Source organism: Choloepus didactylus, chromosome 2 (assembly GCF_015220235.1).
Source record: "Choloepus didactylus isolate mChoDid1 chromosome 2, mChoDid1.pri, whole genome shotgun sequence".
Taxonomy (NCBI): Eukaryota; Metazoa; Chordata; class Mammalia; order Pilosa; family Megalonychidae; genus Choloepus; species Choloepus didactylus.
The window spans coordinates 220,076,955-220,149,043 of NC_051308.1; the positions used below are offsets into that span (position 1 = coordinate 220,076,955).

Genomic DNA, 72,089 nt, shown 5'->3' on the forward strand with positions numbered 1-72,089 from the left:
GCTGAGTGCCAGGCGTCTAACACACGTCAGGTCCTTCAGTCCCCACTACATCCTATACAGCAGAGACTGTGACTGTCACCATTTTACACATGAGGATCCGAGGCACAGAGAGGCCAAGAGCTTTCCCCAGAGTCCCACCCCCAGTGCACCCAGGAAGTGCCATCTGAGCCCAGGAATCTGCCTCCAGCAGACATAACCTCAGCAAATCCTCTCAGACCCCTATATGGTCAGTATCACTGTGCCCTTTCACAGAGGGGAAAACTGATGGGGCTAAGAACGGTTACGTAACCACACAAGGTCTACAGTGAGGAAGCTGCAGAGCCCAAGCTGCAAACCAACGTTGTCCAAGGCCTGTGGCCTAACCCCTTGGCAATACTGTCTCTCTCCGCATGTGCCTGGGGCTCAGCGCCCACTAACAGGGCCAAGCCGCCTCCACGAGGGTGGACTCAGAACACAACCACCTCGGGAGCCAACCCCAGGGATCTGCATTCAGCTTCTGTCCTGAGAGCAGGGAGGGGACAGAACTCCAGGGCTCAGAGAAGGAAAGGAGGGCAGGAACCTGGGATACACACAGCCAATGCCCCAGGGACCCGGTGGGCACCCAGCAGGGCTCCAGATGGTGGGGCCACAACACCCTCCACCCATGTTGCTTGCTAGTGAGTCACTTGCTAACTGTGGCCAGTGCTGCCAGCTGGTAGAATTGGGGCCACCAGCAGTCCCCTCAGGCCGTAACTCACTGGGGGTCTTGATTCTGACTGGAGTTTATCACCCTGCATAATTGCTCTAATTGCCCTTGTCATGGCTAATAACGTTATGTGACAGCCATAAACTCAAAGTTTGGAGAAGGTCCCAGAGGTGGCAATGGCTGAAGATATTTGGGGTGAGATTTGATGGGGAAGCAGGACTCACGTTGGGGAATGGGTGTCATTTCCTAAGACTCACCAAAGGCTACACTCAGAATGTTGGAGTCAGAGGATGTTAAACAGAGTTGAGTAGTAAAGTGTTGAAATCTATAGAGGTTATCCATGCAGACCTAAGATAATAAAATGGTTAAAACCATCACAGTAAAACAGTTGGATGTGAAAATGGGACAGTTTTGGCCCCTTAGAGCATTAACATCACAGAGTCTGGGAGACGGGTGTCAGCACCTTGGGCTTGGAAGGGCCAGGGCGGTGTGAGGCTGGAGGCCGGCGGGGAGCACTGGGGAGAGGCTTCAGGCCCAGGCTCTGCTGCTTGTTACTCCTGGGACTGCTCACTTCCCTCATCTAAAAATACGGGAGAACTGAAGGCCCCCCTCATGCAGTAGGTGAATTCTAAATGGCCATGCTGGGTGAACGGCTTTTAGCATGAGGCCTGACACTTCACTGTAAGTGATGGATGCAGATGCAGTTGCAGCTGCAGGTACAGGTACAGATGCAGGTACAGGCACAGGTGCAGGCACAGGTGCAGGAGCAGGTGCAATTATAGGTACAGGAACAAGTGCAAGTGTAGTTACAGGTTCAACTACAGGTGCAGGGCAGGTGCAGTTACAGGTGCAGGTGCAGGTACAGGTACATATGTATCATCAGGGATGGAAGGAATCCTCTGAGAGCTCTGCTTCTGCCTGCCCCTTGGATTCATCCCAGGGCTCTGAAATAACCCCGACGCCTGGCTACAATGCGAGTTGCCGACAGGTTTTGTTCCCTGCAGCATCCCCAGCACATAGAACTCCGAGTTGATGCTCAGTAAACATTGTTGAATGGATGGGCAAATGAACAAAGAATGAATGAAGCTAAAGAGGCAGAGACGGCGGCTCTGTGGCCTTGGATAAAGAGATGGGAGTTGACAACCCTCACCCTGTGACTCCGCACCTCCATTTCACCGGCTGTGAAGTTGGGACATGACTGCAGCCTCACGGAGTCGTAGGGAATCCATGGCAAGCTGGGGCAGGCCTGGCGCATGGTGGGTCTGCAGGGAACATTTTGTTTCATCTCAGTCATGTTCCATCTGCCATCCAGCCAGGATTCCAGCAGGAAAGAGGAGGAGATGCCAGGAGTGGGGTGAGGCAAGGCCCAATCCTGGGGACCTAGGTGCCAGCAAGCAGATTTTGGATTTTTCCAGCAGGTGATAGAGGCTGTTGGGGGTCTCTGAGCCAGGCAGGGCAGGGAAATCTGAGCTCCCAATGGCTGATCAATAGCCTGTTGTTTAGGGCAGTGATTCCCAGGTGAAAAATTCACATGGGCCATCAGGAGCACACAGGCTGATGGCTGGAGGGGAGGTGGGCACTCAGGGGACCCACTGTGGGATGCCTGCTCAAGGAAGTGGGTGGCAGTGTGGCCAGGCTGGACCACGGTCATGGTTCAAGGGGAAATCAGAATCCAGGTGGAGGTTGTGCCCAGCTGGTCCTCCTGTCCCAGCTGCAGGGAGCAGCCAGAGCCCCCAGATGCTTGGGATGCGGACCCTGGGCAATCGCCAGAGCCCAGGGGCAGGAATCCAAGGAGGTGCACAACTAGGGGCACAGGAAAGCAATTGGGAATCTCCTGGGTTCCCACTAAATGACCTAGCCTGGGGCAGATCACAAGCTTTCCAATCCAATGCCCCTGCTGAGTTCAAGGCCAGGCTCTGTCCCTTCTGGCTGTGGGTGCTATGCTAAGTCCCTGTCTCTCTCCGAGCTGTACTTTCCTGATCCCTAAAATAGAACCACTGATCCCACCCTGCACGCTGCAGACAGTCAGGGCAAGGGTCCCGAGAGCCCATCCCTGCAACGTGCCTTTCTAAGAACAGAGTCCCCAGTGCCCGTCCCATGCCTTTGACCTGCTGGGCCCCCTGCCAGGTGCACACCTATTCTTCCCTTAGGACTGAGGGTAAATGTTGACCTCTCTGAGAACACTCTCCCCCAAGCTCTGTGATCCGACCGCTGAACTGAACAAGCTTTTATTACGCACCCAGTGTATGTCAGGCTTATATATATCTGGATCATCTACCACTTCCAAACTGTGGTGACCTCAGGCGGGACCTCTTCTCTCTCTCCACTGCCATTTCTTCCTCTGTAAGTGGGGGCAATGGTAACAGCACCCGCCTATGGGGGTGTCACAGTGGTGAAGCAGAGTAACTCAGGGGCAGCTCCACTGAGGGATTTAAGATGAATGAGTGAGATCCGTTGTACTGTGCATTTGCCTCGACATTTTGGTTGCAAATGACAGAAACTCAGACTTAAGCAATAGAAGCAATGTGTCAGTTTACTCAGGAAAAGTAAGGATTCCAGGGACTATAACAGCAGGCTGCCAGATCCCTCTTTCTCTCTCCTCTCTGCAGCCTTCTCCGTTCCTCCCTATCCCCCTTTCTCTCCATCTGTCTTCCCTCAGCTCTGATTCTCTCCATGAATCAGCCTCATTCTTCTCTCCTGAAGAAGTCTGGGGTCGGGGGATGGAGGCACAGGCTTACCACAGCTCAGTTCATTGAACCCAGAAGGAAGAGAAAGGAGCTTTCACTCTGTGCCTAAATATAAAATCCCAAGAGGGGCTCTCACTGGCTGGGCTTGGACACCCCGTCTGCCCATTCCTTCACCGATCACTGCGGCTGAGGGTGGGCACTGCAATTAGTAGTCCCAGGATAAGCAGCTGGAGTGGGTGGGGGGCAATTCACAAAAGAAAGGGGGAGCAGGGCATGAGATAAAACCAGAGTCCCTACTATACAGCCCTGCCCTCTCCAGCTTATGGTCTGGTGGGAGGAGTCCACCCTGCCAGGGGGAAGACATTGTTAGCACCCAACATCCCCATTTTACAGATGGAGAAACAGAGGCTCAGCGAGCTGAAGAAGGAAGGGGCAGCCCAGGCCTGTCTGGACCAACTCTACACTGCCTCCACATCTCTCTGCTTCTAGGACACCCCCATTCGGGCACTGACCACCAGGGACTCCCCTCATTTACTGACCCCCACCTCCCCCAAGGGGCCTGGAGCACAGGGACCCTCCCCTGCTCCTCTCTGCATCCCTTACCTTCAGCATGGGGACCGCACACATGACCCAGAGACATACACATCTGCTGCACCCAAAGGGTGGTGAAGGGATGCTGTCTCTGAGCAAGCTCAGTCCCCACCCAGCCTTTGCACATGTGATCCCCAGGTGTCCACACAGCCCCCTCCCTCCAGTTCTCCTCCCAGTCCCCCTCTCAGCGAGGTCTTCCCTGACCCCCATAGACCTCCCGCTCCTCACCTCTCACCCCCTCTACCCACTTTGGGTCTCTTCATGTGCTCATGGCTGCCTGGCTCTGTCATCTGCATTTATTTGTCTGCTGTCCGTCCCCCACCAGCACACCAGCAGAATCCCCAGTGCCTAGAACAGGGCCTGCATGTGTGGGTGCTCAGGAAACTGCTGGGTAGGGAAGGAATGGGCAGATGGGCCTCAGTTTCCCCACCTGTAAAATGGGGAAGTCTCTCTCCATGGTCTCCAGGCCATTTCTCTGGGAAGCTGAGAGGGCCAGGAAGGCTGGGAAGGGCTGGGAAGTGTTGGGAAGGACTGGGCCTGGTGCAGGACTGAGGGGCTGTTGGCAGCAGAGACGGCCAATGCCTCCCCAGCAGGGCTGGGCGGCAGGTTTCCCTTCACAGTTGGTGGCCAAGCTCCAGCACGGCACTGGCAAGGAGCCCCGGGTGCAATCATTAGACTGTGATATGCATGTAGGTGTGTCATTGTCAGAAGCAGTTTTTGCACATTTTGATATATCTGTAAACATGGTAGATAATTATCCATCATCATATGCTTATGTTCTGCACAAGTATATGTTTCCCAGAAGAATGCAAGATGCCAATTCACGACCAGAAGCAGTGGCAGCAGCCGACGACCACGCATCCCACACCACTGATGACATGGGATGTGGCCATTCATCATTCCGGGGGAGGGCAGCGGGCAGTGAGCAGATCTCCCTACAGCACAGATAAGTTCTGGGATCCTGGGGTGCTGTGAGGGGAAGGAAACAAGGGTTGAATGAGAGGTCAATCCCAGCCACCAGAGAGGGGTTTTCTGAGTACCTGCCATGGGCCAGCTCCCCCAGGGGCCCTGCAGGGCTCAGAGCACGGCAGCTGAGAGGACTGTGATGGGGGCAGGTAAGCACTTCCCAGGATCACACAGCAGACAGAGACACAGAGCAGGGTTTTCTGGCCCAGGGCCCAGGCATGGCCGTAGCCCAGACACCACCCTGCCTGGGACACTCAGTCGGCAAACATGATTGAGAGTGTAGCAGACAAACCTTGCTGCCTGCCCATGCCCAGCAGCCCTGTCCCCTCCTTCCTTCACCTCCACAACCCTGGTCTGCAGCCATGTGCTCAGATCTTGTGGACCCCTCCTCTAGCCCCAGGGGTGAAGCTGAGGCTGAACCCCCCAACCCTCTTCTCTGGAGATTGTTTTAGGTGTGGGCATGTGACCCAGGCCTGGCCAATTGAAGTGTGAGGAGAACTCCATCTGTGGGAGGATGCTGCTACTAGGGAGCATTTTGTTTCATCCTTTTTTAAAAAGGATTAAAGAAACAAAAACAAAAAACCTTTCTGCCCCACTCCACTCTGACTAGAATGCTAATGCTATAGTGTGAGGACATGTAGTTTGGAGCTGTGGCAGCTATCTTGCAACCATGAGGCAACAAGGAAGGTAAAAAGCCAACATGGTAAAGGACAATAGAAAGGAAAGAAGGAAAGATACTTGGTCTTTTTTGGCATTACTGAGCATCTGACTAACTCTGGAGTGACCCCCTCCAGACATCTTTTTGTGCAAGGTTACTACATGGCTTATTTGCTTAATATACTGTTTGGATTTTCTGTTACTTGATTACCCAAACACATCCTAACTGTTGGAAGCACCTACTACGTGCCCAGCTCATGACTCTCATAGCCCTCAACACACAGGTCATGGCTATTTGTCCACAACCCTGTCTTTCACGTCAGATCCTGAACTTCTGAATATGAGGCTGTATCTTATAGGCTTCTGTAACCCCAGAGTTTCACCTGGGTCACAGCCCACACTGAACCACAATTGCTGTGAGCCGAATAACATGGATGAACAAATATATGAATGAACAAAGGAGTAAATTAATGAGTGAATGGGCACAATGTATATAAAAGTGCTTTGCAAATACAAGATAAGTTTCTGGCAATTACATGGAGACAGGGGATGAAAGGGAGTGCAGGGTAGAGAGCAAAAATTTAAGAAAAAGCAGCAGACTCTTTGCTTGCACAGGTATAAAGGCGCTGTCTTCCTCCCAGACCTCCCTCCCTCTCCACCCTGCCTGGCACGGACACCAGGTCTGGGAAGCCCTGCCTACCTGGCTGCCCATTGTTAGTGCCCTTACTCCCGGCTGCAGGAGCCTGTGGCAGCCAGCGCCTCTCTCCCTCTCCCAGACAGACACTGCAAGACCCGGCTTTGTGCTCTGTCATTTTCCCCCTAAAAATTTGTGAGAAACCGAATGGTAATCATCATGCCAGCTGAGATTCTTTGCAGCATTATTTTGTAAGAGATGGAGATTGAGGGGCACTGGGGGTGGGGGGAGTGGAAATAACCGTTTAGGGCAAACGGCTTTCGAAATTGCAGCTCCAGGTTTTGCGGAGAGACTGAATTAAAGGATCAAATCAAATGAATTCTGCTATCAGAGTCAGAGATCTGTCTTCCCCAAAATGCTTTAATTTGACATTTGACTTCAAGAGATTTGACAGAATTCATTTTTCCAGCAAATAAGATCAAGGTATGAAACAAGACTCATTCCACCATGAGAGCTCGGTTAACTGCTTGATATAATTGTGGGTTATCCATGGAGGATTTTTTTGTTTTGCAAAACTGATGAGTCTTTTTTTCCCACTGATGCTTCACATTTCTGCTGCCTGGAAAAGGTAAGGGTCAGGGGTGGGTGGTGGGTGATGATGTCGAAGGCCCAGCACAGCTCTCCTCAGTCCAACTTGCCCCCTGCAGAGGCAAGAAAATTACTGGGAGGGTAAATATGGGAGTTAATATAAAAGATATTTCCCTCATTTGAACAGCTCTTTAAAGAGGTTACCAGAGCCGACAGAATGTAAGATTTGACATTAGTTGCTCGCCCTCTCTAAACCTCAGCTTTCTTGTCAGCAAATACAACAGTCCTGACGAGATCACAGGGAAGGCTCTGGGGCCCCCTGGGCTTCTTTCTCTACCGAAATGTTTCCAGCAGCCTCCAGGTCATCTCATTTGCATGCAATGTGCATAAATCTAAATACCAAGGCAAATAGGACTTCACATCAGGCACTGATCAGGGAATGAACACAAGGCCAGAGCAGTCAGCCAGGGTTGAGATGAAATGGGGGGCGGGCAGCAGTCCACTGGTGGGGTCCAGGAGATCAGCCTCGGCTCTCCCAGCTCTCCAGGGAAACAATGGGGGCAGTATCTCCTGGAATGGAGACGCCAAGGAGGAGGACAGTGGAAGGCTGGAGGGTCCCGGAAGAGCCTTGGCCAGGTCACCTCACCTCACTGAACCTCAAAGTTCTCACCTGAGAATTGGGACTATAAAATTTCCTCTCAAGATGGGGTTTAAATGGCATAAGACAGGAAAGAGTCTAAGGGGAGAGAACCATGGTAGGGGCTCCTGGCTCAGACCCCACAGGAGGCAGCAGAACCTCAGCTTTGGTCCCACCCCTCGAATTGCTGGCTGTGGGCAGTAAGGACCCTCACCAAACCAGAGGAAACCAGAAGAGCCTCCCCTGACCAAGGTCAGGAGAAGGCAAGCAGGTTAAGAAAGAGGGGCTGAAGATCTAGAGCCAAAACACAAATGTGTTCCCAAACCTACCAGCCTGCCCACCACTACCAGCCTACATACCTCCTACATCCTGCCCACTTCCAACCAGCCTGCCAACCTCCCACCATCCTAAATACCTCCTACCCTCCTGCTCACCTCCCACCAGCCATCTCACCTCCTCCTGGCACCTGGCTGTAGGCCTTGTCTGGTTTACGTAAGTTATGACATGGGAAGAGCTGAGCTCAGAGCCTGGCACAAGGTGAGCACTCAGGACAGAGAAGATCTTACTCTTTCAACACAGTGAGTCCTCTTGGAAAGAATCAGGAGGACTTGGGGCCAAATTCTGACTTCACTGCTTACTTGGTTACTATTCTGAGCCTCAGGATCCTCATCTGGGAAATGGTGGGAAAGGCAGATGGAGTCAGGATAGAGGGATGAACTCTTACCCTGCCTGGCTTGGTTCCCTGCTCCCTTCCTCCTTGCCCACTTCTGAGTTGGGGATCGAAGGGAGGCTGGGGTCGGTGGAGAGGTGCAAACCATGAAGACTACTCTAGCATTTCAGGCCCAGCCTATCATTTGATGTGTCAGTTCCTGCCAAGGGGCAACGCTCTAATGACAGGGGGCTCATCCCCTGGGTGGATGACCAGAGGGGACACCACCAGGAGCACCAGGCCTGGAGCAGGCAAGGAGGAGGAGCCTGGCAGCCTCCACCCCGTGCTGCAGCCTCCGGGTCATCCCTGCAGGGGCATCGCCAGCCCAGGTCCACATCCTGAAAGGTGTCCTCGGCACCCCAGAAACAGCTCTCTCGAGCACCTCTCGCTGCAATGGGAGAGAGTGTCTGGGTGGTAGAGACCGAGCCACAAAACATGAAAGAGGAGGAGAAAGGAAATCTCCAATCTCCAGGGAAAGGACGGGACACATTTATCAACTTCTCTGAACCATCTGAGATAGGACACTGCAAACCCAGCGGTCCTATGACCACTGCTTCAGGGAGTGATGGCCCTTAGCCCTCCACCTGCAGGCCAGAGCCCGGAGAGCAGCAGCCTTGGCCACCCACAGAGGGGACCAGGGAGGCAGCAGGTGTCACATCGGGGGGCTGTGCTCTGCCCCTGCTCACCAGGCAGCCTTGGGGAGCCACGCTCCTCTCTGGGCCTCCTTCCTCCCTTGTCCCATGAGGGTGGGACTGGGGGGTCCCTGAAAGCCTGTCTAGCTCTGAACTGATGCTCAAGACCTGCAGTGGCCAAGGGGACAGAGGAAGGACAACCAGACACCTCTACCCTGGGAAGGTGAGGGAGGGCAGACCACAGGGGTGGGTGGACGTGGTGTCCACAACGTCCCCTCCAAGCCCTGGCTCCCCAGGCCCTGACTGCACCAGAGCCTCCACCCTCTACCCGGATCCCTGGGAGTCAACCCGACCCCCCTCACTCACTCCCCGCCCCCCACATCAAACCCGCCTCCAGATCCTGGCAGGGTCACCTCCCCTAATCCCCACCATCTGTCCTCTTCCCTCCAACTCCACGGCCTCTTCCTGCCCCAACACCTCCTGTCTGGCCTTGGGCCACTGCCTCCTGCTCCCCACCCGGCCCTGTCCTTGCCTGACCAACAGCCAGTGGAGTGGTTCACCCCAGGAACCTGCTCGTGCCTCCCTCACTTTGACCCTTCAGGGGATCCCCAGTGCCCTAACGATAAAAACAAAAATGACTCCCAGGGCCAGCCTGGTCCCGGGGGCCTGGCCCTGCACCTCCCCCTCCAGCCTCGCCTGGCCCCTCCCCTCAAAGCACCCCCCAGCCTCAGCCCCTGACTTCACCTCCCTCCCTCCAGCCACAGGGCCTTTGCACATGCTGTTCCCAAGGCCTGGCGCATGCCTTTCCCATCCACAGTTTCCTCCCCTCTCCCCTCAGACCTGGGGCCAGCACTCCCTGACCTGCCTGGCAGCCCCCTCACAGGCTCCCATGGCCCCAGGAACCTCGCCTGGGCACACTGATCCCAGGGCAGGCTCCCGATTAGCCCATGAATGTCCGTGTCCCCCACTGGACTGTGAGCTCCAGGCCAGGGAGTGTTGCCTGTTTTGTTCATAGCTGTGTCCCCTAGAATGGTGTCTAGTACACTGCGGGTGCTCAGTAAATGTTGGTGGGAGAGAAGGAGGGAGAGGGGTGGCGAGCAGTGGGAGTCAAGTCTGTCCAAAGAATGTGACTGAAAAACAGACAACAGTGACACAGGATGAAGGGAGGGAGAGCCAGCGGCCCTGAGCCCTCAGACTGGGGACTCAGGGGACACCATCTCCACTATGAGCTCCTGAAGCCGAGTCAGGGGACAGAGCATGAGACTCACTGTGAAGCCCCAGATGGAGGCCCGAGGGCAGGAGTGACAGGCGGTGCATTTCATAACCGTCTCCCACTCAAGGCTGCTATTGGGGGAAGGACCTGTCACTCGGACCATGTCCCTTCCCTGCTCCCAAACCTTCTGTGGCTCCCCAGTGTCAGCCTATAAGTCCAAACTCCAGGTTCTTTGTGATCTGCCCCTGACTTACCTGCCCCTCTGCCCTCCACTTGTTCCATACACCCTGAACTTCAGGCCCAGCCAGACCCCTCCCTGTTCCCACAACCCACCCTCTGCTCACAGGTCCCCACCTTCCCTGCTGCTCCTCTCCTGGAATGCCCCTCCATGTACGCTCTGCCTCCTGAAACCCAAGTCCCCCTTCAAGGCTCAGCTCAAGTGTCACCTCCTCCATGAGGCCTTCTCTGATTCCCTGTTGTGCTAAATTTGCTTGTCCCTCCTCTGTTCCCAGAAAATGTTCCCAGCGCACGTCCATCTTCCAGAGCTTGATTCAGTCTCACCACTCGGCTGTGAGCCCAACGGGAGGGTTTATCCTTCTCTCCCCGATGCCCTGCATGTAGTGGGCACTCAAGATGGGCCGGGTGAAGAAATAAATGATTATTAGTCCCCAACATCCAGGAACTGGCTAAGCATTTTACAAGCATAGTTTCATTTAATCCACAACCCCTTATAGTATGTATTGGTGTGTGTGCCCATTACAGATGGGGAAACTGAGGCTCAGGGAGCTTGGGTCACTCGCCCAAAGTGATGCAATGAGAACCTCCCTGCTCCCCTCCCTTTGATGCCTCCCATGCTCCTCCTGAGCTGAGCTGGGGGTTCAAGGTCGTTCCCAGGTCCTCCTGCTGCTCTACACTCACTGGGGACCATGGTGGCTGCTTTGGTTGAGAGCCACATTTGCAAACGCCGGGCCTCATTTCTAGAGCAACTTTCCCAGTGTACCGGCAGGGTGGGTGTGCCTGCCTGGGAGGGTCTCTGTGTAAGTGACAGGTGGGTCCACAGGAGACCCTCCCAGTCATGGACAGAGACCCTTCCCCACTCCCTGCCTGGGGTTGACCACCCTCCCAGGCTCAAGGGGACCCTGAAAGTTCTCTCTCCTCAGCCCCAGGGAGAACATCGTTTACTTATCATGGGGCAAGAGTTATAAAATCAGGAATCTTTCTGTCTCTTGGATGAGCAGATGCCAGAGATTTGCAGAGGCGAGGACAAAACTCTGATAGAAAATGGAAGGAGCAAAGAGGAAACAGGGATGTGTCAGGGAGATTAATCCACTGCTCAGACATGAAATAAATGCATTCAATTATTTGGAATTGCATTTCATTTGAATGTACATGTCGTACGTAGCTGCCTGCAAGCCTTGGATTACGCAGAGAGAAAGCACAATGGAAGACAAGAGAGAATAAAAACGACAGACAAAAATGTTCCTGAATTTGGAATCATTTAGAAAGAAACAAAAGCCAGGCTTGAGACAAAGGGGCTGCTTGGCACCGAGGCCCTCTCAGCACTGAGCCCAGTTCCCTGCGGCTGCTCAGCCCAGAACCAGCCCCCCTGGCCGCTTTCCTGGCCACCCAGGGTCAGGAGGCTCAGGCTGCCCTCAGCCACTGGTGACCTTGTGCTCTGTGACTTTGGGTAGGTCACTGCTCACCTCTGAACCTCACTGCCCAGGAGAGAAATGAGATGTCTGGACCAGATGCCCTTAAAGGATATGGGGACCGCAGAGCAAGAAGGGGTCACACAGGATGCAGCCCAAGGAAAAGGACCCTTGGTGAATCTGGATGAGAAAGCACCTGACATGACAGGGCTGGGGATGGAGCTGGGAGGAGCAGGTGCATGGACCTCCAGGGCAGCATCTTCCATTTGCAAAGAAATGTTACCAGTACCTTGTATCTCAGGTGTCAAGGAGAGAAGATCTTGGTGGTGGGGCAGTAGGAGCTTCCAGAACCCTCCAGGGTCCTGGCCCCTGCTTTCTCTACCCTGGGTCTGCCCTGGGCAGAGGAGCCCAGGAAGGACTGTTGGCCTAATGCCCTGCGGCTGTGCACATGTGTGTACGTGCATGTGTGTGTGTCAGGAGAGAGGGGCCAGGGCCTCAGGAACAGTGCTCAGCATGGGACACTCATGCACCCTCTAAACCCCAGCGCAGGAGTGAAGATTCCTCATCCGCCAAGAGCAGGAGCCGGGCTCCCGGGAACCAGACACAGCCCCTGGGCTGGAAGGGCCTGCAGCCTGGCCAAGTTCCCACCATGTCAGGTCACGAGGAAAGCACACTGATGTCCAGTTACGTACTCATTCAGGAAATGAGTGCTTACTTACTGAGCACCTATTATGTGCCAGGCTCTGGTATAACAATGCAGCATTTGACACAATGCAAACATCTCTTATGGAACTATATTTAAAGCCCTCCACAAATGGCAAACAGTAGGCCACGGGCATTAAGCACTCGCTGGGTGCCCAGTGCCCGGCTAAGCACTTGGCCCAACCCGTCTCTGAGTCGGGTACTGACACTGCGTCTATTTTACAGAGCAGAAAACTGAGGCTCAAAGAGGTTAAGTCACTTGCCCTGTGTCCCACCCAGCGAGTAAGCCTGGAGACAGCATTTGGCTCCAGGAGAGTCTGACCAGGTCTGCTTTCTAAAGGCTACTCTGTTAATAGTGATGATGGTGGTGTTATTGTTTTCATCATCAGGCTTAAGACAGATGGGATCAATCCCATTGACCCGCAACCTCAAGATCCTCTGCAGCCAAGATTCTGGGACTGGACAGACCTTCCGAGGTGGTGGCCATCATCGCTGACAGTCCTTGGGCAGGGTCACTGGTGCATCTGTCTGTGAGTCTTCACAGTGACTGAGAGGTGGGGACTTTCCTGACCCCCATTGTGCACATGAGGAGCCTGAGGCCACGAGAGGCCACGGTGGGGGAGCTGACCAACGGTCACCAGCCAGTAAGTGGGGAGCTGGGACTCAACCCGGGCCCTTGGGGGCCAGAGTATGCACCCTTGCAGCAACTCTTGTCTCATCCAAACACACTGCAATACGCAGAAAGGAGCAGGCACGCTCTGCCTTATTTGAGGCCAACCCTGCACCCCAGCTGCACAGGGGAGAAGGTGAGGTGTCCCTGGTCAGACTTTACTCATGAGGACTCTGCAGGCAGAGGGGACAGGGGCCTGAGCTTGAAGCCTCTAGGCCAGGAGGTGTCCATGGGTAACTCTGCCCTGCCCCTGCCCCTCTCTTGCCCCAGCCCTGTCCCACCCTTGGGCAGGTGTGGCTGAGACCAGCCTCTCCAGGTGCTGACTAAGGACACAGATATTTATCCTGTGGGTTCGATGAGACCTTATAGGAGCCCCAAGGCCTTGGGGGATACCCAGGGACCATCTATCACCCATCCAGTCACATACCCTGCACCCCAAAGGAGCCCACAGCCCCTGCCCAGCCTGAGGCTCTGCTTCCAAGTGCCCCTAGACAAGTAAATTGCACCTCAGTTTCCCCAGCTGTTAAATAAGGATAATAGCAGTTCCTACGTCACAGGGTGGGTAGGAGAACTAATTGTTCAATGTGTCCAGGCTCAGCACGTGGCTCTCAGGAAGAGCTGTAGAGTAGCTGCTGGGCAAGGCTCTCAGCCCATCTCTCCACACCAAGGCCAGGCCTCCTGCAGGTTCCGTGGGCTGCCCTTCCAGCATCTGGAGGATGCCGACTTCTGCTGAGCACACTCTGTACCCCACAGACCTCTCTGTGCTCTGTCTACCCCTGACTGATACCCAGGGGAGGAAAAAGGGTCAAACGGCCCGAGGCTCCTGCCATCATCTGCATGGTGGGGTCTCCTAATAGTCACAATTAAAAATATATATTCTTTTGAAGGAAAAAAAAATCTATGCTTCAGAGAGCCACAATTTCATCTAAAGGAAAAAGACAACAGTGCTAGAATGTTTTTTATTACGTCGTATGTTTCCTTTGCATTCTCCTAACTCTACTAGCAGTGAACTGCCGAAACGTGAACTTCCACAGAGGAGAGTGTGAGTTAGTGAGGTGGCAGCTGTGTGCCTGAAGCCCAGTGCGTGCTTACCAGGAGAGGTGGGCACAGGAAGTGTGAAGGAGCTCAAGCCCCAGCGTCACCCGCTTCTGCTCTGGGGGTCTTGGCTCGGCATCCATGCATGTACTGACCAAGGGGCCACATGGCCCAATGTCTGAGTGCCTGGACTTTGGGGGATCCCAATAGCCCCGAGTTCCAGGCCCAGCTCTGCCACTTAACAGTAAGGTGAGCTATGGCATGGCACCCAACCCTCTAAGCCTCAGTTTACTCATCTGGAAAATGGGTATCATAATGGTACCTATTTGTTTTCATTTCCTGGCTCCTAAAACAAATACCATAAAATGGGATGACTTAACATAAAGAAGAATGAAGTTCTGATGCATGCAATGACATGGATGAACTTTAAAGGCATCATGTTGACACGAAAGAACAAATAATTGCATTATCTCACTGACTTGCAACAATTAGAATAAGCAAACTCAGAGACAGAATCTAGAATAAAGGTTACCAGTGGATGGGGTGAGAGTAGGGAATAGGAAGTTAGGGCTTAAAATGTGCAGGGTTCCTATATGGAATGTGAAAATATTTTGGTAATGGATGGTGGTGATAGTAATGCAACATTGCAAATGCAATTAACAGCATTGAAATATATATACATATATATGAACATAATCAAAAAAGGAGATGTTAAATTGTGCATATGGTAACAGAATAAAAATTTAAAAAAGAAATCCATAAAACTATACTACATAAACAGGGAACCCTAAGTTAAACCATGGTTTTTAGTTAATAGTACAGTTATAAAAATGCACTGTCATCAATTATAACAAACGTTCCATACCAGTGCTAGGTGTTGGTGGTGGGTTGGTGGATGGGAATCCTGTATTTTATGCATTGTTCTGTAACCCCACAAGTTCTCTGTTAAAATAAATAAATAAATAAATGGGTTGGCTTAAACAAAGGGAATTTATAGTCACATGGTTTTGAGGCTAAGTGATGTTTTCTCTCCAAAGACTGTGGCGTTTTGGGGCTGGCTTTCCGGAATTCTTGGTTCTTGACTTTTCCATCACATGGTAATGCACATGGTGGCATCTTCTTCTTTCTCCTCCTTTCTCTTTCAGGCTCCATTGACTTCCAGCTTCTGGCTGCTCCCTGCAGCTTCTCTTTGTGTCCAATTTCCTTTGCTTCTAAGGACTTCAGTGTTACTGGACGAAGGCCCACCCTCATTCAGCATGGGCACAACTTAACAAATAGCATCTCCCAAGGTCATATTTATAAATAGCCCACACCCACAGGAACATGCCTTTTGTGGGGGACATGATTCAGTCCCCAACACCATGTCATGGTCTCCTCAGATGGATTAAATGAGACAATGCCTGGAAAATCCTGAACCAGGGTCTGGAATGTACTGGACATTCCATACGTATTAACTATTTATTCTGCATTTCCTTGACACTTTTTCCCCCATACTTTAGTATTTCTAAAAAAGCAGAACATGTTTTATGATGGAGGAGTACATTTAATATACTCATGATTCCTTTTCTGCAAAAACTATTACTGAATCAGTGGTGGATCTTTAAATCCACAGAATCTGAAACTTGAGGAGATATGAGATTATTCATAAAGAATTGCATTCCTGTGACTGGCCACAGGCTGACATGGACTTGCAGGAATGGTTCTCGACGCTGCATTAATCTCACAAGATAAACTCAGGTCTCAGGGCTGGAGACTAAGTGGAGATTTGAGATGATTCCCTTGTCCAGTCCTGAAAGGGACAGACAGAGGTGTCTGCTCTGCCCTTTGATGTCTGCAGGAAAAACCACATGCCCGATTTCTGTTTCCAGCCAAGATGGATAATATGAACTGGATTGACTCTCCCTCCTGAAAGAAGCAAAAATGTGAACAAAGAAAATATATGAAACAATAATTTTCAAGACACCTATCTTCAGGCAATGAAGAACAGTAATCCCTGAAAGACAGAAAACAAATGAAGTGTGTCCTAAAATTCTCCAGCTCTAAGCTGAGAGCAACCGAAGTTCAAAGGACAGAGTAACGTAGAGGAGAGCGCTGCACAGAGAGAGAACTCCAGAAATCTGCAGAAGGCCCTACTTGAGTATGGAGTTGAGTATTAATTGGTATATATGTGTAAAGAAATTGTTTGGGACTGGGGAAGGAACCATTTGAAAGGACTGTGGGAACAGTGTCCAGTGCCCACACTGGGCTGGGAACAGTACCTATTCCCACCAATCAGACTGGAAAATATCCCAAATTTTCATGGAGCATTGGGTAAAGTGCTCACAAGAATCTTGCCACTGTAGTGGGGAAAATTATCCCTGGAGTATCCACTGCTCTTGTCCCACCTAACAATGCTTAAAACCATGACCCAGAAGGATAAAACTGCTTCCAGGTGACTTAACAGTGTCCTAGAACAAAGCTCAAGACTATTTACAGGAATGGAAAAATATCCAGCATCCATAAAGGAAAAACTGATAAATGTCTGGAATCCAGTTAAAGATTATCAGGTATCCAAAGCAGGAAAATACGACCCATAATGAGAATAAAAATCAGTCAATTAAAACCAACGCATAACTGATAGAGATGTTGGAATTTGCAGACGAGGACATTAACCTGTTATTATCCCTTTTTCAATATGTTCAAAAAGTTAAGTAGAGACATACACAACATAAAAAAGAAATGAAAACTACAATATCTGAGATTAAAAGTACACTGGATGGCATTAATAGCATATTAAAATTGCAGAAGAGAAGATTAGTAAACTTGGAAGGCATAGCAATAGAAGCTACACAAAACGGAACACAGAACGAAAAAATAATATTTAAAAAAAGGAAATGAGCACCCTTAAGCTGTGAGACAACTTTAAGCAAGCTGATGTATGTGTAATTGAAGTCTCTCAAGGAAAGAAGAGAAAATAAAATGGGAGTAGAAAAAATACTTGAAGAAATAAAGACAGAAAACTTTCAATCCCGAGATCCAAGAAGTTCAACAAATCTCAGCACAAGAAACAGGAAAATAACTATGACAGGTCACATCATACCCACAAAACTTGATTTAGAGATTTAGTGATTAAGAGAAAATATAAAAACCACCAGAGGAAAAAAGAAACCTCAAATACAAAGGAACAAAGATGACAACAGCAGATTTCTCTTCCTGCACCGGGAAAGCAAGACAGTGAAACAACATCCTTAAAGTATTGAAAGGGCAAAAAAACCCGTGAACATATAACTCTGAAATGTTAAAGCAAAACCCTTAGGCAGAAGAAAAATAAAACCAAATGGAAATATGGATCTTCACAAAGGAATTAAGAGCACCAAAAATTTAAGTTTTTTTTTCAAATTATTTAAATTTCTTTAAAAGATCATTGAAACAGACACAAACTTTCACTATTCAGTGAAAATGTGTTTCATAACAGTGCCATTTGCAATAGCTTCAAGAAAAATGAAATATTTAGGTATAAAACCTAACAAAACATGCAATATCTGCTTCCTGGAGAAAACTACAAAATGCTATTGAAAGAAATTTCAAAGGATGTAAATAAATATAAGGACATACCATGCCCATGCATTGGAAGAGGTCAGTATGCCCCAAAGTGATCTATAGATTTAGAAAAATACCAATAAAAAGTCATGCTGAATGTTTTGTAGATATAGATTCTAAAATGTGTATGAAAGGGAAAATGAACTAGAATAAACAACTGTGAAAAAAAAATCAAAGTTGGAGGAATCACACACCTTGATTTTAAGACTTACTATAAATCTCCAGTAATCAAGATAATATGATACTGTTAAAGAGATAAACAAATAAATCGATGAAACAGAATAAATAGTCTAGAAATAGACTCACAAATACAGCCATTTGATCTTTGACAAAGATACAAAAGCAAGTGAAAGGATAGTCTTTTCAACAAATGGTATTGTAACAATTGATCATCCATACACCCTCCAAAATGAACTTGACTTAGAATTCACATGTCACATAAAGATGAACTCAAAAGAGATCAGATATAAAAATAAAACATGTAAAACTAAAAACTTTTAGGACAAAATATTGACAACATGGGGTTAGATGAAGAGCTATTACAAATGATACCAAAAGCACAATTCATAAAAGTAATAATTGTTAGATTGAAAGTCATCAAAATTAAAAACTTTTGCTCTGCAGAAGATACCACTAAGACAATGAAGAGGAAAGCTACAGAAGTTGGGGGGAGAAAATACTTGCAAATGACATATCCAACAAATGATTTGTATCCAGAATGTATAAGGAACTCTCAAACTCAACAATAAGAAATCAAACAATCTAATTTGAAAATGGGCAAAGATATCGGTGGAGGTATAGACACGTTGATTAATGGAACAGAACAAAGAAACCATAAATAAATCCACGAAAATATACCCAACTGATTTTTGACAAGAGCACAAAAGCAACTCAATGAAGGAAAGACAGATCTTTCAACAAGTGGTGCAAAAACAACTGGATATCCACAGGCAAGGAAAAAAGAAATCCTTATATGAAAATTAACTCAAAATGGATCACGAACTTAAATATAAAACATAAAACTATAAAATTCTTAGAAAACAGCATGGGAGAAAATCTTATGTTCTAGGGCTAGGCAAATAATTCTTAGATTTGCTACCAAAAGCATGACCCATAAAAGGAAAAAAATGATAAATCAAGACTTCATCAAAATTAAAAGCTATTGATCTATGAAATACTGTAAGGGAATAAAAAAACAAGCTACAGAGTGGGAAAAAATATTTGCAAACCACATATGCAACAAAGGATTCATGTCTAGACTATATAAAGAACTCTCAAAACTCAACATTAAAATAAACAAGCAATCCAATTAGAAAATGGGCAAAAGACATTGTGTGAGGGTATCCAACAGCACCCTCAGGCTGTATGATTTGCTAACAGGACTCACTGGACTCAGAAAAGCTGTTTTACTTAACTTATAGTTTATTGCAGTGAAAGAAGAAAGATTAAAATCAGAAAACGGACAGGTGCATAGGGCAGAGTCCAAGAGAGACCAGACGCAAGCTCCTAGTGGCCCTCTCCTAGCCGAGTCACACAGATGCACTTATTCTCCCAGCAGTGAAGTGTGACAACTCGTACGAAGTGTTGGCGGCCAGGGTTTTTATTTAATGGGGATCAACCCCATGGGCATGAAGCCCATACAACTGACCTTAGTCCCTCAGTCTCCATACCCTCCACCCCCAGAAGTGAAATTTACACAGCTTAGCCCAAAGTCTCTGGCATACAAAGACACTTTTATTAGGCAGAATACTACAAGGGCTCAGAGCTTATGTCCCAGGAGCCAGGCAAGGGTCAGTCTTGAAGACCTTTGATATGTACAGTTTAGACAACCCAGGCCTACTAAGTTAACTCTTTTCTGCACAGACATGAAGACACATTTTACCAAAGAGGTTATACAGATGCCAAATAAGTATATGAAAGGATGTTCAAAATCTTAGCTATCAGGGAAACCCAAATTAAAACCACAGTGAGATAACTCTACACACCTATAGAATGGCTAAAATAAAAATACTCAGAAAGCTAATCCTAATGAGGAAACAGATCTACTAGAAATTTCACACATTACTGTTGGGAATGCAAAATAGTATCAACTCCGCTGGAATATAAAGCTAACACAGTTACCCTATGACCCAGATATCCCACTCATTGGATATGAAAATGCACAATTGTAATCAGAGATTTCAATAACCATCTCTCAATTATTGACACAGTAAGTAGTTAGAAAATCCTAAGTATGTAGAGGACATGAACAGCATGATTAACCAACTTGACCTAAACTGATATTACAACCAACACCAGCAGATTGTACATTCTTTTCAAGAGGACACAGAACATTTTCCAATATAGACCATATCCTAGGCCGTAAAACAGCCTCAATTAAAGTTAAAGGGCTCAATATCTACAAATTATGTTCTCTAGCCTCCATAAAAATAGAAATCAATAACACAAAGATATCTGGGGGAAAAAATCCCCAAATACTTGGAAATTAAATAATACGTTTTTAAATAAAACATGGAGTCAAAAAGGAAGCAAAAGGGAAATTAAAAAGTAGTTTGAAATGAATGAAAATGAAAATATAACATGTCAAAATTTGCGGGATGTCACACAATACATGGGAGGAAATTTACAGCACTAAATGTCTATATTTGAAAAGAAGAAAAACTGCAAATTGACAACTTCAGTATCTACCAAACTTAGCAGAAGAAAGCAAAAACTAAAGGTCAGAGCAGAATTCTACAAAATAGAAATCAGAAAATCAATAAAGGAAATCAATGAAACCACAATCTGGTACTTTGAAAAGCAATAAAATCAATTAACATCTAGGCAGACTGTCCAGGGGAAAAAAAAAGGAAAAATTACTAATATCAAATTGAGAAAGGTAACAAAATACGGATTCAGAAGATATGAGAAGAATAATGAGGGGGATATTATCAACAACTTTATGTCAATAAATGGGACAAATTAGATGAAATAAGCAAACTTCTTGAATGACACAAACTACCAAAGCTCAGTCAAGAAGAAAGAGGCATCCTAAATAGCCTTATAGCTATTAAAATATTAATTTCTAGTTCAAAAACCTTCCCACAAAAAAACTCTGGCCATATTCCAGATGGCTTCAGTTAAATGTATTAACAATCATTTAAGGAAGAAATAATACCAATGAAACACAAACTCTTCCAGAAAACAGAAAAGGAGAAAATGCTTCCCAACTCATTGATAAAGTCAGCATTGCCCTGATAACAAAGCCAGACAAAAACTTTACAAGAAAAGTAATTTCATAACAAAAATTCTAGTAAATCAAATCCAAAACAATAAACACAATAAAAGGATAATACATCATGATTTAGTAGGGTTTATCCCAGAAATGCAAGGTTAGTTTTATACTGGAAAATTAGTCAATGTAAAACACCAAATTAAGAAACTGAAAACAAAAAAGCATATAATTATCACAATAGATGCAAATTATTTTTGACAAAATCTAATACCATTTCGTCACAAAAACAATCAGCAAACTAGAACAGAAGGGAACTTCCTCAACCTGCTAAAGAGCATCTATAAAACACCTACAACTAACATTATACTCAGTGATATTTAGAGATGTCTGCTCTCACCACTTCTATATGAATTTTTACTGGAGGTTCTAACATGCACAAAAAGTAAAAAAAAAGGTTAGAAAGAAAAAAGTAAAGCTATCTTTATTCACAGACATCATGATCATCTTATGTAGAAAATCTGATGGAATCCACACAAAAAACTACTGGAACTGCAATACACCAAAGCTAAATGTGTGTGAGAGGGGGATATAAGGGAAGGATATGGGATTGTTGGTAGTGATGTTGTTGTCTGACCCTTCTATTACATTGTATTGCATGATATTTTGTTTTTCTTTTTATTATCATTTTATTATTCGTTAAAAAAAAACTTTTTTGTAGTAATCAATATGTCCAAGTGCTGACTGTGGTGATAAATGCACGACTATATGATGATACCATGAACAACTGATTGTACACTGTGGATAATTATATGGTATGTGAATATAGCTCTATAAAATTGTAGGGAAAATATAAACAGGGATAAAAGTGCTGGAGAAAACAGGGAGAGAGGGATATACATATTTACCGTTGGTTAGGAGCCAGAATGGTGTAGCCTTCCTGGAAGACAGTGTAGTAGTTCCACAAGAAGCTAAGTATGTGGGTGCCATAAGGTCCTGCAACCTCATTAGGAGGCATTTACTTGGAGGATCTGAGAGCAGGGACATGAGTGGACATTTTGTACACTGGTGTTTATGGAGACAGTATGCATTATTTGCAATGTGTGGAGGTGGCCTAAGGGTACATCAATTGAGAAACAGAATGATGAATTGTTCTGTGTGCATACAATAGAATACTGAACAACTGTGAGAAGGAGTGAAGCTGTGAGACATGCAACAAGGTGAATGGATCCTGTAGACAACATTTTGCGTGAACTATGCCAGAAACAAAGGCAAACACTATAATGCCTCACCAATATGGACTAACTACAATGTGTTAACTCGGAACTGAATCTTAGAGCACAGCCTAACAGGGGAATGCTTATTGTAGTGGTCCCTAGATTGTAAGCTCTTACAGCAGTCACATCCATTCCGGAATCATAATGGCTGTCTCCAGATTCCGAGATGCTGATCCCTTTGTGTATAACCTGATCGATCCCTGGAACTCTGGATACCTGTGTGACACCTGAAACTAAGAGCTAGAACTCAGCAGATACGAATGTCAGCATTAGCACATACAGCAACTATTTAAAAAGCTGAAAATGAGTTCAGACTTCAATTAGACATATGGATGAAGCAGATCTAGTTAGGACTAGGGCAAATAGGGCCAAAGGGTAAAAGATGATACTGACTGTGTTTTGAAACTTCAACTTCTATGTGAGACCAAGGGAAGAGATGGTTAGTTGGTGCAGGATCTGTATTTCCTAAACAATATAACTCGTACAGTTTGTTAAATATCATAATTACATGGAACTTTGAATAGGAAGTGAGACCTGGTATGTTTGTACAGATTAGTGTGAAATAGCGACACATCCCAAAATAATTTGGGCAGAGAATAAAAATATACATGCAGGGACCCCCTGAGGAGCCGAGGGGAAATGCGGAGGTGTTGGGCTTCCTCACCTGGATTGTTGCTGATGTTCTCACAAACACTGAGGACTGAAGGTTTGGTGTGCCGAGCCCTCTATTTTGGGACTTGCCCTTATGAAGCTCATTACTGCAAAGGAGAGGCTAAGCCTACTTATAACTGTGCCTAAGAGTCTCCCCCTGGGTGCCTCTTTGTTGCTCAGATGTGGCCTCTCTCTCTCTAGCTAAGCCAACTCTGCAGGTGAACTTACAACCCTCCCCACTATGTGGGATCTGACTCCCAGGGGTGTAAATCTCCCTGGCAACACAGGATATGGCTCCCGAGGATGAATCTGGACACAGTGTCATGGGATTGAGAACATCTTCTAGACCAAAAGGGGGATGCAAAATGAAACAAAGTTTCGATGGTTGAGAGATTCCAAATAGAGTCGAGAGGTCACTCTGGTGGACATTCTTACACACTATATAGATAACCATTTTTAGGTTTTAATGCATTGGAACAGCTAGAAGAAAATACCTGAAAACATCAAACTGCAATCTTGTAGCTTGACTCTTGAAAATAATTGTATAGCAATGTAGCCTACAAGGGGTGACAGTGTGATTGTGAAAACCTTGTGGATCATACTCCCTTTATGCAGTGTATGGATGGATGAGTAGAAAAACGGGGACAAAAAACTAAATGAAAAATGGGGTGGGGGGGGATGATTTGGGTGTTCTATTTTACTTTTATTTTTTATTCTTATTTTTACTTTTTGTGGTATAGGGCAAATGTTCAAAAAATATATTGGGGTGATGAATGTACAACTATATGATGGCACTGTGAGCAGCTGATTGTATACAAGGATGACTGTATGATATGTAAATAAATAAAACTGAATTAAAAAAATAGATTGTGATGATGAACGCACAACTATATGATGGTACTGTGAACAGTTGATTGTACACCATGGAAGACTGTATGGTATGTGAATATATCTCAATAAAACTGAATTTAAAAAAAAGTAACTTGCCCCAGACAGTCCATGTTTTTAATCACTATACTGTATCTTTCAAATAAAATAAAACAAATAAGCAAGCAAAAAAAAAACCTACTAGAACTAATAAATGAGATTAGCAAGATTGCAAGACAAAAGAACAATATACAAAAATTTACTGTTTTTCTATGTATTAGGAATGAAAAATCAGCAATTGAAATGAAAAAATCAATACAATGAATGTATCATAGCATTAAAATATGAAATATTTAGGGATAAAAAAAATCTGCTAAAACTTAACCTTGAAAACTACAAAACATTGCTGAGAGAAAATTGAAGACAACCTAAATAAATGGAGAGAAACGTCATGTTTTTGGTTGGAAGACTCTAGGTTGCTAAGATGTCAATTCTCCCAAATTGATTTATAGAATCAATGCAATCACAAACACAATCCTGACAGGTTTTTTTATAGAACTTGACAAACATTCTAAAATTCATATGGAAATGCATAAGGACCTTGAATGACCAAAAAAAGAAGAAATTTGGAAGACTACCACTACAAGATTTTGAGACTTCAGTAATGAAAGAGTGTAGTGGTGATGGAAGGGTAGGGAAATAGATCAATGGAAGAGAAGAGTCAAGAAATAGACTCACACATATATGGACAACTGAGTTTTGACAAAGGTGCGAAGGCAATTCAGAAGGAAAAGGCTAATATTTTCAACAATTTTGCTGGAACAATTGGATGTCATATGCAAAAAAAAAAAAAAATGAACCTTGATCTATACCTTGCACCATATACAAAAATTAACTGAAAATTCATCTTAGACCCAGATTTATAACTTAAAACTATACTTCTAAAAAATATAGAAGAAAATATTTATGACCTTGGATTAGACAAATATTTCTTAGATAGAAACAATGCCAAAAGCACATGCATAAAAAAGAAATTGTTATATTGGATCTCATCAATTTAAAAATTTCTGCTTTTCATAAGAGATTAATGAAACAAGCCACAGTCTGGAAGAAAATATCTGCAAATCATATGCATAATAAAGGATTCATATTCAAAATATATAAAATCTCTGAAAACTCAATAATGAGAAAACAAACAACTCAGTGAATAACGGCCAAAGATTTGAACAGAAATGTCATCAAAAAGAAAATAAGGATGGCAAATAAGCAAATGAAAAGATGCTCAACATCATTAGATGTTTGGAAAAATTAAACTAAAACCACGTATCAGCACATACCTAGTAGAATGGCTAAAATTAAAACGTCTAACCACACCAAGTATTGGTGAGGATGTGAAGAAACTGCAACTTTTCTACACTGCCACTGTATCCTGCTTTAGAAGACAGTATGTTAGGATCTTAAAAACTTAAACATACCTGGACCATATGATCCAACGATCACATTCCTTATTATTTGCCCAAAACAAAAGAAAACAGAGGTCAACATAAAGGCTGGTATACAAATGTTCATAGTAGGTTTATTTGTAGTAGCCAAAAACTGGAAACAACTCAAATGTCCATGAATGAGTGAATGGATAAACAAAATGTGGTATAGCCATACAAAGGAATGTCGCTCAGCTTTAAAAAGGAATAAACTATTGATAAACACAGTGACATACATGACTCACAAAAGAATTATGCTGAGTGACAGAAGCCAGTCAAAAAGAGCACATACTGAATGATTCCAATTATATAGAATTCTAGAAAATGAAATGTAATCTATTGTGACAGCAAGCAGCTCAGCAGAGGGGGCAGTGGGGAGAGATGGGATGGAGGGATTCAAAAGGGGCACAAGTAGAGTTTGGGGTGATGGGTGTATTTACTATCTTGATCCAGGGATGGTTTAATGGGTGTATAACTATGTCAAATTTATCAAAGTGCATACTTTAAATAGAGCAGTCTATGGTATCTCAATTATATCTCAATAACTGTTAAATATACTAATACAGATTTAAAGGGGGCACTTAACCTCAGCCCACCAGCTGCCTGCAACAGTCGGTGATGCTGGGCTCTGCTGCCCTAGACGGCCGGCTTGGGGCTTTGGGCCTGGCACTCTGGCCATCGCTCACTGCCCCTCTTGGAGGAGTGCACCCAGCCTCCTCCAACTCTCATTCTGAGAAAATTGCTTCAAATTCCACAGGTGTGATTATGAAGGACCAGGGAAATGAGCAAGAACCGCAACGCACAACGAGACAGGCCATGACGGTCCTTCCCAGCAGGGGGCTCAGGAGCCAGGAGATGGGTGACAAGCGCTCTCACTCGTGCCCTATGATTTAATAAAGTTTTGACATTTCTCCAACTGAGCAGCAGCCAGGACTCCAGTTGCATGAAATCAGATGGATAAAAGCCAAAGTCAAGAGCTCTGAGAATTTGGCTCCCTGTCATTTCACCACTGGAGTTGATAATGGAGAGAGAGAGAGAGAGAGTCATGTGGTTCCATTGCTGTTACATATGGCAGAAGGAGGGTCAGGCAAGGGCCAGGGGTCTAGATCCAGTTGTGGAAAGGAGACCCCAGACCCCTGGCAGTGGAGCCTGCAGTGCTGTAGTCCTGCACCCTGAGCACCTACTATGTGCCAGGCCTGTGCATGCCCATGGGACCTGCACCCAACAGGGAGGTGAGGACACCCCCATGGACTATCCCAATGATAGTAGTGAATGACAGTCCTTCACTGCTTTGCTAAGTGCCCAGCTCTGTGCTAAGTGTTCTCCTCCAGTGGTTCTCACCCAGGGGCGATATTGCCGCCACGGCACATTTGGCAAAGTCTAGAGACATTTTGGGTTGTCACAACTGGTTGCGGGGGTACTACTGGCATCTAACAAGTAGGATCAGAGATGCTGCTAAACATCCTACAATGCATAGGACAGGCCCCCACATAAGGACTTATCAGCCCCATGTCGGTAGTGCCAAAGTTGGGAAGGCCTGCTCTATACTCATTTTCCATTGAACCCTCACAACCACCCTAGTAAGTAGGGCTATTATCATTCCCACTTTACAGAAAAGGAGACTGAGGCCCAGAGGGACTAAGCAAGTCACCCGCTATGAAGCACCTGTGGAAAGGCAGAGTTAGAATTGATCGTGTGTCTGTCTGTGTTTCAGAGTCTACACCCTGGCCCAGGTCATGGAGCAGCACCCCGACACAGAACACAGAACACCCTGGGAGCTTGGGGCCCTGAGTTCCAGGTGGGCCCTGTGTGGTACTGGATGAGCCATTAAACTGCTCCAAACCTGGAGCAATTTTTAAAATGGGGCTCACAATCCCAGAACCCGGATAGCATGGAGTGAATGGAAGTCCTCCCTATTTGCAAAACTGTTGGGGAAAATGTAAGGACTTTACATTAATTTATTCACCTAGTATTTATTGAGCACAAACTCTGTGCTGGACACTGTGTGAAGCTCTGGAGGTGAGCAGTGAAGAGGACGCAGGAGGTCCCTGCTCTTGGGCACTTACATTTTGGAGAACTTGGGGCTCTATGGACAATTGGGCCTTATCCCCAGGCAGGCAAAGGCAGTTCAAAGGAGCAAAGGGCCACCAGTCCCTTTCTTCTCTGGAAGCGCCCATCTTAGAGCCTGAAGGCTGGGAGGAGTCCTGGGAACGGACAAGAGACAAAAGCCACCTGCACCCCACCTATGACTTTCATGCCCAGCACCCTCCTCTCTTCCTGCAAAGTGACAACTCCGTAGCATTTCATTTTTTAAAAGCTCATGGTCTTCAGCACAGATCAAACTCCACCCTGATGGAGTCTCTGTCTATGGGGGTGGCTGCGGCTTTTTGAATTTTTCTTTTCAACCACCTGCCATGACATCAGAATTCGAGGAGGTAGCTCTTTTCCTCCCCTCTCTTCTTCTCCACTCACCTCCACCACCCAGCTAATCCTGCTGGAGCCCACGCAGGTGACATCGTGCCCTGTCCAAGCCTGCCTTGGGGCCCGGACAATAGCCTGGGGTCCCAGCCCCTCGCCCCAGCATCCTGGGTGCACAAGCACCATCAAGCCCACCCAGAACCCCTGACCCGCCCCTACTTACCTCACTCACTCCTTCCAGGAGGACCCAGCCCCTCTTTTGGGCCTAAGTTTCCCCATCTGTAGGTGACGTCCAGGAGGAGGACCACCCAGATAAAACACCTTTCATCACTCACTGTTTGCGTCTCCCTGACTCACCATGGGCTTCTCAGGGCAGGACGGTCATCCTCATCATCCGTCCCCAGCACAGGGCCTGGCACACAGTAGGGCAGCAGGGGTGTGACTCTGAGCAGGAACTGGAGTCCATTGGGCTGGGGCTCAAGCCCTGGCTTCATTCTTAACCAGCTTCATGGCCCCACACAGGTCATTTTGTCCCTGTGGGTCTCGGTCCCCCATCTGTAAAACAGTGACAACACTGTCACCTCCTCGGAGGGTCATTGTGAGGGTCACATAAGACTATGTGTGCACAGCTCTCTGCACAGGACCAGAAGCAGACTGAGTGTGCAAGTGTGAACTTTTATTGTTAGTGATGGTTATATTTATAACAACCACTTGGATAGACTATTACAGCAGGTGTTTTGACTTCCTTCTGTTTTGAGACTTCTGCCCTCTGTTAGCATTCATTTATTCACTCATTCATTCCCTCATTCCCCATGCATGAATTGAGCACCTTCTGCGGACCAGGCAGTGTTCTGGGACCAGGACTCAGACAGGGAACAAGACAGGAGGGCCGCCTGCCCTCGTGGGGCTGATACTCCAGTGGGGAAGGCAGGGGGTAATCAAGGCACCAGATAAAGACAGTAAACCGTTAGGCTGTGACAAGTATAGAGAAGAAAAATATAGAATGCTGTAAAGGAGAAAAATGTTCTCTCTGAGAAAGAGCTTTCTTCATAGAAGGATGGAAACAAACACCACCTCAGAGGGCGCCGAGCGGCCTGATGACGGCGGAGCTTTCCCACCACTGCCATGTCTTGGCACAGCCCAGGACCCCTGCTTGCCAACCACACCGCTAACCCCAGTGCCCACCACCAAGTCCACTGTTACCCCCTCCAGAGCCCCAGGGGTGGCCAGCAGCCCTAGTTGATTGGTTCCAGAGGCGGACACCTGAAACCCAAGCCAGACCAGTCGGGTTTGGATCTGGGCCTGAGAGCCTCTGGCAGATCCCTGCTGATGTTTAGAACTGGGAGGGAGAGCTTGGCCCCAGTCCACCACACACACTGCAGAGGGAGAAGGCTGGACCGCAGAGGGTGGGAGGGGAATGGAGCAGGGATGCAGAGGGCAGGGGTCTGGGCAGTTTTTCTTCCTCCCCCTCCCTACCCCAACCTCATGCTTGTATTAAGTTGCCAGCTTTTGGCTCAAGCCATCAGACCGGAAAGCCCCAACTCAACTCCTCCTGCCCCTCCCCACAAGCCGAGTCAGCGGCTTCCCCTCCCTACAGTGCCTCTGCATCCCTTTGGGCACCACTGACCCCACTGGTTCTTCTCTGGGGTCCTACTAAACCCCAAGCTTCCCAAGGGCGGGGCTTGGCTGAACTCTGGGGCCTTCCCAGGATCTGGCTCCGGGTGGGTCCTCAACCTTGTCTGCTAAATGCAGGAATGAAGAAATGAGTGAATGAGCGATAAAACCTTAGGGGGAGCCCCCACAGAGGGGAGAGCCAGGGCGGAGGAACAGACAGGACTGGATTCGGCTCAGACACAGATCTAGCTTCAGCTTCCTTCTTCTCACAAAATATCTTGAAATGTCCCCATTCCTGGAACCAGTGGTGCAGGGACAGCCAGGAAAGACGCCCCCACCACTGCCTGGCAGGAGAGGCTGTGGGGGGCTGGAGGGGTGGGCAGAGTGGGCACAGCCGCTGGAGGCCAGTCCTTGACCAGCCATTAATGTTGGCCTAATTACTTTAGGGGGTCAGGGAGTCCCAGCTGGAACCCCCAGGGCTCTGGGCTCTCCGCTGTCAAGAGCTGGACAAGAAGGGGCAGAAGGGGATGTCTGTCAGCATCTGCCCAGGAGGAGGCCAGAATGGACAGGTGAGAAGTGTGGGTCCAGGGAGGAGGGAGAGGGACAGGGAGAAAAGGAAGGAACGAGAGAGGAGGAGGAGGTGGAACATCACTTGGTGGGGAGGAGCTGAGAGTAGGGAGAAGAGAAAGGATAATGCTCTTCTAAATGCAGACAGCACAACTCTTTGGTTTTCTAAAAAGATGTCTAACAGTACACGGTGGCTTAAATTGCACACCCCAGTTTAGACATGTTCTTAGTCATGGTCTGCATTCTGGTGAGCGTGGATCCATTGTGAATCAGATCCCTTCAAGATGTTACTTCAGTAAGGCGTGGCCAACTGAACCAGAAGGGGCCTTAATCTATGACTGGAGTCTTTATAAGTGGAGGAAAGTCAGAGAGAGAAGCCATGGGGAGCAGCCAGAAGCCGGAAGTCAATGGAACCCAGAAGAGAAAGACATCTCCTCTATGTGCATTGTCATGTGATGGAAAAGCCAAGGAACCCCAAAGATTGCTGGCCAGCCAGAAGATATAGACTCCCAGAAGAAGGAAGCATTCTGGTTTCTGAAACAGTGAGCCAAAAATTCCTGTTGTCAAACCAACTTATTGTACGGTGCTGTTTCAGCAGCCAGGGAACTAAAACACAGCTCAGGAGGTTTTGTAATTATCGCCTGTTTTAAATCTCCGCGTTCAAATCTGATTTTCTAATGTTCAGATTTCAACAGCCCAATCATGCACCCACTCATACCTCCAACTCCCAAGCTAATCAGCCAGATGTGGAGGCCCTGATTCTCTCCTGGGAGGTCAGCAGAGTGTTCTGGGGGACTGAGCACTGAGCTGGGAGGGAGGAGAACTGGGCGCAGGAGGGTGGCTGGACCAGTTTCCAGTCTGGAGTCGGCCTCAGCACCCTCATCTGTAGAATGGGGGTGATAACTACCAAGGGTTTGGAGGGTGAAGTGATCATGTGGGAGAAAGCACCGAGCCCAGCACAGAGCAGGCCTTCAGCCCCTGTGCCCACCACTCCTCCCTGCAAAGACAGAGCAATGCGGAAAACTGTTTGGGACACTTTGGTTGCAAGTGCCAGAAAAACCAATCTACACTGACCAACTTAAGCAAGAAGGGATTTTTTTTTTTGTCAGAGATAACGTGAAGTATGTGGGGAATCCAGCTTCAGACTTGCACTTGCCTGTATCAACAAGAAGAAGGAAAAGAAAAGCCAGCCCTCCCAGTGCTCAGCACCATGGGGACTGGAAACCCAACAACACCTGTATACTTTGGCAAGAGGGAGTGTCAGGGGTCCAGAGATGCAACTGGAACGTGCATTTCTGTGGGCAGATGTGTGCCCCAGGTCAGGACGCAGGAACATCAGAGGTGCTCAGGGCCACTGCTGGGGTCAGTCCAGGCAGCCCTACCCAGGAGGTTCCAGAGAAGGTGATGCTGAACCCAAGGGGACTGATGTGCTAATGAGAATTCCAGGCACCACCACCCTGGGGAAGCTGTTTGAAAGCAAGGAGCATTCACCATGTTTGCAGACAGCACCAGCTCAGAGCAGGCAGAGCTGATCCTGCAGCTCAGAGCAATGGAGCCAGAAAAGTCCATAGAGAAGGGGGCTTCCAGGGGAGGCCAAGGCCATAGGAACCTGGACTGAGGGCCTGGATGCCCAGCTCTCCTCTCCTTAGATTCTAGAGTACCTGATTCCCACCCTCAGGCTCTGTCCCTCCCTGGGCTTGGGGACCAACACTGTGGAGAGAGGGACTGGATTCCAACAGTCCCTGCCCCAAGCTCCATGCTGCTCTGAGAGCCTGGGCTTGGTCATTTTTGTTATCTGGCCTCTGGTTTGGTCCCTAACTGGGGCCTCTTCCTGGAATCAGATGCAGCTGTTCCTGAGGTCCCACCCTCACCCTCTGCCAAGCAGGGCTCCCCTGTCCCCTGCATCAGGTTTAGGACATCTGCACTCTCACTCTGCAACAACCATGACATCAAGAATAAAAAAACGCACCAGCCCTATGCTAAGTGTTTTTCATGCATTAGCTCATTTAATCATTTGACCAGCCCTAAGTAGTTGAGATTCTGGATTAGATTTTCTGAAAATCCATTTAGCAATAAGTCAAATCATCAAATGACCTGTTCACCAAAAGCCAATTTGCCCAATGATCCATTGGATGCCCAGGGACAGACAGATACCTTCATCCTGGTCTGAGTCTAGAAAGCAGAGGGCTGATTCACTAGAGAGGCAGAGATGGGACAGGGCAGTGACGGTGAAGGGCCAGGACCTAAGTCTGCAAAAATAAGGGTTTTGAGATTGCTGCTGAAAGCGAAGCTTACCATTTGGTAAATTGCTTTTCTGTGAATCAGCTTCCTGAGATGAAGAAACTCAGGCTCAAAAGAGTCAAGAAACTGTCCCAAGTTCATCCAACTGGTGAGTAGACGACAGGACTGAGATCTACTCGTGGGGTTCCAAAGTCTCCTTGGTAACCCAGGAAGTATAGGCTTTGTATCAGCTCAGATAGTGATTCTGTAGAAACTTCTTCAAGTTGCAGTCCCTCTGCAGGCTCAGTTTCCCCATCCATAAAGAATAGAGATGGACTAGATTATGTCTTAGACCCTTCTGGGCTGATATTCTATGAAACTGAGGCACAGAGACAGTTAGTAAACTGCCCAGAGCCACACAGCATGTCAGCATGACAGCGTCACCTGTCCCGGGTCTCCTGCCTCCTGATCTAGGGTCTGTCCCTCCCTCCTGCAGCCTCAGTCACAGACTTTCCTGGATACCTCTTGAGCATTTGATCAGCTGGCATAAGCCATTTTTTTCTTTTTTTTTAAGTTCAGTTTTATTGAGATATAGTCATATACCATACAATCATCCATGGTATACAATCAACTGTTCACAGTGTGATCATACAGTTATGCATTCATCACCACAATCTATTTCAGAACATTTTCCTTACATCAGAAAGAATCAGAATAAGAATAAAAAATAAAAGTAAAAAAGAACACCCAAACCATCCCCCCATCCCACCCTATTTTCCATTTCATTTTTGTCCCCATTTTTCTACTTATCCATACATACACTAGATAAAGGGAGTGTGACCCACAAGGTTTTCACAATCACATTGTCACCCCTTGTAATTTATATTGTTATACAATCATCTTCAGGAGTCCAGACTACTGGATTGGAGTTTGATAGTTTCAGGTATTTACTTCTAGGCACCACACTTTGAGACTCACTGGTCTACATAAGAGTGCATAAGAGTGACTTATCAACTCCATTTGAAATCTCTCAGCCACTGAAACTGTTTCATCTCATTTTGCATCCTGCTTTTGGTCAAGAAGATATTCTTATTCCCACAATGCCAGGTCCAGATTCATCCCCGAGAGTCATATCCAGCATTGCCAGGGAGATTTACACCCCTGGGAGTCGGGTCCCATGTAGCGGGGAGGGCAGTGAGATCACCTGCTGAGGTGGCTTAGCTAGAGAGAGAGAGGGCCACATCTGAGCAACAAAGAGGCACTCAGAGGGAGACTCTTAGACACAATTATATGCAAGTTTAGCGTCTCCTGGCATAAGCCATTTTGTCACTGAAAAATCCTACAGATAAAAAATTAGTCCTTGACTGGACTTGACTAATTACTCCTGCCTACAGTTTCAGCTCCCAGTATCACCTCCAAACTGGGGCTGTCAGCTCCTCCAGAGGTCCTAGGTCACCAGCTCCTCTCGGCCATGCCTGCAGGTCTGGGACCCCACAAATGCCCACTCCCTGAGGCTTCCTTTGCACAGAAGACCTGGGAAAGGGGGTAGATGGAATTGGGGATAAACATGAACATTAAATATCCTCTGTCTGAGCTGAGAACTCAGAGCTGATGTGAGGGTTAAATGGGATAAGGCTGCTCTGAGCTCCAGCACCTGCCTGGTACACGGAGACAACACAGCTAACAGTGCTGTGCAGTGTCCTTCCTGCAGTCCAGCTCTCCGCTGAGCTCTTTACATGGTCTACTAACTTTCTGCACCCTCACAGCAAACTCACCTTACAGACAAGAGATCTGAGGTGGAGAGAGGGAAGCACCGAGCACAGTCCTTGTGGCAACAGCAGGCAGGCCCAGTCACATGGTGGGCACTCAAAAAATCACTCCCTGACCCCTCCCCGGCACACCTGTAGCCTGTAGACCAGTGATTCTCATAGTGTGGTGCCTAGACTAGCAGCACCAGTGTCATCTGGGAACTTGTTAGAAATGCAGATTCTCAGTCTTGCCCCAGCTGGCGTGGGACTCTGAAGCCAGACCACCCTAACTCTGACACCTACCACTTCCACGGCCACGGGCAAGTCACTTAATCACTGCGTGCCTCAGTCTCCCCATCTGTCAAACAGGAATGATAAGGAGATGCATCTCAAAGGGCTGTTATACAGGACTAAATGTTACCACATGCAAACTGTTTGGAATCAGAGTCCAAGTGGGTGACAAGAAGGAAACTACATTGATGGAGAGCAAACTGCAGGCCTGGGACAGCACCGGGCATTTTCTGTAAATGACGCTAATTTCATTTAGCATGTTTGTATTGCCTTATGGATTCACTCATTTAATGTCCACAACTTCCCTACCAGGCAGGCATTAGTAACATCCCTACTTCATAGTTGAGGAAACTGAGGCTTAGAGGTTTTATAACTTACCAGGGTCACATACTCAGCATTTGGTGGACTGAGGACATGTGCCCAGGCAGCCTGGTCCCGGGCCTGCCCTTCACCAGTACCCTCCACGGCCCCTCCCGATGTGAGCCCGTTTGGGTCACCGGCAGATGTGTGAGGTGTTGATTATCCCCATCTTACAGACAGGAACACCAAGGCCTGAAGGGGTAAGTGACTAGCCTAAGGTCCCACAGTCAGCACCCAAACACAGGTCTGTCCAGCCCTGAAGTCCAGGCACCGTGTGCCTCTCCACTCAGCCCTCCGAGGGCACGGGGCGTTCCCGTGTAGAGATTAAATAGTCGCCTGCAGTCGACAGGTGATAACACCCCTCCCCGCCCTGCCCCTTGGTGCCATCACCACAGACCCCAGGCCACCCCTGCTTCTTCCTCGCGGAGTTTAGCTCCCACCTCGCTGTCCCTCTCTCCGATGTGCCTCTGTTCTAATTCTTGGAGATTCCAGTCTCCCCGGAGATGACCTGTGCCCGGCCCAGGACCTCCTCTCCCCCAGGTACCTGGTCCCCTCCCCCAGGAACCTGGTCCCCTCCCCACCTCAGCTGCCCTCTCCCCTGGTCCACACTCCCCCACATGCACACTCCAGCCCCCACCTCCTAAGACCCTGACTCCACCCATCCTTCCCTCCCACCAGGACCTCAAGCCAAGGACTCTCCTGTCTCCCCCTTCCTGCCCCCACGTCCCTTCCCCCGCAGCCAAGACCCAGGAGCCATCACTGCAACCACTTCCTCAGACACCCCAGCCTCGTCCCCTTCTCTCTCTCCTCGTCATTATTGCCTGACAAAACCCCAACCCTGGTTAAATCTGACTCTGCCCCTCCTGCCTGCACCTGGGCAGCTGAACACACCTGAGGAAAACACCAGTGCACGCCCGGACCACCCATCTCACCGGCCGGCTGCTGCCCGGAGCCCCCTCAACCCCCTGCACCCGTCACTCTCCTGCTTTGTAAAATCACCAGTTCACACTTTCTCCTCTCCGGCACCTTCTCGCCCCTTTTCACTCTGATGACGACTTCCATGACCTCCTGAGCCCCACTCCTCTGCCTTTCCTCCCATTATTTGCATGAATCTTCCCTACCTTGTCCACTTGGCCAACTTCTGTTCAGCCATCAAAACCCAAATTAGAGGCCTGATTCTCTGCAAAATCCTCCCTGCCTTCTCCCAATTCCTGTAGAATAAACCATTGCCTTCTCTCTACTGCTTCTGAACCATAGAGCATCCTCTACAGAGGCCATTATCTCCAGATTGAACACTTGTTTTCATGTGTGTCTCCTGATGTGTCCACCCAGCTGAATTTGAATGTTGGCAGGAGGCCAGCATGTGCCCTGTCCAGGTATGAGAACCATCAGCACACTCGGGCATGGTTGGTCCTGCCTCTGAGAAGCTGGGATCGGGGAGCAGCCACACAGCACTCCTGACCACAAGCTTCTGCTCCCACAGGACGTGCCCTCCCCAGGGAGAGCTTCCTTACCCGGGCAGCGGCACTGCCAGCAGGGCCTGGCACTTGCTGAGTGCTCAGGATACGGGGGACAAAATGTGTCACAAAGCTGGGAGGGGGCATTCTCCCCACTTCAGCACAGGCCACCCCCACTCTGGGAGCATGAGGACCCAGCCCCCTCAGCACAGGAACCGGCATCCCCACTGGGGTACCCCAAGTGGCTTCCCGAGTAGAGATCAGTGACAGCTGGAGGGAGAACAGAGCAGGCTCCACCCAGTGAACGTCGCAGATGGGTGGGTTTCTGAGCCCATATGAGACACCCCAGGGACTCCCAGCCAGGGGCTTTGGAAGGGATCACAGTTCCCTCAAGTGTAAGAGGGACACAGAGCCTGTGGGAGTCGTGCCTCCTTTCCATCCACAGGCCGGTGAGACTCAGGGGCATCCAGAGACCATGGCCACCCAGCCAGAGTGCCCTTCCTGTCCACCCACACCTGTCCCTGCAGCCCAGACACCAGCGTCTGCCCCACATTAGGTTGCCAGACACACAGACAGGATTTATTAAGTCAAGAAGTTGCAAAGACCCCCATACCTCCAGCCCAGTGGCCACAGTCATGTCTACAGCCCCGGAGCCACCAGAGCCTGCAACTGGCAGCAGAGCAGTTGGGTCCAGGGCTGTTTATGCAGAAACACCGCTGCCCATGGCCCACCCAGATTTGTACCCAGGACAGGGAGAGCTTGCCAGCACATTCTCTTTTCTTTGAACAAATCAACTTTCTAATATAGCCAAATGGCATAGAGAACGGTATGTGCCCAGATATCAGAAGTCTAAAAACAAATATCCAGCTCTGCAGGTTTTATTGGTCTCACCCACGGACGCCGACCGCCCTCCCCGGGGGTCACCCAGGGACTGGCTGTGTGTTCTCCGAGTCCTGTGCTGCCATCCCCAGCACACACACCGAACGGCCGTTTTCTCTCTTTTCTCTCTCTCTTTGTTGTTCTCTCTCTCTTTGTTGTTCTCTCTCTCTTTTCCATCTTCCCTTGCTGGTTATAATCTCTGAGAACAGGGAAACGTGATGTCAGAAAGGTAGTGCCTTCTTTTACTCAGGATCTAATTCCTTTATTGAAGTTCTCAGAGACTGAGGCTTTCAAAAAAGACAAGGAAGGCACGGGTGGTGATTAACAACTCCCTGCTCTCTGGAAAGCAGGAATTATTCCAGGGTGTGGATGTAAGGAGCTTGAGCATGGGAGGTGCTGGGAGGCCAGCCCATGGATCAGCAGATCCCCCGGCAGGCAAAGCAGGGATTTGGAGGAAAGGAGGGTCAGCAACCAAGCAGCGAGAAGGGCAGCCTCGACGCAGGCCGGAGAGTCCACAGGAGGCCCGGAGACAGCTGGGCCCTCTACAAAGATGAAGGATGTTGAGCCTCCAAGAGAGGAAGGGAGGGGAGGATGGAGGGACAGAAGGACAGATGGATGGAGGGCTGGAGGGATGGAGGGAGGGAAGGAGGTGGTACATGGTTCTGATTTTCTGGGTTTATAAGATCTTTCCTAAGTTTGCCCCAACTCAGCTGGTGTTCTGAGCCTACCCGCCCATCATAGACCTTAGTTAAGATGAGTCCTGTCTAACCCAGGCAGCGGGGACGGGCAATCCCATATGGCACTTTGGGGGAAGCAGCAGGAAATGAGCCCAGAAGAACAGAGGAAGTTGACTCAGGAAGGGCATTGAATGCTGAACCTAGCACCTGTGTATTACCCTGAAGCCTTTGTTTGTTGCATCTGTTGTGTTGTTTTCTGTTTTGGCTTTTTCCTGGTAGCAGAGGCTGTGATTGGATCTGCGTTTAGGGCGAGACCCCAGTGGGGATGGATTGGTGGGAGCGACCGGGGGAGGGGACCAGGTGAGAAGCCGTCACAGTCACCAGTGGGGATGATGGTGGCCTGGACCCAGCCCTCATGCAGGGCAGGAGAGAAGGAGGCAGAGCCCATCACAAGGCAGGAGATGGAAACATGGATGGGACTTGGGGACAGCGGCATGAAGAGGGGGAGGAGAGAACTGACTTTAATTAGCAATCACTGAGCACCTACTGTGTGCTGGGAGCACACACTGTGCGCTGGGCATTTCAGACCCGCACCTCCTCCGAACTTCCCAGACCCAAAAAGGCAGCTCCAGTGAGGAGTCTGGAGCATAGGGAGGTCAAGGAACGTGTCCGAAGTGACTCCTGCTAAGTAAGGGACCCATGTCCAAACCCAAATGGTCCAAGGCAGTTTCTGAGGCAGAACCGGCCAGCCTTGGTGACAGTCTAGACTAGATTGGTGGGGGACAGGGAAGAAAGATTCTGGCATTTTATGCTCTACCCTTCTCCTCAGACCAGGGTAACAGATAAAACGGATTTTGGAAATGATCAATCGGAAGAGCCTGTCCAGCTCAGCCCCAGCCCCTCCATGTCAGAGGAAGAGACTCAAGGGGCAGGGCCTCTGTGTTAATTTTGTATTATAGCACATCTGGATAAAACCAGGGCCTTGGTAACAGAGTGGATGACGAACTCTGTTCTCTGCAAACGCATTAGAAGCAGCCGCTTCTCCCAGCCCAGAGCTCCTGGAGGCTCAAACAACCCTCCCCAGCGGCGAAAGGGCTGCCAGGGCAGAGGGAGGGCAGGTGGCCTGGCCCTGGTCACAGAGAAGCCACTGAGGGGCAATGAGCTCCCTCCAGATGGGCTGCTCTGACCTCCCAAGAGACCAGGGCAGAGGAGGCAGGATGGGGACATGGGGCTCCTGGGGCCATGAGACTCAGATGAGGTCACTGCCTGAAGTTTTACAATTCCCAGCACTTTTAAGTGACATGGGAGGAATCGTGTGTTTTCTACCAGTCAATGCAAAGGGATGGAGGGCTTGCCCACATGCTGGAGAAAAGCCAGACAGCATGGCTGACAATTGCTAGGATGCACAAAGAGGTCCAGAACCTTCCCTAAGGCCACCCAGCTCCACCCCCACCCTCCCTCGCCGTCCTCCCCACACACCAACTCAGCCTGGCGCCACGATCCACCCGCATCGAAAGGCACAACCTCCCTTAGCTCTGGCAACAGTTGAAGTGCTTAATAAAACCCAGCTGTTCAGGTCAGAATAAAAACTCAAAAGTTCTAAATGTCCCGTGCTCGTTCACACCATCAAATCATTCCATCATGGAGAGGGCTGGGAGCTGGCTAGGAGCAGGTCATGCCTTTTCTGATGATTTTTCTGATGTGTGTCACTTTGCTCAACATTTCTGGCCCTGCCTGGCAGGTGGGCTCCCAGGGGTCTGGGGGGCACCAGGAGGGAGGGGCATCTTTGCCAGGAGGCTGTCTGCGCCTTCCACAGCCTCCCATGGCCCTCACTCTGCCCTCCTGGACGCAGGCACCCAGGCCCCACTGCCCCCACAGATGCCTCCAGCTTTGCCCCCCACATCCTGACACTCCAAGGTCAGCACTGCCCCTCCCCAGGGACTCCAGCCATGCTCATGGCACCCAGGCCTTTGCACATGCTGTTCCCCGACCTGTGATGCCCTCCCTGCCTCATCTTCACTACTGAAAATCCACTCATCCCAAAAGGCCCAGAAGAGACAGGAGGGAGAGTAGGGGGCTGACCCGCCCCCCTGCTATGTGCCAAGGGCCGAGCCAGGAGGTGGGGGCTGCCCTCAGTGATCCCCCTGCAGCCTGGGCATCAATTACACAGGCGGGCTTCATTGGCCCATTTGACAGATGGGGCAACTGAGGCTCAGAGATGCTGAGTAACTTGTCCAAAGTCACCCAGGGTCAGGGGCAGGGCTGGGATAACTCTGACTGGGATGGCCAGGTGCCCACACTCCTGCTTTGGGCATCCTCCCAACCCCTGAGAAGGGGCATCGCTCCTTCCCCGCCCTCTCAGGGCACAAAAGATCTTTCCTCATGGTCCTTTCCTGTCTGTCTGCCTCTAACCCTGACTGGTCCCCCCTCCAAGAGAGGAGCAGATTGGATTCATCTCTGGCTCACTTTGGCGAACTCAAGTGAGTTGAGGTGAGCAGAGTGGCCCCACTGTGTCCCTGTGGCCTGGTGTGGCCCTGGAGGGAGACAAACCCCTCCAGCCAAGGATCAATGTAAGTTTGTCCAGTTTAATCCTCTCTATTGTTACTTGGTTCAGCTCTTTGTGGGAAGAGAGGCCAGGGAGGGAGGGCAGGTGGGGCATGTTTTGGCTCAAAATCAGCAGCCAGATCTGCCCAACAATTGGATGGTTGCTCTGTTAGTGAGTTCCCCATCCCTGGAAGAATTTAAGTTATTACAGGAGAGTGAAAGCAGAGCTTCTTGCATTACCAGGGGTCAGGATATCTATTTCAACTCTAAGTTTCTTTGAATCATTCAGTATTTCTAAGGGCCAAACATGCTGTGAATGTAGTTCCAAGTCTTTGTGAACAATTCCTTAATTCTAAGATTCTTTGGGACTGTGATTCTATGAATGCATCTGTGCTTCTGTAATACTAGGATTTTGTGAAAGGGAAAAGAGTCTCAGATTCTGTGATTCAAAGATGCCATTAAGGTATCTTTGAGTCTATGAAAATGTTCTAATTTTAAGTTTCTGTGCATCTCAGATGTCACGAATGAGATGGAGAGATTTGAAAATCCTCCGACTTTGTAAACGAAAGAAAGCTCTAAGGATGTCCCTGTCCTGCTTCAGCCTCTGAAGGAGGACGCTAGGTTGATATCTCCAAACGCCTCTCAGCATTAAACTGTGGAGTCTCTGGAAGTCCCAGAATCCATTCTCCCTGCTGCCTCACCCCCATCCTCATCTGGCTCACTCCAGTCGCTCCCTCCCAAGACCCAGAAATCCCACCCCTATCCCTTTCCCCACCCCAACCAGCACCTGGTTAACCTGTCAGCAGAGACAGACCCTTCCCCTTAGGCCTCCATCCCGGACACCAGCCACACCCTGTCTCTTGGATCCCCACCCCCCACCTCCCTGGGCCGCATCCCCCAACCTGGAGAAACAGGGCTGGGGCACCTTCCGGCTTCTATCCTCCTGCCCCCTCCCCACTCCCGACCCAGGGCAGCGGGCGAGCGCCCCACCCCTGCTGCTGCGATGTCTTCTGTTATAACCGAGGTGAAGCCATTTGGGGGGGCTGCTGCGCCCATCCCCACATGCTGAGTAGGATAAATGTTCCCTGAAGCCCTGGGCGACACAGCCTAGGAGGCAGCGTCTCCGCAGATGTGCTCCCAGATGTAGGCTTTTCCCCCTGGGATATTAATTACGAGGAAGGAGGGTGGTGGGGTGCAGCCTTGGATGCCAGTGGAAATTTTCTGGTGTATCTCACTTGGCAAAACACAGCAGAAGGAGCTGGAACAAAGAGTCCCACTCTCAGTTCTGTTCTGTTTATTTTTCAGAATAAGTTTGTCTGTTCTGCCATGGAGGCCTTTTGCTATATTTCATTGTTTAATCTGTTGCACTCGCCGTGGGCTCTGGGAGTGGCTCTCCTGATGGCTCAGTTTGGGTTTCTCTGTAAGGAATTTGATCCTGAGCAGGCGAGAAATGTGAGAAGAGGCCGGGAGGGGCTGGAATTCGGGGGGAGGCTGGACGCACAGTCAGTGCCCAGGATATGCACAGTGCGGCCCCCTCCCACCCACCAGCCTCAGCGGCTCCGCAGCAGGAAGGTTGGGGACCAGGAGCGGCCTCAGTGAGGGGAGCAGGTAACCCAGAGGCAGCAGGCTCGGCCGTCGGGGCAGGGATGAGCCAGTCCCCTCTCTGCCCCAGGAGCCTCCTCTGATATATCTCCCCACCACCCCCGTTGGCCAGAGCCAGTGAGCTGGCAGGGGGGCTCCCAGGGCAGGGGCAGGGGTGGGGGTGGGGGTTAAGGTGGGCTTCGCAGAGGTTTCGCAGGCTCTCTGTGGGACCCAGGCTCTCTGCTCTGGTGTTTCCAGCCTTGTCCAGTCTGCGGCTCAGAGTCCTGAGGGCCCTGTGCCCTGGCTCGACCTCCTGGACCCACCTCTTTAACCTCTGTCTCATCGGCCAGGTCGGGGCTCTTTGAAGACAGGGACCTCCTGTCGTGTTCAATGACTGAATCCTCCAGTGCTTGGCTTAGGCCTTGGCACATTGTGTAGTTACAGCAGGAAGGAAGGAGGAGTTCCCTTACCTGGGAGCCAACTGTGCATACCTGCCCTCGTAGAGCTGACATTCTTGGCAAGGGGAGGGAAGATAATAAAGAGTAAAAACCTAATGAACAAGTGGATTAAATAGAATACTGGGGGTGGGGGATTGGGAGAGTGGGGGCATGTGGTGGGGGCAGGGCGCAGAATTAAATGAAGTGATTAGGGAGCCTCACTGAGTTGGTAAGGTCTAAACAAAGTTTTGTCAGCTTGTTTTGCTTTCATCCATCCCCATCAGCAGATGAGGAAGCCAGGGCACAGAGAGGGTGAGCATGAACCCAAGGTCACACAGCATAAAGTGGAGGCAGGATCCAGCCCACCCAGCCTGGAGAGGAGGTCCCACATACACACTCTGCTGCATTCTAAGCCCCCCAGGCATGAACTCAGTGGGTCTTTTCACCCCCACTGTGAAGACAAGGTGACAGTCCCTACTGGACCAATGAAGAGATGGAGCCATCTAGCAGGGCCATGCTGCAGGGAGCATCAGAGCCAGGATTCAAGCCCAGGCGATAAGAGTGAAAAGCCTCATGCCTTCCATGAGCCGCAAACAGCCCTAGGGCTGGGGTCTCAGGCATCCTGACGGGAGATGTTTGGGGCAGGGTCCTTCTCAGCACCTCTGCTCACTGCTGGATCCAGGCATCCAGTGACACCCTCGGGGAACCAGGCAGGAGCCAGTGCTGATGACAGCATGACTCACTGCTGGAGGATAAAGGGAGGGACGTTCTGAGACCTGAGTCACTAGACGGACCTTCTAATCTGTCTGGTTCATGGCCCCCAGGCAGGGGAGAGGCAGCCAGGGGTTCTGGGTGCCCACTGCCACCAGCCCGGGTACAGACACACCCTCATCCACCACTGAAGCCTGAGCCATCAGGGGCCAGGGGAGAACTTTGCAGCCTCCTTAAGGATCTGGCCTGTTTTCCACTTCCCCTCACCAGGAGCACAGGGTCTGCTATGGTGACCGCCCGTTGCTTACAGAGGCTGCTGCTGGGGTGGGGCTGAGGAGGCCCCAGGGCCCGGGAGGGAAGGGAGGAGAAGAGGGAGAAACCAAGGAGGAGGGGGCGTTTCCCTGTGCTGGGCTTGCACACCACTACCTCTGCCTCGATCCGCACAAGGGTGAACAAGAAATAAACAGTTTCCCTTCTTGAGCACCAGTGGGGTGCCTGGGGCCCAAAACCCCTCCTCCGGACTTTATTCAACTGCCTCATTTCAGAGTCTCAACATCCCACTGAAGAAGGAATTATTCTCACATTTCTTAGGTGAGCAAACTGAGACCCAGGAGGTGCAGGCACGTGCCTGAGGTCACCCAGCAGGGTACACCCAGGTCTCCATCTCAAGGAGCTTGGGTTCTACTCCTGGAGTCTGAGGTCCTTCTCCAGGCCTGTACGGGTGAGAATGAATCAGGAGACAGAAATTGCACTGCGTGCCCCGCCCCCCACCTCCATAATGAAAGTGAGTTATTGCATGTGGCCGCCTACTTGACCAGGACAGACATTAAAAGGCATCAGACCTCCCCAGTGGGGGAAAGAATGTTCAAATGGTGTCGTAAACAAAGCATTAAAACTCTCCTCGCCCCCATCACTGTTAACAAATCTCCACACCCCTGTGTCATGAGACCCTGCGGAGAAACTCTGTTTTCACACTCTATGCAATGTCTGTGTCCCAACCATATAAACCCTGGCCCACCCCCTCACCTTCCCCACCACAATCCCCACCCCCCAACTTCCATTTTCCCCTCTGGCCTCCTCTCTGTGAGTCCTATTAAACTCTTGTCTAACTCCGTGCCTGGCGGGTTCTTCAGTCTTGGGGCTGCACTGGGTTGGAACACATGGTGATTAGAAGAGGTGGAGTTTAATATAGAGAATCATTACACCAGGATAGGGGAGGGACCATAAAGATGTAAGGAGAGCTCTCCATGGGACCCTGGGGTTGAATCCCCAAGGAAGGACACCCTTGGAGACCGTCCCCTCCCCAAGGCCAGAGCTCAGAGTGGAGAGGGTGTGGCCCCAGCCTGCTGGAAGGGGGAAGTTTGCTGGGTCCCAGCCAGAGCTGGTCCAAGGTAGCCGGCAGGCAGGAGCACCCCCCGGGCACAGGCCAGCCCAGGCTAGTGGGTGCGCACACAGAGGGGGTCGGGGCTCCCCTGGGGGCACACAGGCTCTCCCACGGTGGTTGGATGGAGCAGCAGGAGCAAGAAAACAAAATAGCACAGCAGAGCAGGAAGGGGCACCTTTCCGGGCAGTGTCCCTCCAGTGCCCCCTACTGACAAAGCTCAGCAGCGCGCTCACAGCAAAAAGGAAATGCTAGCGTCCAGTCCAGGATCCCAGAGCAGGTATGGAAGGGGGAGTTTGGAACTGAAAGACAATAAATCGGGGGTCAGAAAACTATGGCCTCGGGTCAGCTCAGGCATGCCACCTACTTTTTGTATGACATATCAGCTAAGAATTTGTTTAGCATTTTTAAATTATTGAGAAAATAAGAGAAGAATATTTCATGACACGTGAATATTTTATGAAATTCAAATTTCAGTGTTGATAAAGAAAGTTTTGAAGGTGTCAATTTAAAAACTTTGGGAAATTTGTTTTCTTTCTTGTGACATAAATACCTACATAATATCCTTGACTTTGTCTCGGTCCACAATCCCTTAAATGTTTCATATCTGGCCTTTACAGAAAATGTTTAACAATTCCTGCTATGAACATCAGTTCACATGGCACAGGAACCCCCCTCTCCTAACAACACCCCCTCCCCACACACAACTGCCAAGTCTGGGCTGCTACCCACTGGTCTGGCAAAGACTCCGGACAGCTCAAAACCGGGAAGAACAGAGCAGAATCCTCCAGGGGACCCACCTGCAGACATCTCGGGGTGAGGGACCAAGGAGGGTGGCCCAGCTGGAGAAGGTGTGCAGTCTTCTCTGAAGGTACATTCTTCTCTCATTAAAAAAATCACTCAGGAGCCTGTGGTAGAGAGGGAATTAAAGGGATCAGAGGCTGCTAATGAGTCTCAAGTGACAGGGATGAAACCAGCTCTCTCTGAGCCCCAATCCTGGTACTAGAGACTGGGGACCCCTGGTTTCTGGAACATGGAGCCCCTAGTGCCGGACCCCTCCCTACCAGCTCCGCGCCTGCCATTCCAAGACCCCACTTTCTTCAAAACACACCACTCCAAAGCCTAAGAGGTCTTTCAAGCTCATCCTGCCTTGTATGTAGTACTCATAGCTGGGGAAACTAGGCCCAGAAAGAGCTACCAGTTAGCAGCAAAGATGAAGCAGAAAGAAATTTGGAGGTGACAGGGTGGGCTTCAAATTCCAGCTTTACCTGAGGTATAGTAGGCAAACCCTGCACATGACTGAGACCCCTTTTTACGTTTGTAAAATGTTCAATACCCTCCCCCTTCCCCACACCCACCCCTGCACACATCTGTGTTCCTTGGCAGACACCAGTCTGTAAAATGGTTCTGTAAAACAGATCACTGCAAGTTTAAATGACAAATACATGTAAAGCTCCTAGCACATAGTAGGTGCCCAAGAAACAGTATCTCAATAGAGGACCAAACCCATCCTGACCCAAACCCCAGATCTTGCACCCTCCACAGGCAGAGAGGCCCCTCCCCATACCAACATGCCCGAGGCCAATCAAGTTCCAGTGGAGGAGCCCCCAGTACCCAGGCAGCCTTGAAGAGGCAGGCATGGACTCCATTAGCAGGAAGCCCCATCCCTTTGCCTTGTTTCTCCCACATTAATTGCATTCACATCTTAAACAGAGAGGGGTTTATTTTCTCCCCTGTTGTCTAAAGAGCTTTGGTCCAGGAGATAACTGTGATTAAAAGAAGAGAAAGATGAAACAACCTCACCATCCCACCTTGAACATTTATTAATGAACTGTAATTGCAAAGATGAATCTCCTACTGAAACCTGGTAAACAGTTCACCACAGGAGAAAAAGAAACCCATTGTAGTGCAAGGCCTGAAGCGGGAAAGAAAAAATACATTAATTTGCTTAGTTCTGTTCATCTAAACAAAAATAAATAAATATATGTGGAGAGATAGAAATATACATATTTATTGCATAATTTGATATTTTTCAATAGACTGTGGCTGCCCCAGGGAGGTGCTGCTTTTCCTTCTCTCTGGGACTTGTTTATGAACTTGTGTTAATCAAACTCAGAGCTGAAAGAGCTTTGAAAGTTTGGTTTCATAAGGACCTGGAGCAGACGTGGGGAGAATTGAGATGAGCTAATGGCAGGAGTTGGGGTTTGAGAGGCTACCTCCCTCAGAGCCTGGTCAGCTAGAACTCACCGGCCCACATCAGTAAGAACATGATCCACAGGAGGAAGGCTGCACGGGAGTGGGGGTGCGGTGGGGGGCATGATGGCCAGTTGGGTTTTCTGCTTAGGTCCAGTTCCCTGGAAGCAGAGCCTGAGTCATGGATTTGTGTGCAAGTGATTTATAAGGGGACGAGGGAAGCAGAAGAGGGCAGGAAAGGAGCCAGGAAGGATGAGGGTTCAGTTTGAGACCAGCCTCAGCCCGGGTCCACAGGGAGGTCTGGAGCGCATGTGGCACCCCATGGTGGTCCCACCAGGGGGCCCTGAGGCTGGCTGCAGTGATTGGCTGCTGATCATCCCCAGGCAAGGACTAACCTCTCAGCAGCCACTTCCAGGTGAGTCAGCAGTCAGCTCCCTTCAGCTGAGGACAATTCTCCAAAAAAGGTGCAGCTGTGATTCAACAGCCACCGACACTCACCACAGCTGGAAGATGGGTACAGTGACCTGGTAAAGGCATCTGTGTGGGACCCCAACAGCATCTGCCACAGCCCTCCACCCCCACCCCAATGCTGACCCCGCCCATCAGGACATATGAGGGTTCTGCCCACCTGGTGTCATTTTCCATATAAGAAGTGTCACTTCTTACTTTTCTTGAAGAAATCACTCTCCCCCATCCTCGGATCCAGGGGCGAGCTGAGCCCCAGGTCTGCCAATCTGAGTCTCACCTCCCCCTGGCCGCAGTCATTGGCTCAGGGATGGGTGAGTCAGAGATGGGTGGCAGCTGAGGTAGATTCTGATTTTGTGCAAATGATTTAAAGATGGGTTGTTTAGGGAAAAACCCATAAGAGAATGGACATTTGAGTTATTTCCAGTTTGGGGCTAGTAGGAATAAAGCTGCCACAATCATTCTTGTAAGAGATGTTCTGTGGGCATATGTTTTCACTTCTCCAGGGAAAATAGCTAGGGTGGGACCAGGAAGTGATGGACAAGGTCTATTTGCAACGCGATGATTTGCTTTCCAAAGTGGTCGTACCCGATGATTTGCTTTCCAAAGTGGTCGTACCAGCTTCCATGGCCACCGGCAGTGCACGAGCACACACACAGCCACATCCTCAACAACACTCAGTAAGGCTGGTCTTTTTAATTTTAGCCATTCTAGCGGGAGTACAGAGCCTCACTGTGGTTTCATTTTGCATATCCCTGATAACTAGTATACTTATTGGTCATCATGAATCTTTTGTGAAGTGTCCATTTGAATATGTTGACCATTTTTATTGTACTTTTCAGAGTAGAGGTCTTGTGCATTTTTTGGTTGAGTTTCTTACTAGGTAGTCTTGGTGTTGGTTACTATGGTAAATAATGTTTTTATTTCACTTCCTTTTTTTTTTTTACTAGTACATAGAAATATAGTTGATTTATATATGACAAACTTGCACATCCCTCAATAAGCACAAAAAACTCAGTTAACAAGCATTTATTTGAGCTCTCTGAGTCTACTTAGGTTTGATGGAGGTGGGACTAGGGAGAGAAAAGGAGAAATAAGCCTTCCTCATCTGCGAATCAGGGATAATGCTAATAGCTGAGATGTATATAGCACTGAGTATGTGTCAGGCACTGCGTTAAATGTGCGTGTGCATTGTGTGTGTGCATTTAATCCTTAGAACCACCCATAAGGTAGGTACCATCATTACACTCCCTATTTTCATGAGGAAACTGAGGCACGGAGCACTCGTAACCCAATAAAGGTCACCCAGCCGGCAAATGCAGAGCCAGGATCAAATCCAGCCAGCCTGGCCCTCAATTCTGTATCCCGAGCCCCCTGTCTCCTTGAAGATGACTTGAAGGTTAATTGACATGTGTCTGCAAAGGGCTGAGCACAGTTCCTGGCACACAGTCAGTGCCCAATAAGTGCTGGCAAAGGTGTCAGGCATCGCTCCAGCACTCCAGGGAAACAGCAGTGACCGAGCCAGGTGCAGGCAGGCCCTGCAGGGGCTCCCAGTCCCAGGAGCAGTGCGGGATCTGTTAGAGCACAGACAAGCTCTGACTGAAGGGACAGCTGGAGGAAGGGGCAGAGGAGGGAGCAGAGTGGAAAGCCCTGGGAGTGAGGAAGGTTGGGCGGGTGCCTGAACCCAGAAAAGAACCAGGCAGGGATGTAGTGGGACAAGAGAGGGTTTCCCAGGGCCATTCAGTGCCAATATTAGACTGGGCAACAGTAAGCTTGGAGGGGGAAGGCAGGAAGCTGCTGCTGCGGTGGGGGTTAGTCTCATACTCAGGTCTCCACCCCCTTACAGTCCAATGGCCTGGGGGGCTTTCACACTACGAACTGCGAGGGTATGGGGAGGGCCCCTCCTTCCTCCTATTGAGAGCTCCACACGAGGGGCAATTCTATGGGCAGACTGCCACGATGGGCTCGTCCCTCTCCCATTCATCTTCCCAGCCCAGCCCTTTGCCTCTCCCTATGAAGCTGTTCCAGCACGTTAAGTGATAAAGCAGCCTCATTATGGAAGCTTCCAGCTCATTAGCTGGTGAGGAGGGGATGCGTGAGGAAGGAACCCCAAGAGAATCTTCATGGGAGGTTCCACCCATGGGAGGGCTGGGTAGTGGTTCTGAGACCCCCCCATCCATGCCCCAGGAGACCTAGTGGAGCTGCACCTGCATCCCTAGAAAAGGTAGGGCCCAGAGGCCTCCCCGCAGGGCTCCTCTAGTCGTTCAGCAGTGGGACCCAGGCACGCCCAGCTCTGGGGATGTGGAGCCTGAGGACCCGGGGCTGTGGGCCCAAGGAGGGCATCCCCACCGGCCTGGGCCAGGAAGGGCCCCCCCCGCTGGTTCCCACGTGCCCCACTTCATGAAGGGCTCCTTCTCCCAGGCTGGACATCAGCCTGCCCGATGTACCCCTAAGGGTGGAACGGCAGCCCGTGCAGGGGCAGCCATTAGAGTCAGGCCCCAGGCTCTGGGTTCTGTGTCTCCAGCTCCCTGTTTCCCCTGGTGGGAGAGAGAAGTGGAGATGGCCTGAAACCCCAGGCTGAGGATGGGCTCCCAGTGCTTAGCTCGCCTCCCTGGGACACCTGACCAGGTCCTGGGTGCACAATTACCTAGCGGGGGGCAAAGATGGTGGGGCAGGAGGCCCAAGCTCTGCATCCCCCACCCACGGAACAAAGGGGAGGATTTGGAAAGGTAGAGGGGAGAGGGAAGCCATTCCTGGCAAAGGCTCAGAGGTGGTGTTGCTGGAGCCCGGTTGGCATCCGAGGTGAGCTCCGGCGCAGGCTCATTTTTCTTGTCTCAAGAAAGAATTCAGAGACAAAAGGAATAGTAGCAAGAAGTAAAGTTTATTTGAAAAAGCTGGCGCACAAAATAGCAAAGGTTGGTAAGAAGAAATACACACTTGAGAGGTCAGCGCGGGCGGGATCCAAGAGAGGGGCCGCCCCTAGTTGAGCTATGTCCAGGTTTTATATGTTAGCCTATTGCTATGCTTTAGGACAGGGTTGGGGATGGAAATTCCCACTCTCCCCAACCCTGGCTTAACCCCTCCTTTTCCTCCATCTGGCTATCTCAGCCGATTCTGAGAACTGGGGTCTGGTTCTCCTTCCACCCAGCCCCTCCTTTCTCTCTCTGCCTGTGTATCTCAGCTGGTTCTGAGAATTAGAGTTTGGTTTTCCTTTTGTTTGGCCCCCTCCTTCCTGCTCTCCATCTGGCTATCTATGGCTTGATGCTGACTCTCATTTGAGCTGACCTGGCCTGCCCAGAGTGCCCTACTCTAGCCTGCATCAGTGGGAATTTAGCTGGCATCATAAGAGGATGATAAGGGGACAGGCCTTCTCAAAAGGCAGGACACATGTTGGGGACAAGGGGCAGCTATCTGCTGCACATGGAGGCGGCATGTTCTGTAGGGCTCAGACGGGCTGGGCCGGAGCCCCCACGGGCATATCAGGTGGTTCCCCTCACCCCACTGGCCCTTTGCCCCTCTTTGCACTCTCCAGCCCCTTCAAGGACAGCGAGCAGACCCTGGAGGTCAGGAGGTTCCTGGGAGAGCAGAGGAGAAGGAGCTCATCCTGGGCAGCATCTGTGTGAGGGGCTCATCATTCTCCTTCTGTGGGGGCAGTCGCTGTCACCATCAAGGAAGGCAAAGGAGCCCACCTACTTCCTTGCCCCTCAGAGGCCTGGTGGGCACAGGAGAGCAGGGGCTGGGGACAGGAAAGCAGCCACCTGGCAGGCCGGGGTGCCCTGCTGGCCACCAGCCTCTCCCCTGAGGGCCACCTGCAGCCTGCGGATGAATGGACCAGCTTGGCTGGAACCCAGGTCTGCTGGAGCAGGTGCCGCTGTCCAGGGAAGGCACTCAGAAGGGAAGCTGCGAGGGCGGCCCTTGAAGACCTGCCAGCTGTCCGCCCTGACCCTGGGCTTTCAGGGCTGACCCTGAGCCACGCGGCTGGTGCACACGCTCCGGGAGCCCCAGGCCTGACAGGTCCGGCCTTGGGTTAGCGAGGGGCACGTCTCCTAGTGCCTTTTCCCTGAGCGGCGTGAATCTCAGCACATCTTAGCATCCAGCATTTAGGATCTTGGATTTTTGGAGTCTCATAAATCCAGGCTGTGGGATTCTACGAATTTCAGAATTTAGAATTGCAGAGGCTCAGAGCCCAGGGCATGAGAGCTGCCAGGTAGTTCAGAGCATCCAGTCTAACCAAATTGTCTTTGGAATGCAAGAAAAACAAAACAAAACAAACAAAGCAAAACAAAACCAAACCTCCCCTGGGTGCCCGGTACATGGAGCAGATGATGGCCGAGCAGCTCTGGTGAGAGCTGGGGTGAGGGCTTCTGGGACCCCAGTGCTTGCCACCCACCTCCCCCATTTCCCACCTGGCAGCCCCAGGACACTGTGGTACAAGTGCCTTATCTGAGGGATGTAGATGCTGAGGCCCAGAGGGGCACGGACTCACCCGAGGTCACCCAGGGAGTCAGAGGCAGAGGTGGACCCACCCCCTTTGGCTTCCAGGCTCTGGCTTCTGGAGCCCCTGCTGCTGCCAGGCTGGGCACACCTGGCCCGTTGGCTCCAGCTCTCTGGGCTGCCCGGAGCAGATAAGCAGAATCCAGGGTGAGGACAGAGAACTGGCTGGGGCTCCCTCCCTCATCGTGGCCTGAGGCCAGGACGTGCAGGAGAGAGAGCTGGGGAGAGGGCTGCCCTACAATGGCTGTCCGTGGTGGGAGGCCTGGATTTTCCCTGCCCTGATTTCCGCACAGATTCTCGATACAAAATATTTTAAACCATCATATCTTGAGTAATTACTGTGAGCCAAGAGCTTTACACACATCATCCACAAAGACCTCAGTTACTGAGCTCCTACTGTGTGCCCGGCACTGTCTTGGTGTTTGGGATACATCAGGGAGCAGAGAAGACGAGGCAGGACGTTTCCATATTGGACCCCGACCCGTGAAGCGGCTCCTGCTCTCTTTTGAACCAATGAGGATACTGTAATTAAGCAACTCACCGGGTCATTCGGCTGATAGGCGGCAGGGTCTGCAGTGCACTCCAGCCGATGACGAAGCCCGGACCCCCAAGAGTGGATGTGTAGGGCCCACCACGGCTGCCTCCCTCCCGTCCATCTTCCCAGCAGGGAGCCTGCCTTGCAGGCTCTGGGATTTGGTGGGATTTGGTACTCTAGGAATCTAACCTCCCACTGTCTGGGAAGGGGGTTGCCATCCAGCCCCAGCAAAGAGAGTGCTGGTTCACAGACCTTTACACAGACGCCTCACAGCCACTTGTGGCCCAGGAACTATTCCCACTCCCATTTTACTGATGAGGAAACTGAGGCCCAGAGAGGTCAAGGGGTTTGTCAGAGGTCACAGAAAGTGCCAGAGCTGAGGCTGCAACCCAGGCCTGTCTGACTCCATGGCCTGCTGAAGCCACTCTGCCTTTCTGTCTCTGTCTCCTTTTACTTTGCAAGCCTTCTAGAACATTCCTCCCTGCTTGTGCTTCTTCTCCCTCCTCTTACAGAGCAGGCCCAGATGGGCAGCTCTGTAAGGCAGCTGGTCTCTCATCTCCATCTCCTTGGACCCACTACTTGCATCAGTGTCTCCCAAAGTCACATTAGCTTTTCCAGCAACCAAACCCCTGTCGACTCACACTGAGCCTCCAGCTCGGCTTTTACAGGAACCGCTGATGAGGCAGTTCTCCCTCCCTCTCTGCTTGTGCAGTTCATTTGTGAACCTGAGTGCGGAACTTTGGGACGTGGATTACGTTCCATCTGCTTCATCTCACACTGAGATCAGCTGGAGGCCCACAGTGGTGGGGCCCCTCCCAGCCCCTGTCTTCTGTTTTGCTGACTGGTTTGGTTGGTAGATCTTCCAGGGAGGCACAGAGGCCTGGGCTGGGAACAGAGCCTGGTGGCACACACCGCAGACTGCCTTCTAGGCATTGACGGGTCCTCTTTGGCACCATTGTTCTGCCAGCTTTATTGGCTGTCGTCTGTCTATGACCCTCTGTTTGTCCTCTCTGTGGCTTTGCTGGTCTCTGGACTGTCCCTCCTCTTTCTGTCCCTTTTCCCGACTTCTTTCTCTCTCTCTTTGTCATTGTCCCTTTATTCTCTCTCCTCCCCTTCCTTCTCTGAATCCTCCTAAATCTTTCTCCTTCCCACCCCCCTTCCCTTTCTTGCCTTCTTCCACCATCTCTCATACGGGTCATTGAGGTCAGGGCCAACAGAGCCTTCTCCTCCCCGGCCCCCAAAGGGGTCTCTGGCTCCACCCTGGTCTTGGTGAGGAGATGCCCAGAGCCTGGCAGGTGGGGCTGGAGTGGGAGGCTGGGGCCTCTAAGCGTCCCTCGTCTGGACTGGGAAGGGTGTGCGCACTCCATGCTCAGCAGCAGTGGTCCCCAGCGTGGACACACAGCCGTCTCCCTAGCACAGAAAGGACATCGAGGCCCCGGCAGGAGGGGCATCCCAAGCTCTCCGTGTCCTTCCCCTGCCCCAGGCGGGTCCTGAGTTCAGGACAGACCGACTAGATTTGCCTGCCTGGGAAGACGCCTTCACTGGCCTCCTCGTCCCCACTGATGATCAGTGTCCCTGAGCCCATATCACCTGGAAGTCCTTTCTCAGGTCTACCCCACATCCTGCAGGCTGTAGGGGTGGGCAGGGGAAGGGCTCTCTTGTCTGGAGCCTTCCCCAGGAATGGGCAACTCAGGTTCTTCTCCAGCCTTGGTGCAGGCCCCACGTCCTTTCCCCATTGCTTTTTGCTCTGCCCCATCACCAAAAAGGAATTGTTTAGTTTTGTTTGTATTTGAGTGTTATAAAAATGGCCTCATTTTAAATGGATTCTTCTGTGATTGATTCTAGATATGTCCGTGTGGATGTGTATGGCTGAGGTTCATTCATTTTACTGTTTCGTATTCCATTGTATGACTTTATCACAATTAATATATCCATCCTCCTCTCCAGGGATATTTGTGTCATTTCTAGTTTTAGTGGGTTGGGTTTTGGTTTGGTTTTGTTTTTGATGGGGAGGGTTGGTGATCACACCTGAGAATGCCATGAGAATTCTTGTCTGAGTCTCCTGAGGCAACTGTACATGAGATTCTCTGGGGAGTAACCCAGAAGTGGAACTGGGGTGTGTGCATGTACAACTTTGCAAGGCAGTGCCAAACTGTTTTATAACAGGGCTGGGTCCATTTCTATTCCGAGCTGCAGTATGTAAGAATTTCCATTGCTCCACATCCAGTCCCAAAGTTGTCAGGCTTCCAAATTTTTGCCAGAATAGTGGCTATAAAATGGCAATTCTCTGTGTGAAATTTTTATTTCCCTGACTGCTAATGAAAGAAAACATTTTCAAATGGTTATTAGCCATTCAGTTTTCATCTTCTGGAAATGTATGCTCATGTCCTTTATCTAATTTTATATTGGGTTATTTGTTGCTATCCTAGTGATTTTTAGGGGACTTTTACACATTTAGGATAATGATCATTTATTTATTCATGTTGAAAATATCTTCTGCCCATTTGAGTCCTTTATTTTTACTTTTGTGTAGTTTTTGCACAAACAGAAGTTCTTTATTGTAATTTCATCAAATTTCCTTTTGCAGTTTGCACTTTTAGTGTTTTAGTAAAGAAATTCTTCCCTACCAAGGTCAGAAAAAGTTCTATACTTTCTTCTAAAATTTTTAAAGCTTTGCATTTCATATTCAAATCTTTCCCCATCTGGAATAGATTTCTATGGCATTCTGAGTTGCAGACTTGAATTTTTTTCTCATACGGATAGCCAATTATTCTACCTTAGTCCATCCTTTTCCCACAGGCAAATAGTGACAGCTCCATCACACACCATCTTTCCATACACATGTGAGTCTGTTTCTGGCACTTAATTCTCATCCACTGGTCATTTTTTTAAATGTTAATACTAATCATTGTAGCTTTATAATTCTTCATACCTGAAATGTCACATCCCCACTTTGTTCTTTTCCAAGTGTGTCTTGGCTAATTTCTTCCTTGTTCTTTTCCTTATGAACTTAATAATTAGCTCGTCGAGTTCCTTGAAATATGATATTGGGATTTCAAACGGAATTTTGTTGAGTCTGCAGGACAATTTAAGGAGAACTAACATCTTTACAATATTAAGTCTCCTCATCTATGAATATGATAGGTCTCTTCACATTTAGGTCTTGAATGCCTTTCAATAAATTTCTTCATAAATGTCTTGAGCATTTTTTGCTAGGATATTCTTATGTTCTTCACATTTTTCATAGTTATTGTAAATGGTATATTTTTAAGCTATAATTTCTAACTGTTGCCTGGTATATAGAATTACAAATGATGCTTGTATGTTGATCTTATATCTATCCATTTTATTTGAGTCTCTTACTAATTCCAATAATTTGTCTGTAGATTCTTTTGGATAGTCTATTACTAAGTCAAAGCATCTTGGAATAATAACATTTTGTTTCTTTTTTTTTTTACTATTAGTTACCCATTCATTTCATTTTCTTGTCTCACTTCATTGGCCCTGAGAGGATGTAGTGATAGGAGGCATCCTTGTCTTGTTTCCCTGATGCTAAAGCGAATTCTAACATTTCAGCTTTTGCTGTTGGTTTTTGGTAGAAGCATTTTATCAAGTTAAAAAAGTTCCCCTCTGTTTCTACTTTATCAGAATAACTTTTTTAAAATAGTGTCAAGTTTACCAAAATGTTTTTCTGTATTTTTGAGATGATCATATTTTTCCTTTAATGCATTAATATTGCAAAAAGATTACAGATTCTTTAATATTAATTGAACCTTAAATTTCTGGGATAAACCCAAATTGGTCATGATGCATGATTATTATTTTTTTAATTTATTGATGGATTCAGTAATTTAGTAAGTATATTGTTTGTGACTTCCAGAGTTATGATCATGAGAGGGATTTGAACTATAATCTTTCTTTCTTATAATACCTTTGTCTGGATTTTGGTATCAGGATTATAGTAGTCTTATAAAAGCCATTGGGAGCTGTTCCCTTTTCTCTACTGGAAGTTTGGAAGTCATCAGTAAAACAATTCAAGCATGGCATTTTCTTTGTGGGATATTGTTAAACTTCTAATTCAATTTATTTGACTTAGCACAGGACTTTGCAGAATTTCTATTTCCTTTTAGTCACTTTGGGTAAGTTATATTTTTCTAGAAATATGTCCATTTTATGTAAGTTTCAAATTTTTTACATATAGCAATTCATCATAATGTTTTGTTACCTTTTGAATATCCCCCATTAAACCTTTCAACAGGCCCTTCAAAGTGGTTATTATCAACCACAACAGATGGAGAAACAAAGGCTCAGAGAAAGGGAGTCACTTGCCCAGGTCACATATCCAGAAAGTGACAAGAGCCAGGATTTACACTCAAGTCTTTCTAAAGTGCAGATCCATGCTGTTTCCACTGTACTTTGCTAAGCCTTGTGGAACAGGTGGGTTTGGACAGATACTTATGGGAAGGAATGGCCTTGAAAGCTGAGAAACAGCAAATTCAAGAGCTACAAGTGGGCAAGTGAGTAGGGCATGGAGAGGCCCAAACAGGCTGGACTCTCTTAGGAACGAGGGTGGCAATGTGCGAGCCTTGCTGTTGAGTCTTGGAGATGGATATGCATGCAGGGAACCCAGGCCTTGTCCCCGGGATGCTCAGCCTCTGGTTGGAGAGACATGACTGACTTAGGAAAGGCAGGCTCCAGGTAATTGCCATATGGACAGTGAAGATAATTAGTCCGGTCAGGGTTCTGAGAAAAGATGTCTCAGGGTAGGGGAGCACGGAAGACTTCCCTAGTGAAATAGGGTTTGGATTGAGATTGCCAGGATTTGATGAATAATGAAGGGGTAAAGACACCATAGGCAGGATGCAGAACACAGTCATAGGTGTGGAGATGGGAAATTAAAGTGGTTAGGAGACTGGAATGGAGCCACAGAACTTTATAGCACACACTGGCCCAGTCGCCACCTTCTTGTTTTCTTCTCTAAACAGTAGAATCAGGGCCAGCTTCTTGGGTGTGTGACCCATGTAGGTGTGTACAGTCTCTGCTCAGAAGGGCCCCATGCTTGGCTTAATGTGCTGTTGTCACTGTTCTGTAATTATTTTATCTTTGAGCTTGTGTTTTGTAAGGAAGTCCAAAGGGACAATGACAAATGTGTGTGAACAGAGGAAATGCATGCAAAATGTGTGTTTCCTGTTCCTTGCTGCTCCATCCTGAACACAGAGTTCCAGTGGATCCATGATAAGTGGGAGTTCAGTGACATTCCAAGTGAATGTTACATCTACAGTCAAGTAACTGGGGGCACTGAGAGCCCAGAAAGGCCGTGCTTTCCTTTGGAAGCAGAACTTGTTTCAAACGCAGAAAGAAGGCAATGGCTTTCTAAGAAACACAAATGATTAAGGAACCCTATCACAGCTTTCTATGTTATTTTCCTGGTTAGCCAATTACTTATGCTAAACATGATGACATAGAAGCAAATGGAAACATAGGGCAACCCATAGTTCTTTTACCTTTCAGCCCTTCCTTGCTCATCAGTAAGCTGAATGTAGAGAGTGTTGGTAGAATGTGCATATATTGACATGTGAAATGAAATACAGTCGAGTTAATTTTGTGCAGCACTTCCACTGTTCTGGTTATATATGAGCTACAAAGTGCAAATTGTATAATTTTGAGTTAAAGGCTGTTACATTTGCATTTAAAACTGCCATTGTACAATATGATAAACAGTAAAATTCATGATAATAATTTAAATTTTTAATTTTTTTCTTTACTTAGTATGACATTAAATAGCACATAAAAACACATGATGAAGCCAGCATTACTCTAATACCAAAACAAGATAGACACTACAGAAAAGGAAACCTACAGACCAATATCGCTCATGAACATAGACACAAAAATCTAATCCAACAATGTATATGTGTTAGTCAGGGTTCTCTGGGGAAACAGAACTGACAGGATATATATATTATAAGAAATATCGTAGGAATTGGCTCATGCAACTGTGGGGATTGGCAAGTCTGAATTTCATAAGGCAGGCCGCAAGTTGTGATCACTGATAAAGGTTTTGATGAATTCCCCAGGAAAAGCTGGCTGGCTGAATTAATGATAGAAATTCTTCTTTCTGATTGTTGAAATCATCAGTTCTTCCTTTACTGCCTTCAACTGATTGGATGAAATTTCTCTCATTACTGAAGGCAATCTCCTTTGTAGATTATAGATGTAATCAGCTATAGATGCAATAAACTGACTAATGATTTAAATCTATAAAATATCCTCATAGAAACAATCAGGCCAGTGCTCACTTGATCAAACAACTGGTTACCCTAACCTAGCCTAGTTGATACAAGATCTTAACCATCACAGAATAGAACAAATTATATACCATGACCAAGTAGGATTTATTCCAGGTATGGTAAGAGACTGGACATTTCTCCTTAAGATTGGAAGAAGACAAGAATGCTCTCCCTCTCCACTCCTAATCTACCTCCTACTGGAAGTTCCAGCTAGTGCATTTAGACAACAAAAAGAACTATGGATACATAGATTGTTGACATAGACAATCATATCTTCTGAGAAGAAGAAAGGAAGAAATAAAGTCATCTTGATTCTCAGATGGCATGATTATCTATACAGAAAATTCCACAGGAATTAATACGCAAGCATAGCAAAGTTTTAGAGTACAAGGTCAATACAGAAAAGTCAACTGCTTTCCTATATACAAGCAATGAACACTTAAAATGTTTAAATTTAAAAAACAATACCAATGTATGATAGGAAAGTTGGTGGAGTAGGGAGCTCCAGGACTCAGCCCATCCTCCAGGGAAGCTATTAAATAGCCAGAAACTGTCTGAAACAACTGTTCTGGGGCTCTAAAGGCCAGAAGAACACTGTACAGCATCCAGGGAAGAGCGGAAGGAAGAGACTGATAAGCTGCGGTGAAGAACTGTGAGCAGCACTCTCCATGCCAGCGACAGCTGATGTCCCCACTTTTATGGCAGGCTGCCTTGGGATCCAGTCCTTTGCTGGCTGACTGCAAGCAGAAAGGGACATAAAATTTTTCTTCCCCAAGAACGGGGGCTGGGGAAGGGGGTGCACGGACAAGGACTGATCATGGTGTTTGATTACCAAACTTGGATCACTAGGTCCTGGCTCTGGGGACAGCTATTGGATAAAAGCAGCTGGCAGCCTCTATTTCAATTCCACCCCTGACAGGGATGGAAACAGGAGTGATTTGAGGACACAGTGCCTCCTTAGGGCTGAGGCGAGCAGCTTCTCCCCATAAACAGGGTGAGAGCACAGCCAAGTACTAATTGTGGCTTTTGATTAGCAAATTCCGATCATTGGGTCCCAGTTCTTAGTTATGGTTTCAACCTGCCTTGGGCAAAAGCAGCTGGCAGCTCTGTTTCAACACTGCCCCCAATGGGTGCAGAGACAGTAGAGAACTGAAGGCACTGTACCTCCTCAGGACTGTGGGGAACAGTTTGCTGACGAGCACCATTGGCTGGGCATGGAGGAAAGCACAGATTCGGGGAGCCATCAAAGCATCAAAGAGACATTTGGCATCCTTCCTGATCTCCTCCCCAGGGAACTTTGGAACTGGCCTGTGCCTCCTTTATGGGTCCCTGGCCCTGTTTTGACAGGGAAATACTCACTTGGGAAAGTCTTCTCCATGGTGACCCTCCTTCCAGAATTTGCCCTCCAGGCAAAAGCAGCTAGGCACAATGAAAGGAGGGTTAAAATTATAGAGTCAAATCAGAAACAAACAGAACATCTCAACATTCCTGGAGAAGGAAGAGAGGAAAGAAAGCTTTTGCCTGGAGATGAAACAACTGCAGTAATAATGCAATCTAAAAAATTGTACCAATTATCAAGGGCAAGAATGAGATGAAGAAGAGCTGAAAAAAATTGATCAGCTAAACACAGGCTATTCTAAAATTCTGAATGAGTAGAACCAAGTGTCAAAGAAGAGCCTTAACCAAAAGCCAATTAATAATAAATCCCTAAGTAAGAGAGATAAACTGACCTCCAGAGTAAACTTATCAACATAAGCAGATGCCTAAAATCAGCAAAAAATTGCAAGCTTAAGGAACAGGAAGATATGGCCCAGTAAAAGAATGAATTGAAATTTCAGAGGAGACACAGAATTTGGAACAAGTAGTCAAAGATTTTCAAACAAATCTACTAAATCAATTTAAAAAGATGAAAGAAAATATGGTTAAAGAGATAAAGAATATTAAGAAGACACTGTGTAAGAATAAAGAATTTAAAAGTATAAGAAGAAACATAACAGAAATGATACGAATAAAAGACACAATATAAGAGATTAAGATTCACTAGAGGCAGGCAACAGCAGATTTGAACAAGTAGAAGAAAGCATAAGTGAGCTAGAAGACAACAATTAAAATCTTACAAATGGAAGATAGAGAAAATAAGGAAAAAATTGAGCAGGATCTCAGTGATTTGAATGATAGCATAAAGCACAAAACATATGTGCCATGGATGTCCCAGAATGAGAAGAAATGGAAAAGGGGTAGAAAGAATATTTGAGGAAATAATGGCCAAAAATTTCCCAACTCTTAGGAAAGACAAATATGCATGTTCAAGAAGCTCAACATATTCCAAAAAGAATAAATCCTAATAGACCTCCTCCAAGACACATATTAATCAGAATGCTAAATGCTAGAGATAAGGAGAGAATCCTGAAAGCAGTGAGAGAAAAGGATTTGTCACATACAAAGGAGCCTCAATAAGACTAAGTGCTAATTTCTCATCAGAAACCATGGTATGATATATTTAAGGTACTGAAAGAGAAAAACTGCCAGCTGAGAATTTGTCATGTGGCAAAACTTTGTCTTCAAAAATGAGGGTGGGTTTAAAATATTCAGATAAAAAGAAACTAAGAGAGTTTGTCAATAGGAGATGTCGCCTATAAGAAATACTAAAAAGAGTTCTGCAGGCTGAAAGGAAAGGACAGGAGAAAGAAACTTAGAGTAGAGTGTAGAAATGAACATTATCTGTAAGAGAAACTAAAAGGGTAAAAAGAGAGATAAAAATAAAAAAAATAAAATTATATGTCATATAAAAAAAGCAAAGGATAAAATGGCTGAAGTAAGTACTGCCTTTACAGTGATAATATTGGATGTTAATGGATTAAACTCCCCAGTCAAAAGACACAGATTGGCAGAATAGATTTAAAAAAAAAGCATGATCCAATTATATGCTATTTACAAGAGACTCAGCTGAGACCCAAAAACACAACTAGGTTGAAAGTGAAAGGTTAGAGAAAGATATGCCATGCAAATATTAACAAAAAAAAGAACTGGGGTAGCTATATTAATATTGGACAAAATAAACTGAATGCAAAACTGTTATAAGACACAAAGAAGGATACTATATATAAATAAAATAGGCAATCCACCAAGAAAAAATAACAATCATAAATGTTTATTTACCTAATCATGGTGCCCCAAAATACATGAGGTAAACACTAGAAAAACAGAAGGGAGTAATAGACATCTCTACAATAATAGTTGGAGACTTCAATACACCACTCTCATCAATAGATAGAACATCTAGACAAAGGATCAATAAGGAAACAGAGAGCATGAATAATGTGGTAAATGAACTAGACTTAACAGACATATAGAGAATATTGCACCCCAAAACAGCTGATATACAGTCTTCTCAATTGTACATGGGTCATTCTCCAGTCCCATTAAATTTCAAAAGATTGAAAATATACAAAGCACTTTCTATGATCATAATGGAATGGAGCTGGAAATCAATAATAGATGGAGAACTAGAAAATTCACAAATATATGGAGGTTAAACAACACACTCTTAAACAACCAGTGGGTCAGAGAAGACATTGCAAGAGAAATCAGTAAATATCTTGAGATGAATGAAAGGGAGAACACAACATGTCAAAACTTACGGGATGGAAGAGGCGGGGCAAGATGGCGGACTGGTGAGCTGTATGTTTTAGTTACTCCTCCAGGAAAGTAGGTAGAAAGCCAGGAACTGCGTGGACTGGACACCACAGAGCAATCTGACTTTGGGCATACTTCATACAACACTCATGAAAACGTGGAACTGCTGAGATCAGCGAAATCTGTAAGTTTTTGCGGCCAGGGGACCCGCGCCCCTCCCTGCCAGGCTCAGTTCCGTGGGAGGAGGGGCTGTCAGCTCCAGGAAGGAGAAGGGAGAACTGCAGTGGCAGCCCTTATCGGAAACTCATTCTACTGATCCAAACTCCAACCATAGATAGACTGAGACCAGACACCAGAGAATCTGAGAGCAGCCAGCCCAGCAGAGAGGAGACAGGCATAGAAAAAAAACAACACGAAAAACTCCAAAATAAAAGTGGAGGATTTTTGGAGTTCTGATGAACATAGAAAGGGGAAGGGCAGAGCTCAGGCCCTGAGGCGCATATGCAAATCCCGAAGAAAAGCTGATCTCTCTGCCCTGTGGACCTTTCCTTAATGGCCCTGGTTACTTTGTCTCTTAGCATTTCAATAACCCATTAGATCTCTGAGGAGGGCCCTTTTTTTTTCTTAATCCTTTTTTTCTTTTTCTAAAACAATTACTCTAAGAAGCCCAATACAGAAAGCTTCAAAGACTTGCAATTTGGGCAGGTCAAGTCAAGAGCAGAACTAAGAGAGCTCTGAGACAAAAGGCAATAATCCAGTGGCTGAGAAAATTCACTAAACACCACAACTTCCCAAGAAAAGGGGGGTGTCCGCTCACAGCCATCATCCTGGTGGACAGGAAACACTCCTGCCCATTGCCAGCCCCATAGCCCAGAGCTGCCCCAGACAACCTAGTGTGACGGAACTGCTTCAAATAACAGGCACACACCACAAAACTGGGCGTGGACATTAGCCTTCCCCACAACCTCAGCTGATTGTCCCAGAGTTGGGAAGGTGGAGCAGTGTGAATTAACAAAGCCCCATTCAGCCATCATTTCAGCAGACTGGGAGCCTCCCTACACAGCCCAGCAGCCCAGAACTGCCCTGGGGGGACGGCACTCACCTGTGACATAGCACAGTCATCCCTCCACAGAGGACCCGGGGTGCACAGCCTGGAAGAGGGGCCCACTTGCAAGTCTCAGGAGCCATACGCCAATACCAAGGACGTGTGGGTCAGTGGCAGAGACAAACTGTGGCAGGACTGAACTGAAGGATTAGACTATTGCAGCAGCTTTAAAACTCTAGGATCACCAGGGAGATTTGATTGTTAGGGCCACCCCCCCTCCCTGACTGCCCAGAAACACGCCCCATATACAGGGCAGGCAACACCAACTACACACGCAAGCTTGGTACAGCAATTGGACCCCACAAGACTCACTCCCCCACTCACCAAAAAGGCTAAGCAGGGGAGAACTGGCTTGTGGAGAACAGGTGGCTCGTGGACGCCACCTGCTGGTTAGTTAGAGAAAGTGTACTTCACGAAGCTGTAGATCTCATAAATTACAGATAAGGACTTCAATTGGTCTGCAAATCCTAAAAGAACCCTATCAAGTTCAGCAAATGCCACGAGGCCAAAAACAACAGAAAATTATAAAGCATATGAAAAAACCAGACGATATGGATAACCCAAGCCCAAGCACCCAAATCAAAAGATCAGAAGAGACACAGCACCTAGAGCAGCTACTCAAAGAACTAAAGATGAACAATGAGACCATAGTACGGGATACAAAGGAAATCAAGAAGACCCTAGAAGAGCATAAAGAAGACATTGCAAGACTAAATAAAAAAAAATAGATGATCTTATGGAAATTAAAGAAACTGTTGACCAAATTAAAAAGATTCTGGACACTCATAGTACAAGACTAGAGGAAGTTGAACAATGAATCAGTGACCTGGAAGATGACAGAATGGAAAATGAAAGCATAACAGAAAGAATGGAGGAAAAAATTGAAAAAATCGAAATGGACCTCAGGGATATGATAGATAATATGAAACGTCCGAATATAAGACTCATTGGTGTCCCAGAAGGGGAAGAAAAGGGTAAAGGTCTAGGAAGAGTATTCAAAGAAATTGTTGGGGAAAACTTCCCAAATCTTCTAAACAACATAAATACACAAATCATAAATGCTCAGCGAACTCCAAATAGAATAAATCCAAATAAACCCACTCCGAGACATATACTGATCACACTGTCAAACACAGAAGAGAAGGAGCAAGTTCTGAAAGCAGCAAGAGAAAAGCAATTCACCACATACAAAGTAAACAGCATAAGACTAAGTAGTGACTACTCAGCAGCCACCATGGAGGCGAGAAGGCAGTGGCACAATATATTTAAAATTCTGAGTGAGAAAAATTTCCAGCCAAGAATACTTTATCCAGCAAAGCTCTCCTTCAAATTTGAGGGAGAGCTGAAATTTTTCACAGACAAACAAATGCTGAGAGAATTTGCTAACAAGAGACCTGCCCTACTGGAGATACTAAAGGGAGCCCTACAGACAGAGAAACAAAGACAAGACAGAGAGACTTGGAGAAAGGTTCAGTACTAAAGAGATTCGGTATGGGTACAATAAAGGATATTAACAGAGAGAGGGGAAAAATATGACAAACATAAACCAAAAGGATAAGATGGCAGATTCAAGAAATGCCTTCACGGTTATAACGTTGAATGTAAATGGATTAAACTCCCCAATTAAAAGATATAGATTCTCAGAATGGATCAAAAAAAATGAACCATCAATATGTTGCATACAAGAGACTCATCTTAGACACAGGGACACAAAGAAACTGAAAGTGAAAGGATGGAAAAAAATATTTCATGCAAGCTACAGCCAAAAGAAAGCAGGTGTAGCAATATTAATCTCAGATGAAATAGACTTCAAATGCAGAGATGTTTTGAGAGACAAAGAAGGCCACTACATACTAATAAAAGGGGCAATTCAACAAGAAGAAATAACAATCATAAATGTCTATGCACCCAATCAAGGTGCCACAAAATACATGAGAGAAACACTGGCAAAACTAAAGGAAGCAATTGATGTTTCCACAATAATTGTGGGAGACTTCAACACATCACTCTCTCCTATAGATAGATCAACCAGACAGAAGACCAATAAGGAAATTGAAAACCTAAACAATCTGATAAATGAATTAGATTTAACAGACATATACAGGACATTACATCCCAAATCACCAGGATACACATACTTTTCTAGTGCTCACGGAACTTTCTCCAGAATAGATCATATGCTGGGACATAAAACAAGCCTCAATAAATTTAAAAAGATTGAAATTATTCAAAGCACATTCTCTGACCACAATGGAATACAATTAGAAGTCAATAACCATCAGAGACTTAGAAAATTCACAAATACCTGAAGGTTAAACAACACACTCCTAAACAATCAGTGGGTTAAAGAAGAAATAGCAAGAGAAATTGCTAAATATATAGAGACGAATGAAAATGAGAACACAACATACCAAAACCTATGGGATGCAGCAAAAGCAGTGCTAAGGGGGAAATTTATAGCACTAAATGCATATATTAAAAAGGAAGAAAGAGCCAAAATCAAAGAACTAATGGATCAACTGAAGAAGCTAGAAAATGAACAGCAAACCAATCCTAAACCAAGTAGAAGAAAAGAAATAACAAGGATTAAAGCAGAAATAAATGACATAGAGAACAAAAAAACAATAGAGAGGATAAATATCACCAAAAGTTGGTTCTTTGAGAAGATCAACAAGATTGACAAGCCCCTAGCTAGACTGACAAAATCAAAACGAGAGGAGACCCATATAAACAAAATAATGAATGAAAAAGGTGACATAACTGCAGATCCTGAAGAAATTAAAAAAATTATAAGAGAATATTATGAACAACTGTATGGCAACAAACTGGATAACATAGAAGAAATGGACAATTTCCTGGAAACATACGAACAACCTAGACTGACCAGAGAAGAAATAGAAGACCTCAACCAACCCATCACAAGCAAAGAGATCCAATCAGTCATCAAAAATCTTCCCACAAATAAATGCCCAGGGCCAGATGGCTTCACAGGGGAATTCTACCAAACTTTCCAGAAAGAACTGACACCAATCTTACTCAAACTCTTTCAAAACATTGAAGAAAATGGAACACTACCTAACTCATTTTATGAAGCTAACATCAATCTAATACCCAAACCAGGCAAAGATGCTACAAAAAAGGAAAACTACCGGCCAATCTCCCTAATGAATATAGATGCAAAAATCCTCAACAAAATACTTGCAAATCGAATCCAAAGACACATTAAAAAAATCATACACCATGACCAAGTGGGGTTCATTCCAGGCATGCAAGGATGGTTCAACATAAGAAAATCAATCAATGTATTACAACACATTAACAAGTCAAAAGGGAAAAATCAATTGATCATCTCAATAGATGCTGAAAAAGCATTTGACAAAATCCAACATCCATTTTTGATAAAAAACACTTCAAAAGGTAGGAATTGAAGGAAACTTCCTCAACATGATAAAGAGCATATATGAAAAACCCACAGCCAGCATAGTACTCAATGGTGAGAGACTCAAAGCCTTCCCTCTAAGATCAGGAACAAGACAAGGATGTCCGCTGTCACCACTGTTATTCAACATTGTGCTGGAAGTGCTAGCCAGGGCAATCCAGCAAGACAAAGAAATAAAAGGCATCCAAATTGGAAAAGAAGAAGTAAAGCTGTCATTGTTTGCAGATGATATGATCTTATATCTAGAAAACCCTGAGAAATCGACGATACAGCTACTAGAGCTAATAAACAAATTTAGCAAAGTAGCGGGATACAAGATTAATGCACATAAGTCAGTAATGTTTCTATATGCTAGAAATGAACAAACTGAAGAGACACTCAAGAAAAAGATACCATGTTCAATAGCAACTAAAAAAATCAAGTACCTAGGAATAAACTTAACCAAAGATGTAAAAGACCTATACAAAGAAAACTACATAACTCTACTAAAAGAAATAGAAGGGGACCTTAAAAGATGGAAAAATATTCCATGTTCATGGATAGGAAGGCTAAATGTCATTAAGATGTCAATTCTACCCAAACTCATCTACAGATTCAATGCAATCCCAATCAAAATTCCAACAACCTACTTTGCAGACTTGGAAAAGTTACTTATCAAATTTATTTGGAAAGGGAAGATGCCTCGAATTGCTGAAGACACTCTAAAAAAGAAAAATGAAGTGGGAGGACTTACACTCCCTGACTTTGAAGCTTATTATAAAGCCACAGTTGCCAAAACAGCATGGTACTGGCACAAAGATAGACATATAGATCAATGGAATCGAATTGAGAATCCAGAGATAGACCCTCAGATCTATGGCTGACTGATCTTTGATAAGGCCCCCAAAGTCACTGAACTGAGTCATAATGGTCTTTTCAACAAATGGGGCTGGGAGAGTTGGATATCCATATCCAAAAGAATGAAAGAGGACCCCTACCTCACCCCCTACACAAAAATTAACTCAAAATGGACCAAAGATCTCAATATAAAAGAAAGTACCATAAAACTCCTAGAAGATAATGTAGGAAAACATCTTCAAGACCTTGTATTAGGCGGCCACTTCCTAGACTTTACACCCAAAGCACAAGCAACAAAAGAGAAAATAGATAAATGGGAACTCCTCAAGCTTAGAAGTTTCTGCACGTCAAAGGAATTTCTCAAAAAGGTAAAGAGGCAGCCAACTCAATGGGAAAAAATTTTTGGAAACCATGTATTTGACAAAAGACTGATATCTTGCTTATATAAAGAAATCCTACAACTCAATGACAATAGTACAGACAGCCCAATTATAAAATGGGCAAAAGATATGAAAAGACAGTTCTCTGAAGAGGAAATACAAATGGCCAAGAAACACATGAAAAAATGTTCAGCTTCACTAGCTATTAGAGAGATGCAAATTAAGACCACAATGAGATACCATCTCACACCGATTAGAATGGCTGCCATTAAACAAACAGGAAACTACAAATGCTGGAGGGGATGTGGAGAAATTGGAACTCTCATTCATTGTTGGTGGGACTGTATAATGGTTCAGCCACTCTGGAAGTCAGTCTGGCAGTTCCTTAGAAAACTAGATATAGAGTTACCATTCGATCCAGCGATTGCACTTCTCGGTATATACCCGGAAGGTCGGAAAGCAGTGACACAAACAGATATCTGCACGCCAATGTTCATAGCAGCATTATTCACAATTGCCAAGAGATGGAAACAACCCAAATATCCTTCAACAGATGAGTGGATAAATAAAATGTGGTATATACACACGATGGAATACTACGCGGCAGTAAGAAGGAACGATCTGGTGAAACATATGACAACATGGATGAACCTTGAAGACATAATGCTGAGCGAAATAAGCCAGGCACAAAAAGAGAAATATTATATGCTACCACTAATGTGAACTTTGAAAAATGTAAAACAAATGGTTTATAATGTAGAATGTAGGGGAACTAGCAATAGAGAGCAATTAAGGAAGGGGGAACAATAATCCAAGAAGAACAGATAAGCTATTTAACGTTCTGGGGATGCCCAGGAATGACTATGGTCTGTTAATTTCTGATGGATATAGTAGGAACAAGTTCACAGAAATGTTGCTATATTAGGTAACTTTCTTGGGGTAAAGTAGGAACATGTTGGAAGTTAAGCAGTTATCTTAGGTTAGTTGTCTTTTTCTTACTCCCTTGTTATGGTCTCTTTGAAATGTTCTTTTATTGTATGTTTGTTTTCTTTTTAACTTTTTTTTCATACAGTTGATTTAAAAAAGAAGGGAAAGTTAAAAAAATAAAAGAAAAACAAGGAAAAAAAAAAGATGTAGTGCCCCCTTGAGGAGCCTGTGGAGAATGCAGGGGTATTTGCCTACCCCACCTCGATGGTTGCTAACATGACCACAGACATAGGGGACTGGTGGTTTGATGGGTTGAGCCCTCTACCATAAGTTTTACCCTTGGGAAGACGGTTGCTGCAAAGGAGAGTCTAGGCCTCCCTATGGTTGTGCCTAAGAGCCTCCTCCCGAATGCCTCTTTGTTGCTCAGATGTGGCCCTGTCTCTCTAGCTAAGCCAACTTGAAAGGTGAAATCACTGCCCTCCCCGCTATGTGGGATCAGACACCCAGGGGAGTGAATCTCCCTGGCAACGTGGAATATGACTCCCGGGGAGGAATGTAGACCCGGCATCGTGGGACGGAGAACATCTTCTTGACCAAAAGGGGGATGTGAAAGGAAATGAAATAAGCTTCAGTGGCAGAGAGATTCCAAAAGGAGCCGAGAGGTCACTCTGGTGGGCACTCTTACGCACATTTTAGACAACCCTTTTTAGGTTCCAAAGAATTGGGGTAGTTGGTGGTGGATACCTGAAACTATCAAACTACAACCCAGAACCCATGAAGCTCGAAGACAGTTGTATAAAAATGTAGCTTATGAGGGGTGACAATGGGATTGGGAAAGCCATAAGGACCACACTCCACTTTGTCTAGTTTATGGATGGATGAGTAGAAAAATAGGGGAAGGAAACAAACAGACAAAGGTACCCAGTGTTCTTTTTTACTTCAATTGCTGTTTTTCACTCTAATTATTATTCTTGTTATTTTTGTGTGTGTGCTAATGAAGGTGTCAGGGATTGATTTAGGTGATGAATGTACAACTATGTAATGGTACTGTGAACAATCGAAAGTACGATTTGTTTTGTATGACTGCGTGGTATGTGAACATATCTCAATAAAATGAAGATAAAAAAAAAAAAAAGTTTCCCAAATCAAACTGAAGGCACATCATCAAAATAAAACTCTGTGACATTAAAAAAAAAAAAAAAAAACTTACGGGATGCAGTGAAGGCATTGCTCAGAAGAAAATTTATACCCCTAAATGCTTACATTAAAAAAGAGCTAACTTCAAAGACCTAACTGCACACCTTGAGGAACTAGAAAAAGAACATAAAACTAATCCCAAAGCCAGCAGAAGGAAAGAAGTAACAAAGATTAGAACAGAAATAAATGAAATTGAGAATAAAAAACATGAAAGAGAATTGACAAAGCCAAAAGTTGGTTCTTTGAGAGGCTCAGTAAAATTGACAAATCCCATAGCTAGACCAACAAAGGAAAAAAAGAGAGAGAATATGCTAATAAATAAAAATCAGAAATGGGGGGGGCATTAATACTAACTCCACAGAAATAAAAAGGATCATAAGAGGATACTATGAACAACTGCACAACAAAAAATTAGACAACTTAGATGAGATGGATAGTTTTCTGGAAACACACAAACAGCCTACACTGACTTTAGAAGAAATAGAAGACCTGAACAGACCAATTACAAGTAAAAAGATTGAATCAGTCATCAAAAACCTTCCCACAAAGAAAAGCCCAGGACCAGATGGCTTCACAGGTGAATTCTCCTGATCATTCCAAGAAGAATTAATACCAATTTTGCTCAAACTCTTCCAAAAAATCAAAGAGGAAGGAACACTGCCTAACTCATCCTATGAGGCTAACATCACCTTAATACCAAAGTCAGATCAGATACCACAAGAAAAGAAACCACAGACCAAAACCCCTCATGAATATAGATGCAAAAATTCTCAACAAAATACTAGCAAACCAAATTCTACAGCATATTAAAAGAATTATACACCACGATCAAGTGTGTTTTATTCCAGCTATGAAAGGGTGGTTCAACACAAGAAAATCAATTAATATAATACACTACATTAACAAATAAAAGGGGAAAAAACCACATGATCATCTCAACTGACACAGAAAAAGCATTTGACAAAATCCAGCATCCTTTTGTGATTAAAAACACTTCAGAAAATAGGAATACAAGGAAGCTTCCCTGACATGATAAAGGGCATATATGAAAACCCAGAGCTAACATTGTACTCAATGGTGAAAGTCTGAAATCTGTCCCTCTAAGATCTGCAATAAAACAAAGATGCCCGCTGCCACCATTGTTATTCAACATTGTGCTAGAAGTTCTAGCCAGAGCAGTTAGTCAAGAAAAAGAAATAAAAGGCATCCAAATTGGACAGGAAGAAGTAAAACTTTTACCATTTGCAGATGCCATGATCCTATATACAGAAAGTCCTGAAAAATCTACAACAAAACTAATAAAGCTTATAAACAAGTTCAGCAAAGATGCGGGATACAAGATCAACTCACAAAAATCGGCCGTGTTTCCATACACTAATAATGAGCAATCTGAGGAGGAAATCAAGAAGAAAAAATCCATTTACAATACCAACTAAAAAAAAAACAAGTATCTAGGAGTAAATTTAATCAGAATGTAAAGGATTTATATACAGAAAACTACAAAGCACAGCTAAAAGAAATCAAAGAAGACAAATAAATTGAATGACATTCCATTTCATGGATAGGAAGACTAAATATCATTAAGATGCCAATTCTACCCAAATTTTTTATAGATTCAATGCAATCCCAGGCAAAATTCCAGCATCCTACTTTTCAGAAAAGGAAAGGCCATTTGCCACATTTATTAGGAAGGTTAAGGGACCCTGAATAGCAAAAATATTTTTAAAAAGAATGAAGTTGGAGGACTCACACTTCCTGACTTTAAAGCATACTACAGTGATTAAAAGATCACGATACTGGCATAAGGATAGGTATATTGACCAATGGAATCGAATTGAGAGCTCAGAAATAGACCCTCACATCCGTGGTCAACTGATATTTGACAAGGCTGCCAAGTACACTTAATTGGGAAAGAATAGTCTCTTCAGCAAATGGTGTTGGGAGAACTGGATATCCAGTATGCAAAAGAATGAAAGAGGACCCCTATCTCACAGCACATACAAAAATTAACTCAAAATGGCTCAAAGACTTAAATATAAGAAACAGAACCATAAAACTCCTCTAAGAAAATGTAAGGAAGCCTCTACAAGATCTTGTGGTAGGTAATGGTTTCTTAGACTTTTCACCCAAAGTGGAAGTGATGAAAGAAAAAATAGAAATGTGGGACCTCCTTGAAATTAAAAACTTTTTTGCCTCAAAGTAATTTGTCAAGAAAGTGAAAAGACAACCTATTCAATGGGATGAAATATTTGGAAAACACATTCAGTTAAGGGTTTACTATCCATTAAATGTAAAGAGATCCTACAACTCAACAATAAAAAGACAAATGACCCAATTTAAAAATAGACATTTCTCCAAAGAGTAAATACAAATGGTGAAAAAGCACATGAAAAGATGTTCATCATCACTAACAATTAAGGAAATGCAAATCAAAACCACAATAAGATATCATTTCACACCTACCAGAATGGACACTATCAAGGAAACTACAAGTGTTGGAAAAGATGTAGAGAAATAGGAACACTTATTCACTGCTGGTGGGACTGTAGAATGGTACAGCTGGTGTGGAAAATGTTTTGGTGGTT

The 72,089-nt window shown here is 46.9% G+C and overlaps 1 long non-coding RNA gene across 1 annotated transcript; it reads right to left on the reverse strand.

Moving 5' to 3' along the window:
• Nucleotides 1-15,797: 15,797 nt before the first annotated feature.
• LOC119521108 lies at nucleotides 15,798-27,958 on the reverse strand. Its single transcript, XR_005214309.1, has 3 exons — nucleotides 27,897-27,958; nucleotides 27,188-27,325; nucleotides 15,798-15,960 (listed from the first exon to the last, which is right to left on the reverse strand). It is a non-coding gene; the product is annotated as an uncharacterized LOC119521108 (long non-coding RNA).
• Nucleotides 27,959-72,089: the final 44,131 nt, after the last annotated feature.